Genomic DNA, 72,089 nt, shown 5'->3' with positions numbered 1-72,089 from the left:
CGCAAACTAAATCAACTTCCTTCACAAAACAAGGAAAACCATGTAAAAAGTGAAGAGAATATTTAAATGGAAAAATCTCTTTATTGATTGTGAAGGTTGCCAGAAAAGTAGTAGATGTTGCTATTGGAGGAGACCAAGGGGGCTCAATTCGTATTCCCGCCAGCTGGTGTGGAATTGTGGGATTGAAGCCGACCTATGGCTTGGTGCCATACACCGGTGTGATGCCAGTCGAAAAAACTCTAGATCACGTTGGGCCCATGACAAGAACTGTGGAGGACTGTGCGTCTCTGCTTGAAGTATAAATATAAGTACACTTAGTTTCATAATAGCATTGAAATATCTCATCAAAAACTTACAATCAATTTCATATCAAATTTTTAAACACACAAGAGGTGCTTATGATTTTAGCCTATGTATACAACTAAGAAGACAGTTTTTTTTAAAATACATGTATGCAAACTTTCGCTAATCATTACGTGTCATTATAATTCAACATGATCGATATTTGCATTTTTCCTTTTTAGATTTGATTATAAATTTCCAATTGTGTTACAGGTGATTACTGGCTACGATGATGGAAATGACCCCCGCCAGTTTCCTGCCCTACCCCACCCACCGTACTCTAAACTGGTAGGTATATTATAACCGAATACTGGTATCTTCTCATAGCTTTCTTTCCTGTTTTGTAAGTACATTAACTGCACTCAACTGCTGGTGTTTGCAAGACAATCTCTCTCTCTCTCTCTCTCTCTCTCTCTCTCTCTCTCTCTCTCTCTCTCTCTCTCTCTCTCGTAATGTAAAATGGTGGTCTGTTGGCAAAAAACTATATTGGAGCTCTACCTTCGCATCGGCTGAGGCTTGAACTTTGTTTGTGCTTACTATATGCAATGTGAATTGTTTCGATCCGCTCAAATTGTCGTTTAATTGTATTTCACCTGCATGCTAGGAGAGTGGGTTCCAGAGGTGATGAGTTCAAGTCCCAGCCGGGGCGGATGTGGAGCTCCAAATTTCCCTGTTCTTTATGTATTTATCTATAAATCAATATCATTCATTAGGGCAGGTATATTTAATCTATGTATCTATCTATCTATCTATCGATCTATTTATCGATCTATCTAGTTCTTTAAACTGACGAATTACTATCACATTGTTCATAACCTTTTGGGGAGTTGATTTTAATCAACTCTCCTATACAGTTACTCAGGCAAACCGAAAGTGAAACGGTGTTTGGACCTATGCACAAATCATCACCGCTGACATGACTTAGTTCTTGAAGATTCTTGATAAATTCGTTGTAATATATGCTGAAGCATTGTTTTTTCAAGGACACTTATTTATAAATACCCTAAAACAAGTCAGATTTTATATAGTACGAACATTTTATTATTTTGTAGTCGTATGTATTCCTACGCCAGAGTTCAATGTACATGTAGTCTCGATCAACCAGACGCTCGGCTGTCTCCGTAAATCTTCGACAGACTCTCTCTTGCTTGTCGGAGATTAACAGAGACAGTCGAGCGTCTGGTTTAACGAGCCAAGAGTTTAATATTGATTGGATCCTTACAATTTCTTTTAGAAATATTTCGATTATTGATACATAGTTTGATGGAATACATTCTATCTTTAAATGTTACACAACATATGATTCATATAGGGTTTTCTCGAAATTCTTGTCGGAAAAATCGAGAATTCATAATTCTCATAAATATGTGCATTATTCAAACAACAATCGATGAAATCAAATCTCGTCAGTACTTCGGTTCTTGATTTTAAAAGGTATGTGCTGTGAAAGAAAAAAAAATGTTCTAATTTTTACCGTGAAATGCAAATACTTAAGAATAATTCCTGACTCAAGGCTGATAAGTTATTGATAAGAGTTATCATGTGACATTCCTTTGACAATGAACTACAAGTGCATTATAGCATTTGTCCTTAAAAGAATGATATTCAAAACAAAACAACTTGATTTATTATTTACGTCAAAGAAAAAAAATGACCATCAATATCGTATAGGTTAACTATGGGATAAAAGGAAAGAAAATTGGTCTCCTTAAAGAAGGATTCAAAGACATGGATGAAGAGGTGGCGAGGGTCGTCAGACAGGCGGCCTTGACCCTGGAGGAGGCGGGGGCGGAGGTGTCTGACGTGTCCCTCCCTATCCACAACGACGGTGAGTTTTTTTATATTATCTGATTGGCTGTATAGTATTCTTTCTTGACTGGTAGGTTAATACATACGCAATCAAGGCAAAACAATGATCGCTTAGAAAATTAAAATAAAGAAATTCAAACATACACTGTTACTCAAATATAGGAAATGAAAGCATACATTGTTATTCAAATATAGCTACAACAATTCTAAATGCAACCAAAGCCAAAAAAGTACATAACCGATTTCATGCAACTGATGAAAAACATTATGTACCGGGATATATTAGTACTGCTTCGATTGAAAAACATTTTATATAATGATAGTACACTTCCATGTCAAGACGACGTTGACATTCATTAACATTAGTTAATGTTAGTAGTTTCAAATTTCCTTGATTTAAAAATACATTGAACAATGGATATAATTAAATAAAAGATCATTAACTCAAATAAGGCTCAGTACAAGAATATATTTCAAATTTTTAATTTACCTAAATGTTGGAGACAATGTCTATTATTTTCAAGCTAGCCGAAATTAATACGATTTTCTGAATGTAATGCAATAGCGTTTTGCAAGAATTCAAGTTTGATATGACAGTGAAGACTTTTACATAACATACTAGATGTCTGTTTATCGTGAACCATAAACAGCCAATGCACACATAAAGTGGCATGGAATCCTCTATGATGGGAATTGATTGCTGTAGGAAATTGAGATTATACAGTTCAGCGGTTCACCTTGAGTAACAATTGAATTATTTATTTCAACACAGGCAAAGCCATATGGTCTCCAATAACCTTCGAAGGAACATATCAAATGATGGTTAAAGGAAATGGTAGGAAAAATTATATTAATCTGTTAAGACTTTAAACGTTCAAAATAATAAGCATTTTTAAATATTATTGTTTTATCTGATTTCAAAACCAACATAATAAAATTATTTTGATGCTGTATCATTATAACCGTTTAGGATGAGTGTATGTTGATTTTAGAGTTGTTGTTGACTTGATCCACAGAATCAAAATCTTGTCAATGCTCAAGAACGAGACATAGATGTAACAATTTAAAACAATTGAATTAGCGACAAATATACTTCAACTTTGAACTGTGAATTTAACTTTTATCCACAAAAATACAAATTATATTACTGTAAAGTAATTAGAATTATTTTATATATATTTTTTTACGTTTTAATCATGATGATTGATTTGTGAAGGTCACGGGTATGGTTGGAAAGGGACGTACGATCTTCAGTTACAGGAGGCTTTAGCAAAAGCCTACAACCTTCGACCGTTTGACTGCCCAATGACGCTTAAAATCGCAATGATATTTTCTGAATACATTCAGAGGAATTACCAAAGCAAATTTTACAGCAAAGCCCAGAATCTAGTCCAACACTTGACAAAGGAGTATAATCGTATTCTAAAGGATTATGACGTCATGGTCATGCCAACATTACCATCCATAGCTTATAAGCTGCCAACCAGTAACAATACCTTACGCGGTAAATGTTATTATATCAAAATCTAAGTTTAGACTTTAAATGTTAAATAAAAATGCTAATTTATTATTAACTGAAAATATCCTATGATGTTCTTTTAAGTTTCGGTGTAATACCGGTAGTTTGAATATACATGTATTTTGTATATTTAAATTTTCATACATTTATCTGTAATAGAGACACTGAAACTTGCGCAAGGCATGGTTAAAAACACGAAGCCTTTCAATCTTACTGGACATCCCGCTCCACAATCAATGCAGGTTTCATCGAGGGTCTGCCTTGTGGGATGATGATAGTGGGCAGAATGTTTGATGACCTCACGGTTCTTCAGGTCGCGCGAGCCTTCGAGAAATTGCGAGACTGCTAATTAACAACCACATCAGTTTTTTGTTAGCCTTACATGTTTTATTTATATTGAACCACCTGTTTTTAACAAAGCAAGATGTTAAAACCTGTGCGTCCATAAACAGGACAGCTGTGATTCTGAACTTATGTATGCCGGTGTGCAACTATCAAATATATATATATATATAGTTGATAATTGTTGTCTATGTTTATGTGTTTAACATTGAATGTCCATGTTATACATGTTAAATGCTTCCTGATCATGTACTTTAATGTTTTAATGCACTATTACCCAATCTAGATTAAGAAAATGATCTAAGAAAATAAAGAAAAAATTGTTCATTGTACTCGACAAAAAAGGACAGAATACGGGAATGACAAATGAGTTTGAGTAATCTAGTATCACTCTTAATTTTTTTTTTTTAAATCAAGAGTCAATTGTTTTGCATTAAGACATTGTTTTGCTTTAATTTTAATTATTTCAGAAGAAACAAATATTGCAATTCAGAGTTAATGTTCGTTGTAACAATGTCTTATCTTAGAAAAGGTCATCCATTGTATTAGATATTGGAGTAGTATTCGAATTGTGTTAATAAATAGACACACATCACAAATTTAATTTAAAATGACCTGGGTAAAGCTTCTTAAATTACAGATTCATAAGAATTATGAGCTCAACAAAAAGAAAGAACTGACTTATTTGACTAAATATACATTGTTTTGGTTAGTATTAAAAAGAATTCTAAGGCCGTTTTAATTCAGTTCATGTCAAATGAAAGATTCATTGAAATGTCGGATTACCATATAACTGCATATTTTGTATACATGTGTATTTCCTACATAGGCTTCAGATTAAAACCACTAAAAAATTGACCTTTTTGTTTAAATTATTAAAAGTGTTTAGATTGTGAAGTCTTACTTGATTAAAAAATATGCTAAATCAGAAGTCGGTAATTATTGAGATCTCGAGATCTCGATTCACCCCTTTTAAAACTCCCCATAACCATATTTAAAACCAGCAATTGATTAAAAATGAGTTTTATACATGTATTGCCTAAAACTGAAAGGTATCTTAGCTATCATAATTAAGCCTACTCCTAACGACTCAAAAAAAAAAATGCTTTGGTTGTGTTTCTCTATAAATATCTCACTAAAAATACTGCCTCCCAATACTTTTATTTCACCATTAGTGAGCATCCTTATTCAATATTCTAACTTGTATTTAATATTTGTCATCTATAAAATAACAATTACTTTTTCTGTCCGTATCCATTCAAAATTACGAGCATTCGTAACTTTGTTCATGGCAACACAACTATTTCAAATCTTTGATATTTTAGTTTTGAAAAAATAGCCCTCCGTATCATTTAAATAAGATGTTTGTAATTGTTTTTCCAAATAAGCGGAAATGAACGAAACAAACGTATGGACGAGGCAGACTAATTGATAAGTCTAATTCACTGTACTTGGAATATCATGAACTTAACGTTAAAAGAGAAGAGATTTTTGCAAGAAAAGTTTACTATTACTACTGATAAGAAACAAATAATGATATCAGAATTCTTTATTTCATATGAAAACAAGTAGTACAATGTCCCAAAAAGAAGTGCATATCTTTTTCTCGGCCAATCGGATATGAGTACGGGTCATTGTTTCCCTGTTCCTGTTTAATTGTATTTCAACTGATCGATTTATTAGATTGTCTATACATACAAATTTATACAACTGAGATGGTGCTGTCATTGCAATCATCCGTTGCTGGTAGGTTTGTTTTTGTAAAAGCAGTTGACAAACAATGCATCTATATATTTGTTTTTGTTCATTACCTAAGTGTACGTTAACATTATGTGGTGTCTTTCTGACAGGGGCAATTTATGATGACTTATGTAAAACAATATACTTTGCTAGAACTAGTGATGTTGAATTACTTAATACAAATGGATATTAATCAGTGTAAAAACATTCAACAGTTTTTAGTTATGGTAGCTTGGTATGTTGCTGTTCTTTATCAGTCATTTTTTAAACAAGTATTTAATCTCTGAAAATTATCTAATTTGTGAAAAAAGCAAAATAATTTTAGATAAACCTTTATTTTCAGATAAATGTTTATTATGCTTTTTTGATAATGAATGATCAATACGATCTTCAAGATGTTGCACGGTGCGATTTGTGTGAAACTCCGACTCCTTGTTCATACTGTAGATTTTGTGAAAAAAATCTATGTAATAACTGTCAGAAAAAGCATGTATTAGATGATTCAAAAAAGCATAAAGTCGTGCCGTTTGAAAGAAGGAAATCTCTTACGTACTGTAAAAGACACTCCTCAAATCTAAATGATCATTACTGTGAACCTTGCCATAATCCCATTTGTGAACTGTGTGTTTCCTCCAAGGAACATGAAGGTCATAATGTTGTTGACATATTGGTAAAATTTAAAAACCAAGAAGTAGCCATTTATGATGATATTCAAGAATTACATAGATTAGACAAGGAATATAAACGGAGTACTTTTATAATTTCACATCTAAAAGATAAGTTAAATAAAAACTCAGAAGAAATGATTAAAAGTCTCCGAGAGCATGGGGAAGACTGGCACAGAGAAATAAACACCATTGTTAATAATTTGCAAGTCGAACTAGAGTTTAAGGTCTCCAGTCAACAGTCTTTTCTCGATGATAAAGAAGATGCAGTAAAGAGCACAAGAACTCAAATAAAACAGAGAGTAGTTGTTCTGAAAAAAATATTGGATACAAAAGACGACAAAAGTGTACTTGCGTATGAATCAGCAGATTATGAATTCAAAAAATGTCCTCCTGAAGTGAAAGTTCCCTTTCCAAGGTTTTGCAAGCAACAGATTGGCGGAGAACAGCTAAATAAACATTTTGGATACTTAAAGGAGATAAATGCCACAATGAAAGAAAAGGAAAGAAACACAACGGAAGATGTGAATCACTATGATAATCCTGAATATCAATTTCTTATTGATGATCCGCAGATAAAAACAAGCATAGACATCAATACTCAATTTAAAGATCTTTGTAGTATTTCTTGTTTGAGTGACGAAAATGTGTGGGTGAGTGAATGTAATGAGAGCACGATAAAACTTGTCAATTTTCAGGGAGAATTAGTCAAATCAATTCCCACTAAGACAAGAAACATGCCATGGGACATAGCGGTAACGAAGAGTGGTGATCTAGTTTATACAGATTACGCTGATCACACTGTGAATATTGTGAAAGGTAAAAACATAGAGGTACAAGAATTAATCCGACTGCAGCAATGGAAACCTGTAAGTGTCTGTTTTTCATCTTCCGGCGACCTTTTGTTAATTATGGACAGTGATGATAATAAGCAAACAAAAGTATTGCGTTACTCAGATTATAAAGAAAACCAGAGTATTCAATTCAATGAAAAAGGTCAGCCTCTCTATTCATCCGATGGTAATATTAAATACATCGCTGAGAACAGAAATCAAGATATATGTGTATCAGATTGTGCAGCTCATTCAGTTGTGGTTGTCAATAAATTTGGATCTTTGCAATTTATATATCCTCAGGATGGCTATTCTACAAAAGAGCAAAAGTTTTACCCATATGGTATCACTACAGACAGCCAGGGTCGGATCCTGACAGCAGACTTTGACAACGACCGTATCCACATCCTGGATCAGGACGGACAGTTCCTCCGCTACATTGACAACTGTGATATTAAAAACCCGTGGGGTTTATGTCTAGACACAAAAGGCAATCTTATTGTAACCGAGAACAAATCAAGTAAAATAAAGAAAATCAGTTACTGTGAAGCAAAATAAATTAAACGTTCAGTTCAGATTTATATGTTGTTGAAACTGTCGGTATAATATCGCTGTTCAATTTTAAATATACAATGCATAGAAGTTTCTTTATAGCATTTTGTGGATTTTATTTCGCAGAAAGCAGGAACTGACCAATTTAAAATCACCCCCTTCCAAAAGTGATACTATTTAATGTTGTTATTAACTGTATATTTAATCATTTAAAAACTTAAGATATAGATAGATAGATAGATAGATAGATAGATAGATAGGTTTTCTTATGTTGTAAATAAAGACACGTATATATTGTTCAATTTTTTATTAGTATTAATTTTCAATTGTTATGACATTGATATTTATTTTCTGAATTTTAAATGTTTCCTTATGTACACTGTGTTAATGTTGTACAGGTATATTTCCGTGTGTTTATGAAAAATAGGAAGAACATGCTTGAAAAGGAAATTTTAAAATTTGATAAGTAAAATTTCATAGATGTTTGTATTCATAGTGATATAAACTGTTTGTAAATATTGTAATTAATACAAAGTGTAGACCTTGAAAGTATTTTTTTTCTAATTCTATACCATTAGACCTTGTCGTCACTCGTCTTTAGTTTGTGTAAGTCGTGTGGTTGTACATAGGCACGACGTGACATTCCTTTTTAGGGAAGTCCCGAATTTGTTGTACAAGTGATATTTTTTTTAAATTCATGATAGCCACAATAAATTGGAAACAAAACATATATGTAATGTATTCAATAAGGAGTTGTCTCTTTCAAAGTATGTTATTTAGTGGGCGTTAAAACATGATGCGATACAAACATATGAGAATGATATCACAAATGTATTAATTTTACTTTTTTAGACAAAATTGAAAAAAATAATTACAATGTTATATAAATGGAATTGAACATTTTTGTTTAATGTACCTCAAAACTAAAAAGGTAATTTTATATGGAAAAATTGCATATATCATTTAATATTTATTACTTTGATAATATAATGGCGTTTCTGATTGGTTGAAAACTGTTTTTGATAGTTTTGTTAATAAAACTTTTGCCGGATTTACTTTTCACAACTGTGTTGATTTAACACTATTTTTAGAACGGGTAAATATCCAAAATAAACAATGTCCAAAAAATGAAAAAGCTCTGCCTGTTTGATTTTCAGCAAACAAAATACAAATACAAAATTAAAGATAAAACTTTATAAGTTTAGCCTTCAAAAGTAAATAATAATTCACTAAATGGAAAATCAATCGTCTTTTCATGATTCCTTCTGCTTGAGATCAATGATCACATTTACAGTGAGGCTGGTTCAATTCCAGGAATAATTATAACGAACATATAGTCTTATACACTTTCACTGTAACACTGCTGTTCACATTTTGTAACGATTAATTTTAACGTAACACACGTACGTGATCGGTCATCAGAATAAGTATCATAAAGCAAAGCTAGGAGTAGTGCATCAACTCCATTGGCCTAATCGAAGTGGCTGATGAATCATTTAATCTAGTTACCATAACATTTACAAAATGTGCACATACATACTGTTATCTGTCTATATATCAACTAACTTCGTCCACAATCGCGTCTTGGGAATCTCAATGTTCAATTAAAAATCAGATAAAGATAAACGGCTTCAAAGAACGTTATCTTTTGGATTAATTTTCTTTAAGTGTTAATATTAATTAAAAAGCAATCTTGCAATAGACATTCTAATATGTTTGCTTATCTAAACCCTGATATAATATTTTCAGCAGTATGTATTTTAGAGCATTTTGTAGATTAATGAATTCCTGAAAGTTTTTTTTATATCAAACTTTGAGTTAATGACAAAATAAGTAAAACCTTCATATTGTATGTAATGATAATGCAAACAGTAGTAATGGAGATATTTTCATTAAAAGTTTTTTTAAAAGATATAATATTTAAGAATCCAAATACGCATTGTTGACATTTGTACCATGTGATTTCACTCTTCATGGAGAAAAAATGTTTAACCAGTCGATATATCAAATTTAATACTAAAAAATATAACCGAAATTAAAATTGTGCTATAATTCAGAAATCTTTGAGAGGTTTATTTATCAATATGAGTTTATGAGGTGTCCATTTGATTTACCATATACGGTATATCTACCGTTAAAAATTGCATATTTCCTCATAAGGACTCGATGACTGTAACCATTTAAGGGTAAATTGATCTCCTCGAAACGAAAAGCTCTGTACATGAATACATATCTATTTATATATAAACAAGTTTTAATTTTAAAGATAAAATGAATATTGTTTTTCTATATTCAAATATTTACATCAATTAAACATCAGTTAAAGTAAGAATTATATCAGGTCGTGATCAGGTTTGAAGTCGCAAGGAGAGTCAGTCATGTTTCTCGAGAAATACTGAAGGAAGATTGGATATATTTATACGCAACAAATTTGGTGATTGGATCTTCTGTGTTATGCGTAAATATTACTCAAATCAATCAATGCAATTTGATAGGGGAGAGAAAGTGAACTTAATTATAAACATTTAACATTAAATGGTGCATTAATTTTTTAACTGCATATTACATACACAGCTTAGAATATACTTGGATATTTAGAGTTTAAATCCATGAAAACTTGCAATCTTTAAAAGGTAGCATAAGCGATATTAAATGTCACAATCGAGACGCTTGTCGGTACATTTTAACAGTGTACAATTCATAGAGTGTTTTGTGTGGATTTGTCATGTTCATTGGTTCAATAAAATAATATACAAGGAAGAATATACCCTCGAACCTCCAAAATACCATTTCAAGGAGGCAAGGTTTGTAAATTGTTTTTAGTGTTCAGAAACATAGTATTAAAAGTTCCATGTTTTATGTTTATCAACTCTTTTATCTTACGTATTGTAAACAACACGTGGTGACTCTCTCATGATAAGCGTGGCATAAACTTAAAGGACAAAACCTAATTATGAAACCGAATTTTGATATCATTTGTAAATTGCCATATCAGAACTGTCTTGCATTGTACTTTAAAATGCATGACTGCTCGATTTTATAACGTTAATTAATTGTATTACTTTAAGTATTGTATCGTTTGACCATTTCTATGCCACTATTTAATACAAACTATGAACAATATAAAATATAGCATATTTATTTAAAAAATTCATAGGTGCTTGAGGACAGGACCGACCCCTCCCCCTCTCCATCCCCAGGTATATACCCCCCCCCCCTCACTTCACTTTTTTCCTTTTAAATATCCTTTTATGGCATATATATAATCTTATGCTTACATCTTTGCACAAAATTACTTAAAACAAATATTATGAAAAAAAACTCAGCTCCTTAATATATCATACAACAAGGCTGCTAACTTCGTCTGCCAGCCGAGAGGTACTGCCGATGAATATTTGTTAAAAGGTTCTATCAAACCATATCTACCGGTAAAAACGGTGACCAATATAGTACGTAGACAGTCAATATTTGACTTATATGGACATATAGGCTCAAAACAGGTGTATGTTTTTCCAATTATATAATAAAACTATTAAGATATAACAGAAACTTAAAATTTACGGAAGATTTAATGGACTCTTATTATCTCTTAACAGCTTCCAAGACTTCAAAAATACATTTGAAATTGCAGGAATTACATGATGTTCTGTATAAGAAGTTACAAGAAATCATATTGACGCAAGCGTCAAAAGGGCCGCAAAAATATAATTGTTGTATGAATCATCATTGGTTGTTTACATAAAAAAACACACCACAAAGAAACTAACGAGTTGGTAATACTAGTTTTAATTATAGATTTTGATTTTAATTACTATATTTTCAGCAACTCGTTTTGAATTTTAACATTTTACTATTATTATGAAGAATAGAGTTCGATAATTTTTTCCTAAATGAAATTATAAATCTAATTTACACTACTGTTTATGAAGATAATCATTGTTATTTCAAAAATTAAAAATAAATCAGGTTAGCCCAAATTTTGTCCATACAAATTTTCATTTTTCTTTTCATATTTTTGCGCAAGAAATGCTTTGGATGTCATTTCATGATAATTTTCTACCACAAAGCACATGGCAATACGATAAATTCACACACAGTCATTTCATTTGACGAAGCACAGAGAAATTCAAATACATCATTTATATAAAAGTTCATGTCATTCAGGTCTTTAGTATGTCCCGTATACAGATCCCGATACAATGAAAAACTCCGAAATTTTCCGAATATATTATAGTCTCGATAAAAATGCGTCTAACACGACAGTCTTTAACACGACCAACATTTCATTTACGAGCAGAAAAAAAATATGTAATATTTTTAAAAGGCATGAAACATATTTCTACATGCAAATTTACTTTAAATTGATAAAAATGAGCATACTATTAATAAATTTAAAAAAAAAAAAACTATCCCGCAGAAACGCAGTTACAATATTTAAATGTGTATCAAATAACGGACCACCTCCTGGCGGCCCGTAAAAATGGAAATAACTCAGTGAGGAAAATCTTTTATTCCTGGTTATTCAAATTTTAGTAAGAAAACTTCATATACATAATTAAAGGCTGCTTCGTCATGATATATGTCATGCTGTGTTTTATATAGAGAATATGTATATTGTGAAAAAAAAACCGTCAACCATCTCAAAGATCGAGAAAACGAAATAGAAATTCAAAGCAGATCAACACGGAACTCCAAAAAGATAGAGGTAGGATCAGGTGCCATGAAGGAGTGAGCATCCTCTGCCGACCAGTTACATCAGGGAAAAAATCGGTAAAGTCAGTACACAGTTAGGTGATTAATTAAGGTCTAACAATAAGTACGGAAAACGTAAGGCAGCATGCGACCCAGTAAAGGATTGTGTTTGTTGACAAGGTCGTTGTATCGACCATAGAGCTTACTAAAAGATGACTTCAAGCGAGACTGTTGATAGTCCTGTTTTATTAACTTGTTTGTCTTTAGCTTGCTTCATCTAAGAAACTGTTCATACGAAGAGCATGCACTTGCGTATCGAATCAACTGAAAGACAAAAACACCATATGCAGGTGACGAAGGTATATTGCTACATGTCACAGCTTGACATGTCATAATAGAGGTAAATGTCAAAATCGGAAAAAATGTCATAATAGGGAGAAACGAAACGTTGATAATTTGGTTTGTTTGTGATGGTTAAAATACAACCTTGAGCCATCATGGACCTCTATTACAATGTGTAAATTTATTTTTGCTTAACGAGTTAAAATGGTGTATATATTCTTGAGACTTTCCGAGAGAATATAACCATTTCAACGAGTTAAATAAAGCAAATATAAAATCACACAATTATAGATTCTATATTTATCTCATACAATTTAATTAATATTATGAAGCTTTTGAGACATCCCCTTAAAAGTCCGATATTTTTCAAAGATTTAAAACTGATAATTTAACCTTGTGTTATGCGGTTGCTGTGACCTTGTGCGATACAATTTAGAACGTCATTTCGGAGATAATTCTAACTGTTTTAATGTAAAATTTAACTGCAATGAATCTTGAAATAAGTTCTTAGCTCTACATATTTTTTCTTAGAGCTTAATCACCTGATGAAATAAAAATACTGATTAGAAGACTTGAATAATAATGTTTGTCGACAAATTGTGAATGCAGATTGGTTTGAATTGACTCGAACAAGGAACAATTGTTGATGCTTTATAAAATAATTACTAGTCTTAGACTATTGATTGGAAATTAAAACTATTAAATAGGGATGCTTACTGGTGGTGGAATAAAAATCGAAACAAACATCATTTTGGTAGGTTCTTGTATTTAAACACAACATAAGCGTTCTGTTTTCATCGCGTCGTCAGAATTAACTCCTTGATAGCTATTTATAACGTGATTTGCAGCTTTATCAAGTACAAAGTGGCGTCGGAAGCAAATTGATACCGAGCGGGGGGGGGGGGGGGGCTAAATTTATCGAAAATCTTGACAAACCAAAAAGGTCTTTGTATAATTTTGCAATAAAAAAGGGGAAGGGGCTAAGCCCCAACACTCCCGGTTCCAACGCCATACGCCTGTGCTATATATTTATTTGGTTATGTCCTTCATATTTGAAATTTAAATCTTTGAAAAAATCTATTTTTTATCAATTTTTGTTAGGAGATAAAGGTATGTTGAAAGTACTAGCAGATCTTCGAAAATAAGTCACTGATGCGTTGAAGCGAGGGGCTGTTTGGACAAGAAGTATTTGACGAAGCATCATCCATTTGATGAAGCAAAGTTTTATCACATGGGTAGTATACACCACATGAGATAAACAATCCTCTGCGCTTGCGTGATTATGAATCGGGAAGGAAAACTTTTCCGTCTTGTGTTTAGTCAGAAAATAACTCAGTTTCGCCTTTTTCGATTTCAAGATTGTGATTTTTCATCAGTTCATATTTTTACTGTGATATTAATTATGGAAATATATATGATTCAATTTTTAATAGATATGCAATCTTTCACTATGCGGTAACAAAATATATTACATGTACGTATTGATATATAATTAAAAGTTTGTATAAATGCATTGTAGTTTCTTTTTGACACTTAAAAAATGAATTTGTTAATACTGTGAAGTAAGTTTGCAAATAATTTATCTACTATATTTACTGAACTTTAAATGTTGTTGTCTTTTCGACTTTCGGGTGCGTTAAAATTATCTGCATACATTTGTTTATGAACATATAACTTTTTCTTTGGCATGGCTTCGGCAAAGCCAAACTTACTTCCCTTTTAAAGTTTGAAAGAGAACGCTTCCAATGAGCGCACATGTCGCTAAACACAGAGAATCTGACTTTCTAAACGGATTGTTCTTCTGAATTTTTGCAAGTTTTATACATTCAACAGATCTTTTTTTTCAAATTGCCTAAAGTCGCCAAAAGCAATAATTTAACAATTGACATACTTCTACTATTTTAACAAAGACCCGTCAATGCTTTTTGTAAGTTACGGTATGACGAGAGGGAAACAAATGCCATAAATAAAAAAACAAAAGTTACAAACACGAAAAACTGTTTATTTATGATAACATAGCGAAATAGCAAACAAAACAAATCTGTTTAAAACATGACTTTACAGCATATATAACATAACTTTACTCAGAAAAACAAAAATTGGCAAAGTTCAGGATCACTCATTTACGAAGACACATAAAACATCCTCTAGGTTACATATGTAAATAGTTTGCTTATTAAAAAGGCAATATAACAGGAGATAAAAAAGAGTCTTAATGTGCATTTAGTTCCTAGTTAATAAAACAAAAAAAATTGTGTGTTATTGGATAGTGACTCCACTGAAATTCAAAGTTCAAGTAATTTCCGAGAGGGGAAAGTAAAACACGAAGGCTGATGTGGTAGATAAAACATTGTAAACACACCGTCTACCAAGTGCATGGAATAATCAACCCCAAAACGAGTCGAAAACTGTAAATTCCTAATTAAACGCGAGGAAATAATATCCGCGTAAAATCGCAAAAAGCCCGTCTCGCGAATTTTAAAATCTCGCTTTTTAATTTTCAGACATATGTAAACTACATGAAACTATGATAAAATTTCGGCATTCGCGATTTTATGTTCTTGCGATTTGATGGAAAACCGTTGACTCGCGGAATTAAGTACCCGAGTAAAATAAGGAATCTACGGTAGTAAGCGGCTTACAGTGGTTGGATACGTTTCTTCCTTGACGTAAAGACTTAAACATCAGACAATGGAAACATATAAAATTGTATGAAATTCAGTTATACATTAAACCTCCTTTATGCAATTTTTATATATAAATCCCTAAATTATAATTATATTTTCCATTTGTTGATTATGCATTAATAAAAAACGCAAAACATTTAGCGCGAAATTTGAAGAGAAAATAAATATCAATGTGAGTCATGCTCGGGGAAACCTACTAATTCACCAAATTAGGTGTGAAATGAGCTGAAAAGGTAAACAGCTGCCTAATTTCTATGATGGGGTGAAATGTTTAAATACACAAAATATCTATAAGACCCCCCAGAAAGACCTGAAAAATACATTACTCACTAGATTTTTCATAAAAGATTTTTTGAATTAATATCATTAATTACTGTGGTTTCATCAATTTCGTTGAATACCAATTTTCGTGGATTTCGTTGTTTAGTTGATCCATGAAAATAAATGTCCATTGAAGTGCAATTTTTATTACCATTTTGTATTGATAGGGTCATTGGCCACGAATTAACGTATCCTTGAAACTTTGATTTTCACTTTACCCACGAAAATTGATGCCCTTGAATATTAATGAAACCACAGTACTTGCATTACATCGATGCGTTTTATATAGATCATTTGCTGCGTTAGGACACACACGTCATGAACTCAAGAAAAACAGTATATGTTACCTAGATACATCAAATATAGTGTGGGATATTGTGTTTATTTAGCTATTGAAAAATTAAAAGAAATTCGCCCGGTTGAAGTATTGTTTTGGTAATTAAAACAGTATCGATTACCGATATTAATTTAGCTTTGGACAGCCTTAACATAGCTGAGTATCTTTCTCAAAATTAAAGAGGTTAAAGAGGAAATTGAAAATTTTGAATCAATACTCGTATGTATGAAGCAATATATCTTTAAAAAAATAAAATGAAATAAAATAAATTATACATCACATAAAACGAGGCATGTATGCAAACAAATTTTACGTGAAAACCTTTGAGAAAATAAATCGTTGTACCATGGACATGAACATGCATTAACAAGTTATGAATTATACATCAAACATATATATCGCTATCAGTTTTCCTTGCACGATATCATATTAAGCTGATCAAATGTGTTTCAATCATTAAAATTTATTAACATACACACAGTTGCTTGGACAAAATATGAAACGTTTTCAGTCACATTTTGTTTTCTATAGGAAATCATTAAGTATAGTGAAAAATAATTACAATTGCGTGATATCACAATCATTTCGTTGTCAGATGCATTTGCGTTGTTAGATGCATGTTAGATTTGAATGATGCATTATATGTATAAATAAGTTTCCAATGACTCCTCAACTATTTTTCACATCAATCATTCGGTATCTTTTGGTTTAAGTTTGAATATGATATAACTTAAATTTTACCAAAAACAACTAGTGAAACACTTATTGGAATAAAATAATTACGATCTACAAAAACATCCACCAGAATCACCTGTTCACTGAAGTTGTACAAGAGTCAGTAGAAACTCATGATATGGTTATCCGTAAACTTCGACTTCGCACAAAGAAAAATAACCCGTGGTCGTTTTTGTTATAATCACCTTGTTTCCCCAAAGTTCCGATGGACACATAAAGAGTATGACATCATTCACGAAGGAAGGGCCAGGGTATTCCCCTCCACAAGTGTAGTTGACATGCCTACCCATTACAGCTACACGAATTGCATCTAATTGAAAAGCTGAAAAAATATTGAAATTATTTTTACGTATGACTAAAATCTACATGTTGTTTAAATAGGCACTGTTATTAATTAAATTAAAAAATGTCAAGTTGGATAAAGGTAAGCATTTTTAAATAATATTCAACTCTAGACAACAAATTTGGCAAAGAATGCTAGGTTTGGTATTATTCATTTATTGGCAAGGATATGAATTTTTTTTTTACAGCACATTGACTAAAATTTTTTTGCAGAACCAATTTTTATCTCAGATCGTGGGTATGTAATATATGTCTTCTGTTTTTTAGCCAACAGTTTAAACATGTCATGCAACAGGGAAATAATTATTGTTGCTCTCAAACTTATATACATTTTCAATCGATATCTATAAAAGATGTTTCATTACGATGATGTAAATGAATTCTTTGCAGAAAAATTTTGAAAATGATAACCTGAACAGAAGAATTGTATCAAAGAATGTTCTTCTCTGAATCATTCTGTTGAATAATTGTTTGATAGGGAATAAATATACACGTGTACTTGTGTTAAATTTCTTGTCTTGCAATTATTTGTCGTGTCTAATTTTAACAAAAATTATTTCTTTAAGTAAAAATAGCAACTGATATATTTGTTTTACCATTGAAGAATTTAATAAAGATAACTGATGGCATAGATAAATTGATCTATCTTTAGAGAAACAAGTTCGGATGAAGATTTTGTCTAACTTTTCTTAAAACCCCATACCGAATAGCACGATACTACTATTTGAAACATCTTACAGTTACTAAAATAACATTTCTACCATGACCGTCAGTCCTGCCATAGACAACAATCTTCTGTATATAGAATGTGTCTTCCAAATCAATCATGAGCCAGGGCTGTACAGAATATTTCGCACCAGCTAGCAGCATGCTGTTAGGACATATCTTTATCCCGTCAATAGCGTGTGATGCTTTGTGATTCTCATTGTATTCGGAGCTCAGTACTGCTGTTTTGTTATATGCCACTGGAATATCAAATGAAATTGTATTTAGGGTAAGAATAAATGATAAAATCGCGGTGTATATTTTAAGTGACATCATAGCCAATCAGTATTAATGCAATCTTTCACTTGGTCGCATGCGTCAGACTGACGTTTTTAATACTAATTGTTAGACCATAATTAATCACCTAATTGTCAACGGACTTTTCGTTTTTTTCCCGATTACTACAAAGAGCACAAGATGGGTGTGACCAGTCAGCAGAGGATGCTTACTCCTCCTAGGCACCTGATCCTACCTCAATCTATTTTGAGGTCATTGTTGCTCTGCTTTAAATTTGTATTTCGTTTTGTGGATTTTTTTAGATGGTTCACGGTTTGTTTGTTATTGTCATTTTTTCATTATTAATATCGCCAAATACAAATGAATATGAAGTAAAAATGAAACACGATATATAGAATGGTTTATAAAATATATAAATCGTTAGAAAGATGAAGATATTTTAAATCTTTAGATGGCTCTAGTAATCAAATAAACATGAACCTGGTTTTTGATGGTCACAGATTTAGCAAAATCGATGTTTAATGTTTTGGGTTTATTTTTCAGATAAAATGTTTTTCGTGTAGTTTAAATATTTAATGTAAAATGTGCTTTTTATGCTACTTTGTCAATTACATCAATGACAATGACACAGAACTGATATAATGCATACATATATGATACTAAAGGTTTTCTACTGCATTCAAGCCTAGATATATTTTAAATCACAAAAACTAAACAGATGAAAATAGTTTGATCATGTGTGTTGTAACACTTACAGTTTGTTTCTAGTGCAACATCCTAAAAACAGAAAAGCAAAGCAATAAATTGATTCATTTATGATATTACATGTTTAAAGCGTCATACAATTTTTGATTCTTTGACTTCTTTGACATTTTTTTGTATGATAACTAAATTCAAATAACTATATTCCTATATTAAATTTTTAATTAATCAATTTGGTTGTTTTAGAATACATTGATATTACTGAGTATATCATAATTGTTACCTTTTCTATGTATTTACAACCAGGAGAATCTCCTAGTTTATATCCTTTAATTTTCTTCCATTGACAACAAGTCTGACATACGAATAAATTTTCGTTCGCTTTACAAAGGAAAAACCCGATGCACTGTTTGCTTTGTGAACAGTGATGCAGACATTTATGAAAAGTTATTCCATAGGTATTATCCTGTATAACCAACAAAGGTTTATAATCAGTGGTTCCAATAGTGTTCTTAAACACAAGTTTAAAATTGGTGGAAACGCATTGCTGAGAACGACAATATATTATCATCAGTAACAGAAAAGTGAGAAAAACTACGAGCTCCATTTTCAAAATTTACCAGGCAAATGATCAGAAGATAGGACTGACTAGAATTACTTTACTTTAACCCGTTATGCAAATGATTTTTAAAAATCGATTACATCTTTTTGCTTGCATGAGTGGTCACTTGATGTAGTAGAAGTACTGGAGAAAACCTGTTTAACAGGTATGATTTATTTTAAATTAACTTGCTTAGTGGTTTGAAGAGTAAGGTTAGATGTATTCTGAGCGACAAGCTGTGTGGACGTGTCTGCACTCTTGCTGAGATATCTTGGGCGTTTCCCATGCTGAGTGGTCTTGGGAACGGCATCCCTGTGTGGGATTTTTTGTGTGAGAGATACAATCCAGTGACCACCGAGTGGCACGCAGTGGACCATGTAATATTCGTATTAAGACTTACGGTGGAACACGTAATATCCGTGCAAAGACTTATACTTTCCCAGTCGTACGGAACTAACCGTATGAGAGAGGTCTTGTCGAATGCCAGTCCATCTGCAAGGAACTTATGTCAACAATCTCCTTTTTTAAAATTGTATATTTGTAAATAAATTGTTTTTGTTTTGTTAATATTGTCTTCTTTGACTTACAAGGACCATCATCTAACCAGATTGGTGAAATATTTTAAGAACCCTACACAATTTGAGTGCAATTGTGACAAAAAGTGAATATTTTCAGCCGACATCATCCTTAAATAACTGACACATGATATCTAAAACCTGTTCTTTTACCTGTTCCCGCCAACATACTGCACTATATATGTTAAATGTTAAATACCTGGACACTTTCCACTTCGTTGTCCAGATAGACACATCTTTTATGTCAAATAATTATGTTTTTAAATATTGAATACGACAATTGTAATGAATCATTCCAGGTTACATAAATGAAGTGAACCCTTGAAGTCTGAATTTTATTCTACCAGCAACGGCTACATAAAGCTCAAGGAAAATCTATTTTATTCTTTTAAATGTTAGATAAGGAAGATAAGATGAAATTTCCAAATTTTGCTAGTTTTGCAGTAAAATGTTTACGTCAGTGACATCCGAAAAAAATAACTTCAACGTCAGGCAACATTGTCAATTCACCCAGAGGTCGATTATTATCGGCCGTTGTAAATCATAGAGTTATTTGTAACAAAATCTCAAACGCAAGTGTTGGTTTTGATGTCTTTTGAACTTAAGACAACCAGTTTTTTGAAAATATTTGTCCTGATAGTTATGCATTTTAAAATAATGATATCATTCTTTTTTGCTTTGTTTGAAATAAAATGTTTTCAATAAGCTTAAAAAAGATCAATTTATACCTTTTTTGAGACTTATTGCACCTATGAATTTTTAACAATTTTTAACAATTAAAATCAATACATGTGACACCAACATATGTAATTTCTATAACGATTAACAAATTAATCGATCTAAACGGTATATGGTCAACCGATTTACAATTTGGAAACCGAATATAATCAGTGAAAAAAAACTCACAATCCTTTAAGAAAACCAATTTAAAAATTAAATAATTAACTGAAATCTGCATATTTATTTCGATATAATATATATATATATATATATATATATATATATATATATATATATATATATATATATATATATATATATATATATATATATATATATATATATATATATACCCACTCGTTCTTTCCTTTGCTAGCAAAAGTAAATCCAATGATAAATTGTAGTATTCTACATGAGAGTATCTTAATGTCAACAATCAATCAATCTGCGATAGGTCTGCTATTAAAACACTTATCAATTACAACAGAACATCAGTTATTTTAAAGAAATTTAACATACTAAAGTAGCTATTCTGTAAATCCAAGAGTTGAACTTCTGATATCCAAAATGATTTTTTTTTTTAATTTTTTTCATAACTCGTTTTTGAGTGTCGTCTGCCTCCTTCTTTACTTAGCCGGAAAATCTCGATCAGACGGAAGCTTGAATTGGAAACACTAGCGTAAGTTCTCATCAAAATTTAAATCAACAAAGTTGGCACTTGTTTCTACAATTTCTTTTATCTTATTTATATTAGATAAAATTGAGATTGGACGCCTCTATTTTTTTATGAATTTTTTATTGATGAATCCCCCGGGGTCTGATTCTTTTTAATTGCAAGAGTTTTGCATTATATTTTCATGAAAACTTGGTTGTAGTTTTTATGAATTGGTTAATGTTAAGTTTCAGCTATTTTGACAGATGGCTTTTGTGTATTTTTCAATTTTTCTCCTTCCTTCTTTTTTTCTAAAACAATTGTTATCATGTTATGCATTAAACATGTCATGTTATTTTATCGCTACACGGGCTCTATGAGACAACTCTCAGCGATCGATTGAGTAAAAATTCTTCTGGTACATGTAGATATGACGTTTCACTAAGCAGCATGATGTCATATTTTACTCCAGAAATGTCATTTTAACTTTTATTCTGGTTTAAATTTTGAAAACTCCAGACTTAAAATGTCCCTAGAAATCCCTAACTGATTATATCTTCGATCTCTCTGCATTACGTATATTTATCATTGATGACGTCAAAAGCATGACAAATCGTCGGAATTGAGTGTAAACAAAGTCACAATAAGACTTATTTAACGCAGATACCCAAGATTTAGATGACTGTCGGTTCGGATATAACTATTAAAAAAAAGGCATGGATATTTTTTTATCAGCTTGTGTTATAAGGTAAGAATAAACATTTGTATGGCTTGACTGGTCTTTACTCTGTCAATGTGTACAAAAGGGGTAAGTTGTAAAACTACCTCGAATATTATGAAAGATTAATTTGGCAAATGTCAAAAGCATATAATCTTAGATACCTAAAAATAATTCTAGATTCCTAATATGTTTCGTTTTTAAAAATGAAAAAATATGTAGTTTAAAAAAAAAAAAGAGAAGTTGATGGGTTTCCGATAAATACAGACAATATTCATTTTATGCGATAAAAAGTAGGATTCTAGGAGTAATACTGATAAATACCGAAAGCCGATCAAATTATTGTATCAAACATGCAAATGCATTTTAGGGTAGTGTTTCAAATTTTGATTTTTGTTAACGTAAAAAAGTGATACATTTTAACTGTCACGTGAAACCATGGTAAGACACACTGGATGAAATATCTGGTTTCAGCGCTGCGGAAACCCTTTGGAAACTCTGCGGAAACTTAAGGTTACTTTAAGTTTCCGACAGGTTTCAGCACGGAAACTTCAAGTTTCATTAAGTTTCCGCAGTGCTGAAACTTAGGCTGTCCATGAATCCAAATGGTTTCCGCAACGGAAACTTACTGAAACTTGAAGTTTCTGCATAGTTTCAATCTCATTATACGTTTGGGATACATATTGTTTACAAATGGTTTCCGCGACGGAAACTTACTGAAACTTCAAGTTTCTGCATAGTTTCAACCTCCATATACAATTGGGAAACATATTGTTTACAAAGGGTTTCCGCAACTGAAACTTACTGAAACTTTTTATATTTTTGCTTTCACAAAAGCTGAGCAAGGTTTCTACTTTATGTAAAAACAAAACAATTTCAAACAGTTCCAAATTTATTTTGTTCAAAAATCTGAAATTGTTTCCAATAATAAATAAAGTACAGCCAAGATACAATAATGGAGAAACATCCATATTAGGGACTTTTATTTAAAAAATGATAAAATTGCACAAGAAAAAAAACTCCCATAGAAATCTTTACATTTGTATTTTTTTTCATCTCGATTAAATGCTTATCAAATCTCCCTTTAAAAATGCAACAAAGATCTTACTTTTTTAAAAATATGAATGCAATTTACAAAATAACTGCACGTACATTAATAAACAAAGAAAACTTCACTGTTACATGAACATGATACACTTGTCTCAATTTGTTTTGAACTACAATGAATATGTACACCATCAAATATTTTTGAAAAGTCTTAAGTATCCATCTTTAAAAAAAAAAATACACTACAAGATAGTAGTTGACTATAGAGGTATGACCCAGATTTGATTTGAATATGTCAATAAATTCCAAAATGAGGTCAAAGTGACCCACTTACAAGTTGGGATAAACCTTTCTTTGTTAGTAATATAATCTAATGTTTTACAATAGAACAGGATTTGATATCATTTTTTTGATAATCCATTAAGTCCAAAGCGAACTTTTCATTTCCACCCCATGATGTACCAACTGATCAGATTTTAATATCATAAGCCTGTCAGAATTTAATAGATGACCCAGAGGGAGATATGAAAAGCTTTTTGACCAATAAAAAGCTAACAATGGAGCAGTCTGTCAAATCATGTGCAAAAATATGATGTACACATTTAATTAATTTTGCTGATTGTAACACACTTCATTCCTGATGAATATTCTTCTTTACACACGGTTTACCTTCGTACATTTCACTACTTTACGTACATTAATATTTTTAAATCCATGCAAGACATGAAGTAAAATATACATTGTTTATATATGACAAGTATTACTACATGTACCGGTACATGTACTTGCTTTTTGTAGCATGAGTGTATAAAATACAAAGTATCACACAGATCATTCACCTTACAATTCTCATCAATACCAGCATTTTACTTATGATATAAAAGCTAATTCCAATTATATATTACTTACAAAACACAGATTAAAATTAAACCCACATGGAAACAACTTTCCATCCAAGTAATTTTGTTATATAAAAATTGTAATACATGGGGTATATGTTGTCTTTATATATTTTCATATACGACATAATTGAATATTGTTTGGTGTATTTTATCATTTCTATGACCCATGCATTCATCTCCTAATGCAGTGTTTTTACATTTAAGATTGGTTTCTTAATTTTTCATATATTGCTGCAAATAAAAACTAAGTTAACAATAAATGTTTAAACAAAGAAAATGGAAAAAAAAGTAGTTAACACTTATCAACTTGGAGGTGTGAGGATATATGTTACATGGAGTCTAATATTTTATGCAATATTTGCAAATATAACAAATTATTTAAGAAAATGAAAGTTAATATCTGCGAGGTCTAATCAATCATTTAATAAGTCAAAACCATGTGATTTTCTAAGATTCTAGCTTACAGACAGACACTGTAATATACTGGTATTTGGTCATATAAAAAAAGTACTTTTATAGTTTATAGGTTTTTTGAAATGAGAATACTTTACAGTTAAAAAGTCTTGTTCTGCAGAGGTTAAGTCGGGTCGTAGAGATGTGTCCATTCGAATCAATAAGGAGTGTCCTTGGCAGTTGTTGATGTAACCCGAGTCGTAGTTTATGGAAATAGGCCTTTTTGGGGGACTTTCGAGCATTGTCCAGACCGGTGAAGCACTCATATGATCACATCATGGCTACAGCAGACTTAGTAGCTCTGGACAGTGGTAGCATTAAAATTCTTCTTCTTGCGATGAACGTGTTCCTTTCACTGGGCTGTACTTTATGTCTGCTCTATTTATCTTCAACATGAATAATAAAGTTTCATTTAGATTTTTTTAAACAATAAACATAAGTCATTCAGCCTAACATGTAATAAAAGCATTCTGAATAAAATTCTGAATACAGAAGCTACTATGCAGTTGCCAGTTGCTGTTTAAACTATGTTATAGAGGGTGAAGCCCTCTCACGGGCCTGAAGGGCCCGTGAGAGCGAAGCTCTCCCTATAGACAACATGTGTATATATGTCTAAAAATAGAAATTACACTCTATACCGATGAAGTTGAAAAACTTTTCCAAGATGGAGGAAAAAAGAATAACTTCACGCGCAATGACATCACCAGCATCCATGTTGAATTTGAATCTCGTACTAACTTCACGTTTGGTGATAATTTAACAACTTTGTTTGATGAGTGATAAATACATTCGAACTTACGTAGAGTGTTCTTGAAAAAATTAATTAAGAAAACAAATTTTCCTTTCATACAACTTTCAACAGTTGCATTAAATCCGATCAAATGAATTTCATGGCATCTGATTGGACAAAAAAACCTGTTTCAACACAATCGCAACTTCTCGGGCCTTTTCGGCATGCTCGTGTTTTTCCGAGCTTGCCGGAAAGGCCCGAGAAGTTGCGATTGGTTTCAACAGTGAATCGGTTTTATTTCATTGTTATTAAAATAACATCATGTATTTTAATTGAATTTGGCCCCCCCCCCCCCCCCCCAATCAACCTCCTTTTCAAGAACTTAGACCTGGATTTCCCAAAAATTACTACAGTAAATTATAAACATCCAACACATGTATAACATGTATAGCTGGTCAAAACATTCATCCAAATCACCGAACAGAGGATGCAACTAATCACCGGAAATATTGTCTTTGTATGCTGTCAATGCTGCAAAAGAAAAACGTGAAAGATTTCATTTTCCGGATTTAATTAATAAATTTTTTTCGTTACATTTAGAGTTTGTAAATTGTATAATGTCCGAAAGATTCATTGTTCGTCTTGTTTACCAACCAAGCATTCATATTGTAGTATAAATAAACAAGACGGAAACGTCTTTCAACATCAACCCAGGTTCATTCTTTTCAGTTTGCCTCTGAATTACAAAATAACAAAGATAACGACGATTTACAAATTTATTAAGCAAAATCAAATATTGAACATAAATAACATTGTTTGATTCCGGTTATAACCTAAGAAGGAGAAATGACAATTTACCTTAATGTATGCCGAAAAAGGGGAGAGGGGGAGAACTTGGTCCGTAGACCAACAAGAGAGTCTCTCGACAGCCCTCTGACGGCTGTATTTATATACTTACAGACAATAGAATTTAAATAACAATAGACAGGGCATCAATAGTCTTAAACAAAATATAAACGGAGTATAAATTTCCGGAATCAAATATATACAAATACATATAGATATACCACAATATATTAGGGACGTTTATATAATTATATATGTGTATACCCCGGATAATCTTGATTATCATGCATATAAAGTTGGTTAATGGTTAACTTGGTCAAAACGTATATTTAAAAGAGATACGGTAATTAAAAAATTAAAACGCCGAACCAAGTTTGAAAAAATGACGCCATCTTGATTTGATGGCGCGAGATCTCGTTTACAAATGAGAGATAAATTAGAGCCTTGAAAATGTTATTGGGAGTATCTATATTGTGAATTAAGTTACCTTGACATGAGTTCTTCGTTCCTGCATTATCTCCTTGTTGTAGAGGCTATTAATGCTTCTCAATTCTCCAGTTTACAACAGCACCTTCTTGTCCATTTTAACCTTCGCTCGGAATCATAAAGTGCGCCAATAATGGGTAAGGACTAATCGCCGGAATGGCGACGGAATAGACGTAGTGACATGTATAAAAAGGTCGATAACTTGTGTTGTGTATAAGCTATCGTCATTCAGTTTTCAGTTTTTCCATCTATGGATATAGGGCTATTGAAATATGTAAAAAAATAGGAGCCGGAATGAGGTAGTCGTCTTAATAAAACAGTTAATATCTCAAAAAGTTTTTAACATTTTTTCATTCGGACACGATTTTTTTTAATTATTACGACCATATCTTTTAAACATGTAAAAATTGAATCCATATGTTTTGATTTGATATATAAAACCTTTGCCGGAATGAAATTTTTTCGTTGAAAAAGAATGCCGTTATCGTGCAGTCATTCCAACATAATCACCTGTATTGTTAATACCCTCGAATATTTTTTTATTCGGTAAAGATTTTTTTCATCCTGAGATATATATACCTTTCAGAAAATATTTAGTTTTGTATGATAAAGTAATATTAAATGCTCAAAACCTTTGCCGGAATGAAAATTTTACACACAAAATTTACAAATCTTAATCGATTCACTCAAGTATCGCTCAGGTAAAGAAGCCATAATACAAAGGTGTGAACAACGCCTGTAATTTTAAAAACACAACGGGACTTTATTAAAACAACACCGTGCCAATAAAACAACACATATTTCTCAAATTTATTCACGACAATGGTCGTTACAAAGCCAATCTGTACAATCATTATTTACATCAGCACATTTTGAATGTTTCCAAACGTTACAAAGTTTTTTCCCTAATTTAAAATCACAACCTACCATTTCATCCACCCAATCTGGAAACCCACAAGAACAACAGCACTGAATTGTTAAAATCTTATGTTTTAAATCTGAAGTGTCAGAGATTTGTGATGAATTCTGTGGACATTTTGTAAATTTACCATTTTCTAAACATTCAACAAGATGATTTCTCATATATTCTGCTTTGAAAGAGGTTTTAATTTGGAATGAATGAGCGGGATCGAAACAAAATTCTACAAGATTAGCAATTGCAAAAAGTCCACAATCATAACTATTTTCCTGTTGTTGGACATCTAAAATCTTAATAGGTATTGAAGTGTTATAACGCCCATAAATAAGAGAAAGTTGAATTTCAAGAGATGGAGTGTTTAATACTGTTTGGTTCTTGCTCTTGCTAAGACTATCTAAAATACAAATTTCGTTCCTGTTATTTTGAAAAGATGTTACCCAATGACTTCTACCCGTATGATGTATCTGAACTGAAGGTGGTTGAGTATGTTCAAATTTTTTATCGCATTTCCATGATTTAGTTTGTACGTCAACTATGGTGCAAGATTTGTTAACTGTAACCCATGTATATGTTCAAACTGCTTTTTTATTATATCTAATGAATAATTCACAATATCGGAACAATCAGAACCCGCTAAATCTTGGAAAAGTGCATCTTGGGATAGTTTAAAATGAATAATGTTTATTTTTTACCGAAAAGATTACTTTTAACATGTATATTTATTTTAAATAAGAACTGTCGGAGTCAGTATTTCCTGGTTAAATACGACAAAGTATTGGCGTGTGTTTGTTACAATTGTATTTGTAACACGTGATTAACCAAAAAAAATATGGCCGACCGTTTGTTTACAAATGTCTAATGAAATTACACAAGTTTTAATGAGACATATGCATGTATGTATCAGATTTTGTCTTTAACTATATTTTATTTATATGTACTGAAGATTTTGCCAAACTAAATATGATAGAGCCATATATAGTTTACTGACAAGTTAGTCTTGACTTGTCCAATTTTCACCGCGATTCTAAGCACGGTCATATTCTTATTCAAAATATAGAGGTGTGAAAATATTATGTTCATCACAGAGCAGGTTCTGCATGAACACACAGAAATCACAAATATAATTAGATGCCGATCAATTAACGGGGTCCGGTTAACAGCGTTCACCCGTACGGTTACACATGTGCACTGATTGGTCATGCGATGAAGAGTACGTTAAGAATACTTATGAAATTAAAATACAAACGCGTTTAACAAGCCGGGAAGTAAGACGTACACGTCGGACTGATATATAAACAAAATATAATTTTAATTATTTGGTATACTTTCTACATCAAATGTATACGAATGTATATTAATCAAATTTTAAAAAAATGGGATTAAAATCCCGTGCACCACATGGCTAGTGCTGATTTTAAACTGATTTTGTAATATAACGTATAACTTCAGTAAAATTATAAATAATGCTTATTATATCTTATAACAGAAACATGTGCATGTTTCATAAACATGTATCAATATCTGTGTTTACAGTACAGAAAGTAAATACAATGTATAGAAATGCACGAATCACATAGGCATCGAACCGGGGGGGGGGGGGGCTTAGTGCAAAGTTAGACTTAACCAATAGGCATATAGCCATAGCCCCCCCCCCCCCCAACTTTTTCTCGCCGGAAATGTAATTGTTCCTAAATTTACCTTGAAAGATTGAGAAGTTGGTGTAATAGGCATACGAGCCCCCCACGATTTGTAAAAATTTACAATGACTTTACCTTAATTTGTTTGCTTAATTAGTTACTGTACCTCAAGGTTCATTCAAATGATAACTAAATGATTTAAGAAGGAGTCTTACAAAATAGGTATATTAATTTATTTTACTAAATAATTATAATTTACTTATCAGTTTTAATTACTAACTCAGGTACACAAAAATTCCCGCCGGGCTCCAGTTATAAACTCACGCTTCGTACTGTGTATATGTTATGTAACAGTCTTTTGTTCACTCCTGACAGAAAAAACCCTGCAATCCACACAGAATATACAGGAAAATCACAGAGGAGGTCACCTGGACAAAGAATGTATACACATGTATACACGTGCCCGAGTACCTAAGATTAATGATTTCATCATATGCATTAAACAAGATCAGACATCAGTTTTTCTTTTCAAATTCAATTAATTACTTAGTAAGGTTCTTAATCGCCTTATTTGCCACATTTGAAGATAGTTACATGTATACATATAGTTTCAGTCACACTGAAACCTTACTATACATTTTAGTATGTACGGATTCATTATCATTAGACTAGAATTAAACTTAAACCTGTTGAAAATAAATGATATCACTATTAAACTCAAATCAATTTTAGTAATAGTTTCAGCAATGCGTAAACCATTTGGAATCTTAACTTAAAGTTTCAGCATACTGAAACCTAGCGGAAATGTTCTGAAACTGATTGATATTTCCATAATAATTTACACAACTTTTCACATGATTCAAATTTAGTTTCCGCATTGCGGAAACCATCAGGAATCTAAACTTAAAGTTTCAGCATACTGAAACCTAGCGGAAATGTTCTGAAACTGATTGATATTTCCATAATAATTTATACAACTATTCACACGATTCAAATTTAGTTTCCGCATTGTGGAAACCATCAGGAATCTTAGACTAAAGTTTCTGCTGACTGAAACCTAACGGATACTTGCTGAATCGAAATAATGGTTTCCGCATTGCGGAAACTATACATGAAACTTCAAATTCAAGTTTCAGCAAGGTTTCCATATAGTTTCAGTTTTGCTGAAACTTGATTTTTCATCCAGTGACAGCTCAAAAGATCAAATCGATTCTAAAGTAGAAAAATAATATCTTGGTGAACACACTCATCGATATTGATATTTAACACTGTGTTAAAAAAAATAAACATTTTTTAAATTGATTATAATATCGACGGTCTTTAAGCGCGGATTTGCTTTAACCAACCCGGAGATTTGTATGTTCAGGTTAATCGAATCCCCCCCCCAAAAAAAAGTTGAACTTCTACATAAATTTCAGAAAACTCGGCACTCAGAATGTTTATTTCTGACTGCATTTTGATTTTTACCCCTTACATCATACCAAAACAAATGATATATTTGTTTTTAATTGTTAGACACCATCGTAAGAAAGTATTTTTTTAATTTCTATCATCGGTATTATGCTAATGAATGACACAACGATGTACAAAAATTATATACCGGCGTTTGGTGGATAAAGTTTTTGAATTCACGTATTGGTTGAAACTAGCAGTTAATTTTTTAATTGTTGCATCATTTTTTTTCATCAAACGATTTGCGTAATTTTATCTCATTAAAATTTTTGAGAATGAAAAAAAGTTGTGCCGAACCATTATTTCTGGGAGACTCTATCAGCCCTCATATAGTATCAAACTTTTTAGAAATAGAAAAATGGGAAGAAAATTTAAATCACCAGATAGTCATTACACTAATTTGTGAAACATAAGTCCTTACAAACAGAGATATATAGCAGGTTCCAGTAAATGTTCTTCCAAACCTCTCTCTTTACTACTTACTAAAATTCCTACAGTAGTGAAGGAGAAACTTCAAGAGTATTGCATAACAATATCCTCCAGAAGAGGTGTGAATCAGATATGGATATCAAAAAACTCTAAAGAATTATTAGAAACATTGAGGTCACAAAATCTTTCCAAAATCAATAGCATCAAAACATACGATTTTTCAAAGCTTTATACAATCATTCCCCATGACAAAAAAATCTAAGCTTTTTAATATCTTCGACAGTTGTTTCTTCATTAAAAACGAAAGTCGTAAAAATGCTTACCTTGTCATTGGAAATCTAAAAAAATATTTTTATTAAAAACCATTCTGATTGCATAGACAAGTACTCTGAAGTTAACATTAAAAAGATGCTTGAGTTTCTGATAGACAATTTGTATGAAGTTTTGGAAATCAAGTCTTCAAACAATCTGTTGGAATTCCCATGGGCACCAATTGTGCCCCATTGTTAGCAGATCTAATTTTGTATTCTTATGAAGCATAATTTATTTAAAAAATTCAAATCTAAGCTTTTTGATATCATCGACAGTTTTTTCTTCATTAAAAATGGAAGTCGTAAAAATGCTTACCTTGTCATTGGAAATCTAAAAACTTATTTTTATGAAAAACCATTCTGATTGCACAGACAAGTACTCTGAAGTTAACATTAAAAAGATGCTTGAGTTTCTGATAGACAATTTGTATGAAGTTTTGGAAATCAAGTCTTCAAACAATCTGTTGGAATTCCCATGGGCACCAATTGTGCCCCATTGTTAGCAGATCTAATTTTGTATTCGTATGAAGCAGAATTTATTTATAAACTTGTACGTGAAAAAGAATAAATCACTCGCTGTGGCCTTCATCTCTTCATTCAGGTATATCGACGACGTATTATCAATTAACATTTGTTATTTCCATACTTACGTCGACTCGATATATCCTAGTGAACTTGAAATAAAAGACGACACAGAGTCTTCGTCATCTGTTTCATATTTAGATATTTCACTGGACATAGACATTGATTGTATCTTAACAACAAAACTTTATAATAAACGCGATGACTTCAATTTTTCTATAGTCAACTTTCCTTACTTATAAAGCAATATACCTTCATCACCTGCTTTAAGTGTTTTTGTCTCTCAGTTGATTCGATACGCAAGGGCATACTCTTCGTATGAACAGCTTCTAAGACGAAGCAAGCTACTGACAAACATGTTAATAAAACAGGACTATCAACAGTCTCGTTTTAAGTCATCTTTTCGTAAGTTCTATGGTCGATACAACGACCTTGTCAGAAAATACTATCTTCCACTGGGTTGCATGCTGACTGACTTTTTCATACTAATTGTTAGGCCATAATTAATCCCCTAATTGTCTACGGACTTGTTCCTGTAGGGATGTGTTCCTGACGAATACTACTGAATAAAGGAGCGGAGTTCATACTGTATGAATGTTTATTAAATAACGCAGTGTCAAGACGCAATATTTTAACAATGTTCAACTTCAACAAACACGCACGTTCTCATCATGATCACCTCGCATTCCTTCAATACGTGAAACTGTAATTAAACAAAGAATATTACTAATACTTTGCATTAATATAAATGTTACTCAATTATATAATAATAATATTTCATGTTAATACACACACACACACACACACACACACACACACACACACACACACACACACACACACACACACACACATCTATCTATCTATCTATCTATCTATCTATCTATCTATCTATCTATCTATCTATCTATAATCAAAATGTATGACGTTGAGATCAGTCACGTGACATGGGCCATGGCGGTTGTATTTAACTTGGCTCTCGTCATTTTGACAATTTTGTGGCTAGAGTGCGACTTTCTCTGTCCGGAATTTCCACCCCCAACAATCAGCAACACTCAGTAAGTGTGATTCTTGAGGTTTTTTTGCGATTTTTCGTAATTTGTAAATATACCTGTAAACCTGTATAGTATACTTCTGTGAATACCTGCTTTAGTACCGTCACGGTGAGTGACCACTCTTCAGTTATCAACGTGACAAGGTACCGTTAGCTTTTGTACGTGTATATAGATACTCTGTAAATAACTGTACATAATGGCCACTGGTATGCTAAAACCAGTCTATTTGAGAAACTCTGATACTGTGGTTTCATTAATTTTCAAGGGCATCAATTTTCGTGGACAAAGTGAAAATCACAGTTTCAAGGATACGTAAATTCGTGGCAAATGACCCTGTCAATACAAAATGTTAATAGAAATTGCACTTCAATGAACATTTAATTTCGTGGATCAACTAAACAACGAAATCCACGAAAATTGGTATTCAACGAATATTGATGAAACCACAGTATTGTTCAAGGTTCAAATCCTGTTACAGACTATGAACTTCTTGAATCCGTCTTGAACTGTACTAGTGAAATCAAGTGTATTCAAAGAGACCGAGGTCTCTGGAGAATTTATGTGAACACTACCCAAAGTAGAGATAAACTACTAACCGAAGGTTTTGACTTTCGAAATACACATATCAATGTCTTTGAAACAAATCCTTTCTCTGCGGGAACAAACTCGCCCTTAGAGGAAGTTCTGCGAATCACAATCAAGGGAGTACCATTGTCCGTAGACGATGGTGAAATTATCAAAATGCTGGATAGCTACAAAGTTAGCCTTACAAGTCCAATTAAATATGAAAATATTAGACATCCCACTACTCATAAAATGACAAGCATCCTAAATGGGAACCGTTTTGTGTATGCCAAACCTCTACAAAATGGCCAATCACTCCCACGATCAGCTTTTTGTGCAGGCATTAAATGTCTCATTTACCATAAAGGCCAGCCATCTAAAAAACGAGTACCAAAATGTACAAACTGTTGGGGAGAACACTGGCGGTCCCAATGCAGCGACAAAAAGCGTTGTCGCATTTGCCTTAAAACAGATCATGAACCAGGATCAGAGAAGTGTGAGGCTTTTGTCGAAAACCAGAAGAACGTCATATCCTTTGCCGGTGCCGATAACCCATTATAGAATTTCTTTCCGTGTACCATACATGTTTTTGGAATCCATCATCGCTCCGCAGAACACGCTTTTCAATATGTTAAAGCCATTCGCTGCGGAGATCTCTCAAAGGCTACAGCTATACAGGCAGCAGAAACGGCTCTAGACGCAAAAATGATTAGTAAAACAATCCAGATTAATGATGAATTCATTGATAAACAGGAAAAACTAATGGAAGAAATTGTGAATGCAAAGTATGACCAGGTTGAAGTTTTCCGGGAAATTCTGGACAAACAAGAACAATCAACACTCTTTGCTGAGAGTGTTTATGACGATTTCTGGGGAACAGGTCTAAACAAAGCCGGAACAGAACATACCGATCACAGAAAATGGCCTGGACAGAATGTGCTGGGGCAGATCTTTCGTAAGATCGTCAGTACGCGAAGGCCGGCGCCACCACGGAGATCTGAGTCTGTTCCTAGGAATCTACAGGCAGCCTCACAGCGTCATATCTCAGATATGTTGAGTTCGATTCGGAAATCCGACAAAAGAGCTGATAAGCAGCCGTCTGCTATGCAAGACCACTCTCGGTCTCCGCGTAAATCTATGCGGACAAACAGGCGCAAAAATGCGGCTACAAAAACACCGATGTCAACTCTCTCGGAGAAAAACCACTGGGTACGGACTATGATAGTGGTTAGTGCGCGCTCTTAAACACTGTAGTCTGATGATCGACCCGGACATGATTTTAAGGACTGCGTATTGTAGACTGCATATTGTAAAACATACTTCAATCTGTACTGTTTTTTCATCTAGAACGATAGCTTATTTCATACATGTAAAATTTTTTAATGGATAAGTTTGAAATTTTAACAGTTAATGCCCGAGGCCTGAACTCGGACGAAAAAAGAACTAAATTATATGCATGGTTACAAGATATTCAAACAGATATAATTTTTGTGCAAGAAACCCACTATATAGAAAAAGATGTATTAAAATATGATGCTAGATGGTTAGGAAAATCGTATCATTGTTTTAGCGATTCAAAATTTAGTAGAGGTGTATCAATTCTTTTAAAAAAAGAATTAGATGTAGAATTAATAGAAAAACATGGGTCTATAGATGGTAGACGACTGTTTTTGAAAGCAAAAATTCACGGCATTGAACTAACTCTTGTAAATGTATATGCACCAAACTCTGCTAAATATAGAAATGATTTTTTTTATTAAGTTAAACAGTTTTTTACATAAAAGATGCGTAGTTGATCTTGATAATATAATAATGTGTGGTGATTTTAACTGTAAAACTAATAATCCATAAGATCAAAGTTCAAATAAGCTAAATAAGATTGTTTCTTCACTAGAAATGTATGATATTTGGCATACAGAATATCCCGATTTGGATGGTTATACTTGGTGTAACGCAGATAATGTTCCTAGTAGCAGAATAGACTATACATTTGTCAGCAGAAATTTTATTAATGATTTTGAAAAAATTACATTACGGAAAATTCCCGGAACAATTAATGGGAAGAGAATGTCTGATCATAGACTTCTGAAAACTTCTTTTAAAACAAATATTAACAAAAGGGGAAACGGCTATTGGAAGCTTAACAATTCATACTTATCTGACGAAAATTTTCAAAAAGGTATTCAAACTTTGATTAACGAAATAAAACATGAAGAAAACACTAATCCAATGGTAAAGTGGGAATCTTTCAAAGCAAGAGCTCGTGAATTTTCTATTAACTTTGCAAAAAACTCAAAAGAAAGTTTTAAACAAAGAATATTATCATTGGAAAAAGAAATAGACGACATTGAAAAATTAGAATTTCAGCATATTGATATGACTAATAAACGCAATCTTGAGGCTGAATTGGATAAAATTTTCGACATCAAATGTAAAGGAGCATTTGTAAGGTCAAGGTCTAAATGGATGTTAGAGAGAGAAAAATCTTCAAACTATTTTTTTAACTTAGAAAAAAGTAGACAAAAACAAAGTATAATTAAAGAACTAAAAACTGACAACTGTACATTTAATAAAACAAATGACATTATGGGCGTTATGTGCGATTTCTATGAAAAATTATACTCCTCGAACAAAGTTTCCGACAATTGCATTGATGAATATTTATCATCTGTAGAAATTGATAATGAACTTAGCGAGTATGATGCTAATTTTTGCGAGCAATTCCCGTCTTGTGAAGAATGCACTGAGGCTGTCATGAATTTAAAACTTAACAAATCACCAGGTTTAGATGGTCTAACTAATGAATTTTATCAATGCTTTTGGAAAGATTTAAAGCAACTATTTCAAGATACACTAAAATGCATTTTTGAAAATGATCAAATGAGTTATTCTCAGAGACTGGCAGTTATTTCCCTTATTTTTAAAAAAGGCGATCAAACCAACATTAAAAATTACAGACCAATTAGTTTGACTAATACAGATTATACAATTATAGCTTTTGTATTTGCAAGAAGACTTCAAAAAGTGATTGATAACTTAATAAACGAAAATCAATCGGCGTACATTAAAGGGAGGTATATTGGAGAAAACGCAAGAATAATTTTAGATTTATTCGATTATTGCGAGGAAACAAATGATGAGGGAATTTTTCTTTTCCTGGATTTTGAAAAGGCTTTTGATTCGATAGAATGGAACTTCTTATTAAAAACACTAGAGAAATACAAATTCAAAAATAATTTTATAAAGTGGATGAAGATTCTGTACAATAGCCCGATGTTTAGAATAAAAAATAATGGATGGATTTCTAAAACATGCTATATGTCCAGAGGAATACGACAAGGATGTCCAATTTCGGCAATATTATACTTATTTGTAGCCGATATTCTAGCTTTAAAAGTGAAAAACAATGATCAAAATCTAGGAATAAAACCAAGTAATTATAGTAAAGAGTTTAAACATATACAACATGCAGATGATCTGACATTGTTTTTAAGAAATAGGGAATCCCTAAAAGAGGCCATAAAGACTATAAAAGAATTTTCTAAATGTATATTTGTACAAATAAAACAAAGAATTACGGTAAAATGACAATGTTCATTTAAGGGGGCCATTTTAGGCTCAAACCATATATAGTCCTTTTCCTTTTGACCCTCTGTGCTTGAAACCTTTATTTGTCTGAAACTCTACGTTTCAGCAAGTGTGCTGAACCAAAGCCTCCCATACCGCAGTCTGAAACCTAGTGGCTAAAATCACCCTCTCGGCTTTGTATTAATTACTAGTACAGTAACGAAGAATATATAAATCTCAAATGGTCCGTCTGCATTAATTTGAGACACCGCAAATGAGACCTATAATTCTTACCCGTAGAGTTCCTTTCGCTTCTGCATCTATCCGCCAACTGAACTCCGTTCAATAGAGCGTCGGCTTTTTATAGCCTCTAAAAAATTGCATTCTGTCACGTGACTCGGGATCATCGTAATATTTTATCTTATAACCAAACACAGAGGAAATTATCTGATTCAATGATGCTTTAGAATATTTACTACACTTGTTATGTTATGCGTACTACATCATGCGCCAAAATACTTGTTTTGTAATGCATACTACGTCACCGGTTTCAGAAATTGGTGATAAGGAATTATAAACCCACAGTGTGGTGATCCGGAAAATAGGATCACATTCAGTAAAATTGACAGTATCAAAACGGGAAAATTAGATTTGTATATAATAATTTTGCTTAATTTTGATCTTAAGAATTTAGAAATTATAATATCGTGATATAATCCTGGATAGGATTTTACATTTCTTGTTAAATACATACTCGTATAGCCCAAACTGAGCGACTTGTAACTTTGATAAAAAAGTACTTTTGAAAAGGCACGAAACGATTCGCACAATAGGATAAACGGAAAACTGTTAAACTAGTACGATAAACTTCATAAGATTAACGCACTATAGGATAGGATTAATGTACGATAAAACAGGATACACGATACGATAGGATAGGCTTGTAAAACAAATTATGTTGTGGGTAATTATTTTTATTTATTTATATTCATTTTATTTATATTTATTTTTTTTTATTTCTATTTTATTTTTTTTAAACTTGCATTCATTAACGTCTTTCCATACCCGAACCTCAAAAATAAAGGGTTTACTCATTTTACACTAGGTAAGTATTTTGAAAAAAAAACATAGCCATGATAAAGATAAAATAAGCTCCATATAAAAGGCCACGTCTGCATATATATATTTGCTGAACATTTTGCATGTTTTTTTGTGTATGATTGTCGTATGTATGTTTGTACAAAGATATAAAAGAGAACATTATGAAGTATCATTCATACTAATTTTAGTCAAATACCTTTGTCAAATATTAAACTGAGGAATTAACCTTAACGTTTTAGTATTGCTAATAAGTTTTGATAGTGTATTTTTAATTTGCACGATTTTATAATACGGAGCATTAGACCAACGTCGCAATCGATATACACATGTAGGAAGCAATCATGCCTGGTCTAATTATATATTCATAAATCAGTGAACATCGTTTTTTTTAGTATTTCTTGATCCCGGTTTGCAAACATTCTTTTTTCATTCGAGATAATTATATATGATAAAAAATAGATTCTGATAGTGAACACAAAACATATGTAATATTTTAATTATGATTGGAAACGAAGATTGGTCGGATGGAGTCATTAAAAAAATCCAGTTCGTTAAATTTCAAAGGCGTACACCTTTAACTTTTCCTCTAATGTTATTTCTTGAACCGTATCCTACGAAGCTTCGTTTTACAGACCCTCAAACGTGCTGCTACACATCTAAAACAAACAGTACTGATACATGCACGAAACGAACCGTACCGTTCACAAAGAGAGCATTACCGTTTACAAGCCAAAACGTACCGTTCGCAAAGCGTGCAATGATAATTTTGCAAGACCTCATCATCTATACTTATAAAATATATTATATAAACATAATATCTCATTTTCTAACGATGAAATGGGTAAGTCTAAAGATGAAGATTTTTTTTTAGCTGTAATACATGTTTCTCTTTTACCCCCTACCTTGTAATTATTAATCACTTCTAACAATATTTAAATCTTATTGGATAAAAAAAGACCAATTAACTAAGCACCTTGTTTCATTTAAAAAATTGATAATTTTTTATCTTTTTTTTTTAAACTTGCATTCATAAACGTCTTTCCATACTTGAAATTGAGAAAATGGGTCAACACATCTTAACTGAGTAAGTATTTAAAGAAAAAACATAGCCATGATAAAAGTGAAATAAGATCCATGTATAAAACTACGACTGCTTAAGTTTATTAGCTGATAATTTTGCTTGATTTGTTTATGATTGTCGAATGTATATATATCTATAAATAGCTAAACCAGAACGTTATGGATGCAGACATTTTTGTCTATCACATTGAGAAGGTACTCAGCACTGTGGGTGTAAAATCAAAATGTAGTTATATCTGTGTAGTAATTATACACTTCAAGCTAGTTAAGTTATGAAAAAAACGATAGAAAAGTGTACATGTAAAATAATAAAACAAGAAGCAATAATATGCGTCCTAGAAAATCTTAGACGGGATTGAATTTAGGTGCATTAGCTGCAGTATAATATTCATTATATGCACGGCTTATGCGTTAAGGATTTCAATGGTGGACGTTATCTTAACAGAACAACTAGGTCATCGTTTTTTAATTGTTTGCATTGTTATTCATATATACTTTAAATCGTGTAGGGGAATAGCCATTTTAAATCTTTAGACCTTAACCATAACGTTTTCAGTATTGTTATTAATTTTTCATCATCTATTTTTAATTTTAACAATAAATTTATGATCCAAGTTCACTGGGATATATCGAGTCGACGTAAGTATGGAAATAACAATTGCTAATTGATAATACGCCGTCAATAAACTAGTACCTGGATGTTGAGGCGAAGGCCACAGCGAGTGATTTATTTTTTTCACGTACAAGTTTTTGCAAAAATTCTGCTTCATAAGAATAGAAAGTAGGTCTGCTCAGAATGGGGCACAATTGGTACCCATGGGAATTCCAACAGATTGTTGGAAGACTTGATTTCCAAAAACTACATAAATTTTGTCTATCAGAAACTCAAACATCTTTTTAATGTCAACTTCAGTCTAGATTTCAATTTGTCATAGGGAATGGTTGTATAAAGCGTTCAAAAATCGTACGTTTTGATGCTATAAGTTTTTTGTGACCTTAAAGTTTCTAATAATTCTTTAGAGTTTTTTAGTATCCACATCTGATTTACACCTCCTTCACTACTGTAAGAATTTTAGTAAGGAGTAAAGAGAAAGGTTTGGTAGAACATTTACTGGAACCTGCAATTTATCTCTGTTTAAAAGGACTTTTGTGAAGATTTGGAATCCAGTACAAACTAGAAAACTGACCAGTCAGGAAGGGCCCCGCGATGACAATTAATATAGAGAAGTGAAAAAAACTTTCAATTCCATCCTCTTTATAATATGTTTTACGGTGCGCCCGTGGGGCGAGCACAGCATGTGATCAAACAATGAATTATAATAAATTAATAAAATAAAATTAACAACGTGAAATTTGAATGCCAAAAAATAACACATACCTATTTTTCAGTAAATTTTCATTATTCATAGTTTATAAGATTTGTTATAATTTATTTATTTATATGTAGAACAATAGTTTAATCTCAGATACAATGTTGTTAAATAATACAGATTTTAATATATAAATATTCATTGCACTGCATCTCCTCTTTTAAAGTGATTGTAATAATGATTGATTGATTGATTTCCCCCCTTTTTTTTTTACAGTAGACATTTTTTCTTAAACTAACATATAAAACTTGACTCATCATAGAGCTCCCCCCATGCTAAATTTTTTTTTCATTTGTGTCAATTTATACATAGAAAATCGACTTACCATGGATTTGCCCCTCCACTTAAAAAAAAAAAATTAATGTTTAATTTTATTTTTAGTTTACGCTTAAAAATATTTGCTTATCATGTTAAAAGAACATGGTGTTGTCCCCCCCCCCACCCCCCCCCCCCCCCGCATGTAATAAATGGAAGTGAAAATAAAGAAACCATTGAACTGCTAAAGAGCTGAAGGATTAGAATTTTCATGATTTATTTTTCTTTTTGCTTGCAAAGATTTTTTGGATGAGGCTGCCATCCACCCACCCACCCCCTTTAAAAAAAGGCGCTGCTACGTATAACGTTACGTTTCAGGAAATTACCGTAATTATAGTGAATAAAATACTTGTGAGCATTCATCCAAATTAGTGCAATTTACAACTGTTTCCTGTATCTGAAGAAATGTCCTTATTCGTCAGCTGTTCTTTATCTTAGCCTTTGCAAGATTTTGAGAGGATTTTGGTCATTTCGGCAGATTTACAATAACTTCAATTAGAGTAATTTCCCCTTATCAGTGCTTATTGTGACGTCAAAGCTGACGTTGGTTAAGTGTCGTTTTACTCTTTAAAACTCCCCTGAGAAATAAAAGTATGCGAAGTATACTGTTTTATTTACTTAAAAAGCATGATGTTCTTAAAATTACACATCTTATAAGCTTTTCAAAGGTTTTACTTTGATTCTCGGGAGAACGTGATGTTGGAACGTGAGGTTGGAAACCATTGGTACTATGAATTGTGGGTCAAAATTTACTGACTCCGAAAAAATATATCGGATCAATGTGTAAACGTTTGTGACGTCACACGATTATTTTTGATTGAAAGTGTACTGAGGTGAACTTTAGAGGTAACATTGACTGTATGTCGCTTACATCGTTATTGTTTTTACTGTCTAAATTTGTCTTGCTGATTCTCGTGAGAGTGTGAAGTGATAAAAATTGCCATGATTACAGGGAACTACTGGGACGATTAAAACGATGCATTACTGGTCCGATTTACTGACGCCAAAAAAATCCGTTGAATGAATGTGCAACTAGTCCGAATTTTCTATTCACACACGCCTTGCCGGTAGAGCTCGCTTCGCGCCGGCGCTGCGCGCCGGCGAGCTGCGCTCGCTATTAACAATGATGAAAATAAATGCACGGCAGAAGATGTAAAGAACTGGAATATATAGGATCTCGTGATTTGTAGTTGGATATGATTTTGCCTTAGTGAGGGGATAAAACACACAAGTTGGATAAAAATCATATTATACTACAAATCATATGAGATTCTATTTATCCCATGTTTTATACACCACAATCAATGTTTACACTGTTTATAAAACTCCACATTATTTTACTTCATTATGCCTACGCAAATCCCATTGTAAAATCACAACTGTGGGATATCATACAAATATCCAATGAGTCATTTCCACGGGATAAAAGGGGTTAACATGGGATGAAATAAAATTTGTTAAAAAAAAACAAAGAATTGATACCAATGCAATGATACCTAGGCTTTGCCTCAACTTCAAACAAACATCACTTGCAGACACATGTGTACGGTAATACATATAACAGATAAAGACAGACCTTAGATTTTCTGAAACAGGCAAAATAATTAATCTAAGGGGATTAATTATCCTGCTCTCATCCATTTCTTGAATTTAATCAGGGTTTACAGAAGGAACATTTTCAGGTATTATTCTTAAGCTTCCTTTAATATAGACATAGCAACCAAAAACAACAACAACACCAGAACATCAATTAAAAAAGAAAAAAAAAGAATAAAAAAACTGATATCTAATAAAAAAAAAATTGAATTTATTGTAATTCAATTATTTTTTTTTTATTTTACAGAATATAAGTATTTGGACTAGAATGAAATATATTCTTTATCAACTACTATCCTTTAAACTGAGGGGTAAAAAAATTAGGGTGCAGCTCATGGAATGAGAGTTTAATTTGCTTCAAAACAAACATCAGTGCAGACAAAGATGTTCATTAATCTCCATATGACAGATAGAGATAAGCCTCTAAATTTTCTGCAGCAGACAAGATAATTAATCCCAGGGAATTAATTGTTCTGCTCTCTCATCCTTTTCTTCTAAATTTACAATAAGATTTTTTTATCAGAAATGACAGAATGGGGTTATTATCTGATTACCTGTTAAAATCAACAGCATTAAGGCAGAAAAAAATTAAATAAATAATTAAAAAATAAAATAGTGAAAAAGGATATCTTAATATATATCTTGATTTTAGAATTCAATAAAATTATCATAAATCATTGTGTACGGTATTCTTACCAAAATAAAATATGAATACTGTGGTTTCATTAATATTCAAGGGCATCAATTTTCGTGGATAAAGTGAAAACCACAGTTTCAAGGATACGTAAGATCGTGGCCAATGACCCTATCGATACAAAATGTTCATAAAAATTGCACTTCAATGAACATTTAATTTCGTGTATCAACTAAACAACGTAATCCACGAAAACTGGTATTCAACGAATATTGATGAAACCACAGTATTATATTTTAAAATCCATATTTCAAAGAATGTACACACTACTGAGTTGGATAAAGCAAATATAAAATCACACAATTATAGATGTTCTATTTATCTCATACAATTTGATTTATAATTTTAAGCTTTCGAGACAGTCCCTAATATCACCAGAATTCATTTTTTCAAAAACTAGAAACGATGATGCAGCGTTGTGTTATGCGGTTATTGTGACCTTGCGCAATACAATTTAGTACGACATTTCTGAGATAAATCTAACTGTTTTAATGTAAAGTTTCACTGAAATAAACTTTGAAATGAATTTTTAGCTCTAAATAATTTTTCTTACAGCTTATTTACTTGATTGAATGAAATACTGATCAGAAGACTTGAATAATCAACATATATATATATATATATATATATATATATATATATATATATATATATATATATATATATATATATATATATATATATATATATATATATGTTATATTCAGTAGTATATTCTCACTATATAACTCTATATAGACAAATAGTCAATAACTGTAATATTAGCTCGTCCGAAAAATATTGACCGGTCAATATTTTTTTGATATTGACCGGCTAGGAATAATATCTAGAGAGCATTCCCTCTATTTCAAATAATCGCCTCTGATTTTTTGATTCGTAAACGATGACGTAAATAACTCTTCGCGACTCCAAAACAAGGTGACGTCATGATAAACAGTCACCCAAGGCAAGTAAACAACGGACGCGCAATGCGACGGTTTGCTATCATAACGGATATAAGGATTTGCGAATTACTGTGAAGTAAAATCAGGTAGAACATCTGTATTTTAATTCTTACGGTCGGCGGAATATCACCAGTGACCGTTTGATACTGAGGATATTTTGGAAATGAACTTTGCACAAAATTGAATTCGTGAAATTTTTGTTGAGCTGTTTTCAATTACTTTATTAAATTTTGGTTTGTTTCTTCATATAACAAAACAAATGTTGAATGTGTTTTTGGGCAACATTGATTATGTGAGCCCCCTTGGAACGAAAATATTGCCCTACGCATCGCGTCGGGCAATATTTCGTCCCTCGGGGGCTAATATAATCAATGTTGCCCTCAACCCCAGTCAATATTTGTATAATATATATAATGTATACATGATATTAAGTGTATGGTTGTTGTAAAGTAACAGGCAATTTAACTACGAACGTTTTGTTGAAACAGTTATCAAAATATATATAATACATTCATCAAAAATATATTTTTTCAGATTAAAACATAATCCTAAGCACTATTAACCTTATACATGTATGTACATATTTAGCAAAGACTTGTTTCTTTTTCAAATTTTCCGTCGTGATTTTTATCATTTAGAAAATTAGTCCCAAGCTATTTGAGACCAAAATAAAGAAAGACAACTCCCAAACGAACAGAAAGTTTCATAACAAGAATTTTGCAATACTTCAGCATTTCTTTAATTTTTTCAATTTCATTCAATTTCTTTCTTCATCTCATTAACCAACGTATATTGTTTATATATTCAGAATTTTGTGGGATTTTGTCCAGCAGTGTGCTTATAAAGATGGGTTTTTTTTAATTTTAGTTTCATATTTATATGGATTCAAATAAAAGGCATACAAACTTCATTCATTTTTCCAATAATTTTTTTAAACAGAAATTTTAAAATTTTACAAACAACGGGTTAACTAGCACCAGATTTATATTTTCAAATATTTCTAGAAAACTGAGTATTGTACTTTGAGGTCTATTATTCTTGAATACTGTGCCTTGTATAAGTAACAAATAAATGCAACAAAATTTTCTACACTTATTTGGTGTAGAAATCCATCTTAAATCAAAATTTAAGAGAGTATTTTTATTCGGAGTTATTCAGCTATCATTTCCCTGAAACCCCATGATTGTTGCTCCTGTACCTACGAGCTATTTCCCTTTTCCAAAAAATCAAGGCAACGATCAAGTGTAGTAGCACGTTTCAGGGTCTGTATCATAACGTCATAAAACACAATGGCAATGCTTATATACCAAACAATGAACACATCTTGTACAAAGATAAAACTGGTTTTTAAAAATTTGTATTGTTGCTAAACTGTGTTTGTTGTGTTCAAGTTAATAATTCGTATTGAAAAAAGTCAAGAAAGGTTAAAATACACTGTGTTTTACAAAAAAAAATGCGCTGAAACATAAGCAATGAAAACTAAGATCGGCCTCCTCAAATGAAATAAAAAGGTCGACGACAGTTTGTGCAAAAATAGACCCTCCTTTGTTCATAGTTTCCATACACCCTCACTAAAACATTGACGAACTTTGTGTGTAGCAATGACATCAATGTCTGCAGATATCGGAAAAGCCATATATGTATATTCGCACGAGTATTGACTCGATTTACCGCATAAGCTGCTCAATTGAGATATAGTTTAAAGTTTAACGTACTTGTAACGATGAAAGTATTTTATAATCATTGGTTTTTTGTCATTTCAGCTCCGACACGATGAAGAACTACAGTTACTTGGACACACCCAGGGATCTTCCCTATAGCTATCAGACTGTTCCCGAGGCGCTTGAATTCCAGGCTGGAAAATATCCAAACCACGAGATCTTAGTGTTTAGGAAAATAGACGGATGGCGAGAGACCTTAACTTACAAGGATCTCTACTCCCAAGCTGTGAAAATGGCAAAAAGCTTGGTAGTAAAGGGCATAAAAAAGGGGGACAAGGTCGCTCTCTTCGGATCGAATACACTACAATGGGTAGTTGGGGAGGTAGCTGTAATAATGGCGGGCGGGGTCTCTGTTCACGTGACCAGTAGTGTCAAGGACGCCAGCGACCTACAACAGATTTTGGAAGTGGCAGAGTGCCAGGGTATCCTAATTGATCCGGGGACAAATAGGAGGCAGCGAGAGTTCATCACCCGTCTTCTCAAATATCCAAATCCTCTCATTGTTGTGTTTCTTAGACGAACAGCCGAGTTTGCTGATTATGATAATCTGCCATCAATCGTTGAGAAAGAGAAAACGGATACCGAGCTACCCAAACTGTCCCCGGAAGATGATATTCTAGTGTTTACGACATCTGGAAGCACCGGGAAACCCAAGATGGTTTGTCATTCTCAGTTTGGCGTCCTTAATAATGCTTATTTTCAAGGACCTGATCGGCCACCGACGCTGTACAACGACCGACCGTTTGGATGGATCAGCGGGTCCCCCTCGTCAACATCGGTTACGGGACCACACGGGTGTTCGCCGACTCCTCGGTCGGGGTCAAGGAAGGCGACCCGATGAATATTTGGAATTTGATTAGAGAGGAAAAGTGTTCCCATGCACTGTTGATGCCCTACTACCTCGCTAATCTAATCAACCATAAGAAAGATTTTAATGACGTGTATTACGCGCCATCTTACTCAGTTGGCATATCATTAACCAGTCTTATAGCAAGGTCATCGGGGTGTATTCAGAAAACCCTCTATATTGGTTACGGCCTGACGGAAAATGGCGGGGTAACAGCGATTTTTTCAGATATTCGCAGAGGGGACACGATAGTCACGGGTGACGTTGGTGTTCCTTATGAGGGGGTGGAGATAAAAATCATTGACGACACCGGAAGTACTCTGCCACGTGATCAACCTGGAGAGCTCTGTATCAGGAGTCGAGTAGCTTTCCACGAGTACTACAAAAACCCAGAGGCGACTCGGACGACCTTCATTGCAGGTGGATGGTTTCGGTCGGGAGACATCGCCGTCATTACACAAAATGACAGGATCGTTATCAAAGGTCGAATAAAGAACGTTTTAGCTCGGGGCGGGAGAACGATTTTCCCGGAAGCGATAGAGGAAGTGGTCAATGAGATGGACGAAATATCATATATCGTCGTTGTCGCTGTACCGGACAAACGCCTGTATGAAGAAATATGTGTCTGTTTCGTAGCGAAAGCTCCATCTGATGTCACAGAAGATGACGTCAAGGACTTTTGTGCTCAACACTTTGAGGTGATGAATGCTGCAGATGGGTTTGGATACATGCCGACTTACTTTCTTAAATTCAAGGAATTTCCAATGCTTGATTCTGGAAAACCCAACAGAAAGGCAATCCAGACTGAGGCAGTCCGTCGTCTTGGGATCCAGAAAGAAAATTAGGCAGCTATCAAAAATTTCAATTTCAATTGTGATTTGAAGAGCTAAAACTTTTTTTTATTAGGGAGAAGCCGGAACCGTATTTGGAATTTGTTTGTAACAAGATCCTGTTGAATTTTTCACATACCATAGGTCAATAGATAAATAGTGCCTGTTTGGGAGGGTAACAGTTGAAATTGACACCCCGAGAAAACCATTGTCAACCGACGCGAAGCCGAGGTTTACATGTACAATGGTTTTCGAGGAGTGTCAATGTCAACTGTTATATATCCTCCCAAACAGGCATTATTTAATTTGTTATACTGAATGTCTTAATTTTTAAGAAAATTTTACTGCTTTTATATAGGAATAACGTGAATTCTACAGCGAATCGTACGCGCATAATTGTCGCGCATGTAACAATATCTAATGTTACCCGTTGCTAAGTGCGTTGTTAACGCTGAGGGTAATACAACAGATTATGAACTGCGTCTTATCCAATCAGATTTCAGTATTTAACATAAAAGTCAATATCGGGTGGTGTAATATATACCATGGTTCACATTGGGTGATGTATCGTATATCATAGGTCAATATCGGGTGATGTAACACATATGATAGGTCAATATCGGGTTGTGTAACATAGGTCAATATCCGGTTGTGTAACATATGCAATTGGTCAATATTGGGGGGTGTAACAAATACATTTTGTTAATCAAGGGTGGTGTAACATATACCACCGGTCAATAATGGATGGTGTAAAGTATACCACTGCATAACAATATTGGGCGGTTTGACATACTTCATAGGTCAATGCCGGGTGGTGTAACATTCATCATAGGTCAATATTAGGTGGTTTGACATATTTGATAGTTCAATGTCGGGTAATGTAACATATATTTTTGACATGGTCCCAGAAAAGTGTGTGTGGGGGTAACTTCATGTTAATTCAATTTTTTTTATGTGCATTTAAGAAAAATCTTTGCTGCGCAAAATGTGGGGCCCCCTGCCCCCCCCCACCCCCCCCCCCCCACGACCCGATGCTACGTGCCTTTGATATGCTTTAAAAATATTTCTTCACCTGTGACTAAAATCTACTTATTGGTTAAATAAGCATTGTAATTAACAAAGGTGCAAATGAAAATTAAGCTTTTGTGTAATTTATTTTATTATGAAACAAATCATAAAATAGCAGCAATTAAAAATCTTGGGAATTTACTGACAACACTTAGAATGTCAATGACATCTGAAAGAATATTTTTAACTGCAGGCATCACTGTCAATTAAACCACATGTCTATAATTATAATTGTTGTCATCGATCAAATAGTATTTTTAACAAGAAATCAAACATAACGAAAGTACTTGCTTTGATGTTGAAGTAGTATCAATCGGGGACAATTAAATCAATACATTAAATCTAATGTAATAATTTTATCTTGTATTTTTTAAATTAAATGTTCTCATTAAACTTAAAAAACCGATATAAAAACAATATATAACGTCTTTTGAGTCTTATTGCGCCTATAAAAAAGCTTATCTAGAAATAAAATCCACAGATATGTTACTAAAATATGCAATTTCTAATGCAATTAACCAGTTAAATCATCGAAACAGTGCGCGGTTAAACGATTGACATTTCTGAAGTTTTTGTCATCCTTAATTAAATCTTTATCTCCTAAAGAAATCAAAATCAAAATTTTGATTTAATTTATCAAAGATCAAATACAATATGGTTAACGTAACTGTATTTTCACTTTGTATAAAAATCCGAGACTAAAGAAATATTTCTTACAAAACATTTGTCGATATTCCTCTTTTGAATTATAATGTAATATCAATATGATATAGTCAGAGAAACAGCTGTTTTATATTTTAATCTATCTATTAATAAAACAAGTACATTTGGAGTTTAAATAAAAACACTGAATATCTAAACATTTCTGAGATTCATCACATACATTATTGTTTGGCTTTGATTAGGTGTTTCCAAACATATGCTTTCTATGAATTGATTTTCAAGGAATAACAAATCATTCTCTGAGTAATATGAGTTGATAATTTTGGTTGGGGCGTGATCAAATTCAATAAATCCCAAAGGGGTTTATGATAGCTTTAATTACGTCCCAACTAAAATAATCACCCCATAACATTAGAAAATGATTCCTTGTCATTTATATTTATATAAATGTCAGTAACTGCACAATCAAATTATAGAATGTTAATTATGCAAACTCCGCTTGCGCTTTTCCAATAGGTCATTTAATTTGATTGCACTGTACATTACAAAATAGATTCGTAGTGCATCACATATAAAGTCCCAAAAAATGTTTATATTTAAAAAACAAAATAGAAACTCCTCTACATTATACGGTTAAGATTTGTCAAAAAAGGTATATTATGAAGTATTATTTGTAATTTATGAAATATTTCAAAAGAATAGACGAGACGGGTGATGATTATTTAAAGTAAGTACCACAGTTTAATTTTCGTTATACACTAATTAAACCAAGATAACGCGTTTTCACCTCTCCAATAATGTCCACTGTTTCACAGACTATCTAACAAATAGTTTATTTTAATGATGAGAGCAAAGTAATAGTAGTCAGATGAATCGATCATCAATTCAAATGAATTATTGCTATAATCATGACTTTGAAAAAATATCAATTGAAAGGTGTCATATTCTGGACAACTGTAAATGTTACGTTAACATGTCATGTGGTATATAGCGACTAAAACCTCTGGAATGCAGTAGCACTTTATTTATTATACTAATGCTCAAAATTTGTTCTCAAAATTTTATATTTTAAAACTGGATGAATAAGAGTTTTTAAATTCTTTAAAATTTTCTTTAAAATTTTAAAAACCTTTCATTGTTTTCTTACTGTACTCTCTCTTTTTCTTTCTCTCTATCTCTTTATCTTACCATTTAATGTCATCATTTACTGGGTTTTTTTCCTTTACAGAAAATGAGACACCAAAATAATATATAAGGATTGCACGAATAATTAAGTCATGTCGTTAAAGCCGTGCTGATAAACAAATATTTGTATACTTGATCATCGTATGCATCTCTTAGTTCAACAACGTGTATAAACCCATAAAAATGTAGAACAATCATAGATATATGAAATGCCGCAAAAATGATAAAGATAACTGTTACAACTAGAGTCATGTTTGAACTTGCCTGCTGATGTGTATTTGAAGCAAATGCACGTTTCATTACTTTGATCTTCTTCAAATGCAACGTGACCATAATTGAAGATACAATTGTCAACACAATAACACTACATAAACCACGGATGATCGAAGCATGTACACAAGCGAAACCATTTGACACATACAGAACAACAGCAATCAAACAGCACATGAACCACAGAGACAGTGAGCATAATAACATAGATGTAACTGTAAGATATCGCCTGCTTTGTAAGGGATATACTGTTGATAAATACCTGACAGAACAAAGTAGTGCACACGTGGCAGGTTGAACTAAAATAAAACGTGTGAGGGAATATATTGAAGAATCTGCCGTTTATCAGTCTTTGAACACTTGTGAAGTACACTAAGCCGAAAAATATAACTGAAAAGAAGTCCGCTAATGCAAGGCATCCGATCACAGCAAATGTTGGCGTATGCAATGCAGGACTGTACACAATTTTAGCTACGGTGAGCATATTTCCTACGATTCCCAATCAAGTTATCATCAAACAAACGCACAGCACAACATTTCCCCCTGTCATATCACCAAAGGAAATTCGGAAGAATGTTTCGTTGTTATACAGCAATACTGTCGATAAGGTGTTGTTTCCTATAAGTAAATCACACTCTTTGATATCATCAAAATATGAAGTGCTATTTTCTGTTGTACTTAAATTCATATCGGTTAAGTTCTGCAGCCACACATAAATACAATCCAGTTGTGTAACGGTTCGAGTTCTTTACGTATCAACAGATCTATAAAAGCAACATTAGGATATATAGAATCAATTTAGATTTAAAATATACTTAATAAGAAACCTTTAGTTATAAAAATGATAATTGGTTATTTGTTACAATTTTTTACTTGAATTTTCTGGCCTTTTTTGCAATAAAAAACAAACCCGGGGGTTTGATTCTTTTTAATTCCGAGAGTTTTGCATTATATTTTCATGAAAACTTGGTTGTAGTTTTTATGAATTGGTTAATGTTAAGCTTCAGCTATTTTGACAGATGGCTTTTATGTATTTTTCAATTTTTCTCTTTCCTTTTTTTTCTAAAACAAATGTTATCATATGCATAAAACATGTCATGTTATTTTATCGCTACACGGGCTCTATGAGACAACTCTCAGCGATCGATTGAGTAAAAATTCTTCTGGTAGATATGACATTCCACTAAGCAGCATGATGTCATATTTTACTCCAGAAAATGTAATTTTAACTTTATTTCTGGTTTAAAATTTGAAAACTCCAGGGTTAAAATGTCCCTATAGATCCCTAACTGAATATATCTTCGATCTCTCTGCATTACGTATATTTATCATTGATGACGTCAAAAACAATGCCAAATCGTCGGAACTGAGTGTAAACAATGTCACAATAAGACTTATTTAATACAGATACCCAAGATTTAGATGACTGTCAGTAAGGATATAACTAGTAAAAAAAAAGGCATGTATTTTTTTTTTATCAGCGAGTGTTATAGGGTAAGAATAAACATTTGTATGGCTTGTCAGTGTGTACAAAAAGGCTAAGGTGTAAAACTACCTCGAATATTATGAAAGATTAATTTGGCAAATGTCAAAAGCATATGACCTTAAATGCTTGAAAGTACTGCTAGATTCCTAATATGTTTCGTTTTTAAAAATGAAAAATAAGTAGTTTTTAAAAAAAAGAAGTTGATGGGTTTCCGATAAATACTGACAATATTCATTTTATGCGATTAAAAGTAGGATTTTAGGAGTTTAACTGATAAACACCGAAAGCCGATCAAATTATTGTATCAAACATGCAAATGAATTTTGGAGTAGTGTTTCACATTTTGATTTTTGTTAAGGTAAAAAAGTGATACATTTTACCTGTCACGTGAAACCATGACAAGACAGCTTAAAAGATCAAATCGATTCTAAAGTAGAAAAATAATATCTTGGTGAACACGCTCATCGATATTGATATTTAGCACTGTGTTCAGAAAAATAAACATTTTTTAAAGTAGTCCGAGTATCGCACTACGTCATAATACGGATTTTACAATATTGGTTCGCTTTTTACAAAGCATTTGTGATACCCGGTATTGATTTTGCTCTACATCGCTGTTGTAAACAATGGCAATAATAAGCATTTAGAACGGTAATATATGTATTCTATGAGAGATAGAAATGATTAATGTTGAGAAACTCGATTCTGTTAAAGTATAATGAAAAACGAAGTTTCTGATTAACCAGGATCTCAGGTATGCTTATATCTTCTTTGTTTTGACCCCCCCCCCCGAATTTTTCTTTTTCTTTTACTAAAACCGGTTAAAATAAAGAGACGGAAGCTATTTCGAATTTAATCAATCGTCAATTAATTAATGTTGAAATGATATCTAACATTGTTGACAGATTTAGGCAGAAAACTGTAGCAAAATGTGACTTTTACGGATTTTTTCGTCAGGGTCTACTTTGTTTAGAGCTAATAGCGTGAAAAGTAATCCGTCAACATATAATTTATTTTACCGAATCTTTTTTCTAAGATGCCAATCTTTAGAATAAACACCATGAATTTAAGTATGAGTCCATAAAATAGTAAAAAACTTACCAAACGCGTACTAGCATTGCATTTTTGTATTCTATTTTGATACATCAGGTCCATAAAGCGTACTTACTTACAAAAATTTGCGCAAAATTATTGATGAGATATGGCTTAAATAAATATTTATAGTCTATTTTGTATGTTCAGTTCTAATTTTCCCAAAATTGGTAATTATTTTTAGGAAAAACGGACGTCTGGCAAAATTCATTATTGTCAATAATTTTCGCAAAGGGGTACACCCGTCTGAGAGGTGATAACAAACAAACCAGCATGTAAACATATGTATCTTCTTTTGTATATGTATTGCTAGAATGTATATTTATCATTTAAAGCAAAGCTTTTAATGATTGAGCCCATTTAGTGCCGAGGATAGGACTACCTTAAACTGATCATAATATCGACGGTCTTTAAGCGCGGAGTTGCTTTAACCAACCCGCAGATTTATATGTTCAGGTTAACGGATGAACTTCTACATAAATTTCAGAAAACTCGGCACTAAGAATGTTTATTTCTGATTGCATTTTGATTTTACCCCTAACATCATACCAAAACAAATGATATTTTTTTTTATAATTGTTAGACACCAACGAAAGAGAGTATTTTTTTTAAGTTCTAGCATCGGTATTATGCTAATGAATGACTAAACGATGTACAAAAATTATATACCGGCGTTTGGTGGATAAAGTTTTTCAATTCACGTATTGGTTGAAACTAGCAGTTGGTTTTTTAATTGTTGCATCATTTTTTTTTCATCAAACGAATAACGTAAGTTTATCTCATAAAATGGTTTGACAATAAAAGCAATTGGTTGTGCCGAACCATTAGTTTTGGGAGACTCTATCAGCCTTCAAGTAGTATTAAACATTTTAGAAACAGAAAAATGGGAGGAAAAATTAAATCACAAGATAGTCATTACACTAATTTGTGACGTAGTTTGTGATATGTTTTGACAACCGCCGTATGTCAGCTATTGCTAAGGTAAGTATCAAGTATTAATGTTGACTTTTAAATGTGAAGTGAGCAATCCCATATTATTCTTGAGTTATTTGATTAATATTGTATATAAACGACGGTGTGTTTCTTTTGCTATTATGAAAATATGAAACCAGCTACTTTGAATGTATGGCTAACATTTTTTATCGATTTTTTACATAAAACAAAACAATACTCAAGTTGAGGTTTTTATTCATTTTTTCTTGATATTCATAATTCAAACGAAAACCAACTTACCAAAACTTTGTCTAAAAACAGTTTTGTCACATGAGAAATAATTAGTGTAAAAAGCTTTAAATACACGAGGAACAAATCGGTACTTTATAACAGCTTACAGGAGACAAATATTCTGATGAAACAAATTATGGGTACAAAAACATCTTTAAAGGCTTGGATCTATATTAGATTAATTTATAGAGTGGTTTTTTTTTCATTTTAAAGTGCGCATTTTTTTTCTTTTTCTGGAATTTGTATGAATTCAGTTGACAAAGACTTACAACAAATTTTGATTCTCAACCGTAAAACAACTGATTTACGTTTAGATAATATATTCCCATATTTAGAAATAAAAAACACAATAGTTAGGAAAAATTGCATCATACACCGTAATTACATAATTTTTGTAATGACAAAAATCATAATTATACACTGTAGAGCATATTGATTAAAGAAAATACATGCTTTAACATTTATTTATAATTGGTTTTGGGTTCAGTTAGCAATAATTCTCAATGACATCTTTATAAGCGAATAATATAGGTGAGAATGCTATTTTAACGACTTCGACTTGACAAAAATGGAAGCATGATTATGATCCCCTGTGATTTTTTATTGCAATATTCAAGTACTGATTCTTCTTCCGTAAATATATATAAAAAAAAAAATAAAGTACTTAAATATATAAATTTTGTTTTGGTTTAATGAATAATAAATCATTCACTAAATATAATGAGATTATCAAAAAGGGGATGATCAAATTCCAAAAAAGCCCGAGGGTCGTTATGATAAATAAAACATCATAAAACAACATATAGTATTTAACGACTAAAGACTCTGGAATGCAGTAGTTCTTTATGTTTTATACAAACGTACTCAAAACTTTTTCCCATCAACTTTTATACTTTTAATCTGAATGAAAAAGAAATTTTAAAATCTGTAAAATTTAATCTCTCATTTTTTCTTACTATGCTGTCTCTCTTTATTTCTCTCTATCTCTTTCTCCCACCGTTTAATGTCATCATTTACTGGTTTATCTCCTTTTACAGAAAACAAGAGACCAAAATAATATATAAGGATTGCACGAATAATTAAGGCATGTCGTTAAAGCCGTGGTGATAAACAGATATTTGTATACCTGATCATTATATGCATCTCGTAGTTGAACAACAAGTATAAACTCATAAAAATGTAGAACAATCATAGATGTATGAAATGCCGCAAAAATGATAAAGATAATTGTTACAACTAGATTCATGTTTGAACGTGCCTGCTGATGTGTATTTGAAGCAAACAAACGTTTCATTACTTTGATCTTTTTCAAATGCAACATGACCATAATTGAAGATACAATTGTCAACAAAATAACACTACATAAACCACGGATGATCGAAGCATGTACACAAGCGAAACCATTTGATACATACAGAACAACAGCAACCAAAGAGCACATAAACCACAGAGACAGTGAGCATAATAACATAGATGTAACTGACAGATATCGCCTGCTTTGTAAGGGATATACTGTTCATAAATACCTGACAGAACAAAGAAGCAACACGTGGCTGGTTGAACTAAAATAAAACGGGTGAGTGAATATATTGAAGACTCGGCCGTTTACCATTTTTAGAACATTTGTGAAGTACACTAAGCCGAAAAATATAACTGAAAAGAAATCCGCTAATGCAAGGCATCCGATCACAGCAAATGTTGGCGTATGCAATGCCGGACTGTACACAATTTTAGCTACGGTGAGCATATTTCCTACGATTCCCAAACAAGTTATCATCAAACAAACGCACAGCACAACATTTCCCCCTGTCATGTCACTAAAGTATATTCTGAAAAATGTTTCGTTGTTATACAGCAGTACTGTCAATAAGGTGTTGTTTCCTATAAGTAAATTGCACTCATTGGCATCATCAAAATATGAAGTGCTATTTTCTGTTGTACTTAAATTCATATCGGTTAATTTCTGCAGCCATACATAAATACAATCCAGTTGTTTAACGGTTCGAGTTCTTTATATATCAACAGATCTATAAAAGCAACATAAAAAAAACGTATGAAATAATTTTTTATCCAAATTATACTATATAAAATATCTTTGGTTATTAAAATGAGAAAACTTAATAACTGTTACAATTTTTTAGCTGAATTTTCTGGCATTTTTTGCAAACAAAATATATACTTACTTATCCGGTGTTTTTTTTTTTGCTACGTTAGCAAAAGTAAATCCAATGATCAGTGTAGTATTCTACATGAAAGTACATCTTAATGGCACCAATCAATCAATCTGCAATAGGTCTGCAAATAAAACACTTATCAGTTACTACAGTACAGCAGTAATTTAAAGAAATAAAAGACACTAAGGCAACTATTCTGTAAATCCAAGAGTTGAACCTCTGATAACAAGTAAATTTGGAGTTTAAATAAAAACACTGAATATCAAAACATGTCTGACATTCATTACATACATTATTGTTTGCTTGGATTAGGTGTTCCCAAACATATGCTTTCTATGAATTGATTTTCAAGGAATAACAAATCATTCTCTGAGTAATATGAGTTGATAATTTTGGTTGGGGCGTGATCAAATTCAATAAATCCCAAAGGGGTTTATGATAGCTTTAATTACGCCCCGACTACAACAAGCACCCTATAATATTAGAAAAATGATTCCTTGTCATTTATATTTATATCAATTTCAGTAAATGCACGATCAAATTATAGAATGTTAATTATGCAAACTCCGCTTGCGCCTTTCCAATATGTCATTTAAATTGATTGCACTGTACATTACAAAATAGATTTGTAGTGCATCACATATAAAGTCCCTAAAATGTTTATATTTAAAAAAAAAAATAGAAATTCCTCTACATTATACGGTTTTTAAAGATTTGTCAAAAAAGTTATATTATGAAGTATGCTGATTATTTGTAATTTATAAAATATTTTTAAAAACGAAACGAGACGATTAATGATTAATTAAAGTAATTATCCAAGTTTAATTTTCGTTATAAACCAATTAAACCAAGATATCGCGCTTTCACCTCTCCAAAAATGTCCAATGTTTCACAGAATATCCAACAAATAGTTTTTTTTAATGATGGGAGCAAAGTAATAGTAGTCAGATGAATCGATCATAATTCAAATGAATGATTGCTTTAACCATGGCTCTGAAAAAAAAAATCAATTTAAAGGTGTCATATTCTGGACAACAGTTAAGTAAATTACACTCATTGGCATCATCAAAATAAGAAGTGCTATTTTCTGTTGTTCTCAAATTCATATCGGTCAATTTCTGCAGTCACACATCTAAACAATCCAGCTGTGTCACGGTTCGAGTTCTTTATGTATCAACAGATCTATAAAAGCAACATTAGAATATATGGAATCATTTCAGATTTAAAATATACTTAAAAAAAACCTTTAATTATAAAAATAATCATTAATTGTTGCAATTTTTACTTGAATTTTCTGGCATTTTTTGCAATATATATATATATATATATATATATATATATATATATATATATATATATATATATATATATATATTTCTATACCCACTTGTGCTTTCCTTTGCTACGTTAGCAGTGTTTCACATTTTGATTTTTGTTAAGGTAAAAAAGTGATACCTTTAAACTGTCTAGCGAAACCATTGTACGACAGCTTAAAAGATCAAATCGATTCTTAAGTAGAAAAATAATATCTTGGTGAACACACTCATCGATATTGATATTTAGCACTGTGTTCAGAAAAATAAACATTTTTTAAACTGATTATAATATCGACTGTCTTTAAGCGCGGAGTTGCTTTAACCAACCCGCAGATTTACATGTTCAGGTTTATCGAATCCCCCCCCCCCTCCAAAAAAAAAAAAAGATGAACTTCTACATTTCAGAAAACTCGACACTCAGAATGTTTATTTCTGACTGCATTTTGATTTTACCCCTAACATCATACCAAAACAACTGATATTTTTGTTTATAATTGTTAGACACCATCGTAAGAGAATATCTTTTAAGTCCTAGCATCGGTATTATGCTAATGAATGACTAAACGATGTACAAAAATAATATACCAGCGTTTCTTGGATAAAGTTTTTGAAATCACGTATAGGTTAAAACTAGCAGTTTAGTTTTTTAATTTGTGCATTATATTTTTTTCATCAAACGAATAACGTAATTTTATCTCGTTAAATGTTCTGACAATAAAAAAAAATAAGTTGTGCCTAACCATTATATTGGGTGACACTATCGGCCCTCAAGTAGTATTAAACATTTTAGAAATAGAAAAATGTGAAAAACATTTAAATCACAAGACAGTCATTACACTAATTTGTGACGTAGTTTGTGATAGGTTTTGACAACAACCGCATGTCAGCTATTGCAAGGGGAAGTATCAAGTATTAATGTGTTTTAAATGTGAAGAGAACAATCCCACATTTTTCTTCAGTTATTTGATTTATATTGTATATAAACGACGGTGTGTTTCTTTTGTTATTATACAACTACTTTGACTGTATGGCTGAAATTTTCTATCGATTTTTTACATAAACAAAACAATATTCGAGGTGAGGTTTTTATTCATTTGTTCTGGATATTCATAATTCAAACGAAAACCAACTTACCAAAACTTTGTCTAAAAACAGTTTGGTCACATGAAAAATAATTGATGTTAAAAGCTTTAACTTCACGAAGAACAAATCGGTACTTTATAACAGCTTACAGGAGACAAATATTCTGAAGGAACAAATTATGGGTACAAATATATCTTTAAAGGCTTGGATCTATATTAGATTAATTTATAGAGTTGGTTTTTTTTTCATTTTTAAGTGCGCATTTTTTTTTCTTTTTCTGGAATTTGTATGAATTCAGTTGACAAAGACTTACAACAAATTTTGATTCTCAACCGTAAAACAACTGATTTACGTAGATAGATAATATATTCCCATATTTAAAAATAAAAAATACAATAATTAAGGAAAAAATTGCATCATACACCGTTATTAGATAATTTCTTTAATAACAAAAATCATAATTATATACTGTAGAGCATATTGATTAAAGAAAATACATGCTTAAACATTTATTTATAATTGGTTTTGGGTTCAGTTAGCAACAATTCTCAATGACATCTTTATAAGCGAATAATATAGGTGAGAATGCTATTTTAAGGACTTGAACTTGACAAAAATGGAAGCATGATTATGACCCCCTGTGATTATTTTATTGCAATATTCAAGTATTGATTCTTCTTCCGTAAATATATGTAAAAAAATAAATAATTAAAAGTACTTAAATATATATATATATTTTTTTTGGTTTAAGGAATAATAAATCATTCATTAAATATAATGACATTATCAAAAAGGGGATGATCAAATCCCAAAAATCCCGAGGGACGTTATGATAAATAAAACATCATCACACAACATATAGTATTTAACGACTAAAGACTCTGGAATGCAGTAGCTCTTAATTTTTATTACAAATGTACTCAAAAAATTTTCTCGACAACTTTTATACTTTTAAGCTGGATAAAAATTTTTTTTTAGAATCTTTAAAATATAATCTCTCATTTTTTCTAACTATGCTGTCTCTTGTTCTTTCTCTCTATCTCTTTCCCCCACCGTTTAATGTCATCATTTACTGGTTTATCTCCTTTTACAGAAAATGAGAGACCAAAATAATATATAAGGATTGCACGAATAAGTAGGGATGTCGTTAAAGCTGTGGTGATAAACAAATATTTGAATACCTGGTCATTATATGCATCTCTTAGTTGAACATCAAGTTTAAACTCATAAAAATATACAACAATCATAGATATATGAAAAGCCGCAAAAATGATAAAGACAACTGTTACAACTAGATTCATGTTTGAACGTGCCTGATTATGTGTATTTGAAGCAAACGAACGTTTCATTTCTTTGATCTTTTTTCAAATGCAACGTAATCATAATTGAAGATACAATTGCCAACACAATAACATTGCATATACCACGGATGATTGAAGCATGTACACAAACGAAACTATTTGACACATATAGAACAACAGCAATCAAAGAGCACATAAACCACAGAGACAGTGAGCATAATAACATAGATGTAACTGTAAGATATTGCCTGCTTTGTAAGGGATATACTGTTCATAAATACCTGACAGAACAAAGTAGCAACACGTGGCTGGTTGAACTAAAATAAAACGTGTGCGGGAATATTTTGAAGACTCGGTCGTTTACCAGTTTTAAAACATTTGTGAAGTACACTAAGCCGAAAAATATAACTGAAAAGAAATCCGCTAATGCAAGGCATCCGATCACAGCAAATGTTGGCTAATGCAATGCAGAGCTGTACGCTATTTTAGTTATGGTGAGTATGTTTCCTACGATTCCCAAACACGTTATGAACAAACAAACGCATAGCACAAGATTTTCCCCTGTTCTATTTGCTGTTGTACTTAAATTCATATCTGTCAATTTCTGCTGTCACACATAAATACAATCCAGTTCTATAACGGTTCGAGTTCTTTACGTATCAACAGATTTATAAAAGCAACATTAGAATATATGGAGTCATTTTAGATTTAAAATATACCAAATAAAAAAAATTTGGTTATAAAAATGATAATTGATTAATTGTTACAATTTTTACTTGAACTTTCTGGCATTTTTTTGCAATAAAAAAAAACCGGGGGTTTGATTCTTTTTAATTGCGAGAGTTATGCATTATATTTTCATGAAAACTTGGTTGTAGTTTTTATGAATTGGTTAATGTTAAGTTTCTGCTATTTTGACAGATAGCTTTTGTGTATTTATCAATTTTTTTCTTTCCTTTTTTTTCTAAAACAAATGTTATCATATGCATAAAACATGTCATGTTATTTAATTGCTACGAGGGTTCAATGAGGCAACTCTCAGCAACCGATTGAGTAAAAATTTCTCTGATCGATATAACGTTCACACTAAGCAGCATGATGTCATATTTTACTCCAGAAAATGTCAATTTTAACTTTATCTCTGGTTTAAGTTATGAAAATTTTAGGCTTAAAATGTCCATAGAAATCCATAACTGAATATATCTTCAGTCTCTTTGCATTACGTATATTTATCATTGATGACGCCAAAAGCATGACAAATCGTCGGTATTAGGTGTAAACAATGTCAAAATAAGACATTTAATACAGATACCCAAGATTTAGATGATTGTCAGTAAGGATATAAACAGTAAAAAACAGGCATGTGTATTTTGTTTATCAGCGAGTGTTATAAGGTAAGAATAAACATTTGTACAGTTTGACCGGTCTTTCCTCTGTCAGTGTGTACAAAAAAGGCAAACACACTACCTCGAATATTAAGAAAAATTATTTTGGCAAATGTCAAAAGCATATGACCTTAAATACCTATAAGTACATCTAGATTCCTAATATGTTTCGTTTTTATAATAGAAAAATTCAAAAACATAAAAAAGTTGATGGGTATCCGATAAATAATGACAATATTCATTTTATGCGATTAAAAATAGGATTCTAGCAGTAATACAGATAAACACAGAAAGCCGATCGAATTATTGTATCAAACATGCAAATGCACTTTGGGGTAATGTTTCATGTTTTGATTTTTATTAAGGTAAAAAAGTGATATATATTTTAACTGTCACGCAAAACCATGGCAAGACAGCTTAAAAGATCAAATCGATTCTAAAGTAGAAAAATAATATTTTGGTGAACACAACCATCGATATTGATATTTAGCACTGTGTTCAGAAAAATAAACATTTTTTTAAACTGATTATAATATCGACGGTCTTTAAGCGCGGAGTTGCTTTAACCTACCTGCAGATTTATATGTTCAGGTTAATCGACCCCCCCCCCTCTAAAAAAAAAGAAAAAGATGAACTTCTACATAAATTTCGGAAAACCCGGCACTCAGAATGTTTATTTCTGACTGCATTTTGATTTTACCCCTAACATCATACCAAAACAAACGATATTTTTGTTTATAATTGTTAGACACAATCGTAAGAGAGTAATTTCTTTAGCTTCTAGCATCAGTATTATGCTTATTAATGCTTAAACGATGTACAAAAATTATATTCCGGCGTGTGGTGGATAAAGTTTTTGAATTCACGTATTGGTTGAAACTAGCAGTTAGTTTTTTAATTGTTGCATCATTTTTTTTTCATCAAACGAATAACACAATTGTATCTCATTAAGTGTTTTGACAATAAAAAAAATAAGTTGTGCCGAACCATTTTTTTTGGGAGATTTTATCAGCCCTCAACATTTCAGAAATAGAAAAATGGGAAGATCATTTAAATCACAAGATAGTCATTACACTAATTTGTGACGTAGTTTGTGATATGTTTTGACAACAGCCAAATGTCAGCTATTGCTAAGGGAAGTATCAAGTATTATTGTTGACTTTTAAATGTGAAGTGAGCAATCCCACATTATTCTTCAGTTATTTGATTAATATTGTATATAAACGACGGTGTGGTTTTTTTGTTATTATGAAAATATGAAACCAGCTACTTTGAATTTATGGCTGAAATTTTCTATCGATTTTTTACATAAAACAAAACAATATTCGAGTTGAGGTTTTTATTCATTTCTTTTTGATATTCATAATTCAAACGAAAACCAACTTACCAAAACTTTGTCTAAAAACAGTTTTGTCACATGAAAAATAATTAGTGTAAAAAGCTTTAAATACACGAAGAACAAATCGGTACTTTATAACAGCTTACAGGAGACAAATATTCTGAAGGAACAAATTATGGGTACAAAAATATCTTTAAAGGTTTGGATCTATATTAGATTAATTTATAGAGTGTGTTTTTTATGTTTAAGTGTGCATTTTTTTTTTCTTTTTCTGGAATTTGAATGAACTCAGCTGACATAGACTTGCAAAAAATTTTGATTCTCAACCGTAAAACAGCTGATTTTACGTACAGATAATGTAATCCCATATTTAGAAATAAAAAACACAATATTTAGGATAAAATTGTATCATACACCATTATTAGAAATAAAATCCACAGATATGTCTCAAAAATATGCAATTTCTAGTGCAATTTACTAGTTAAATAATCGAAACAGGTAGTATTGACATTTTTGTCATCCTTAATTAAAACTTTATCTATTAAAGAAATCAAAATGAAAATCTTGATCTAATTTATCAAAGATCAAATACAAAATGGTTAACGTAACTGTATTTTTCACTTTGAATAAAAATCCGAGACTAAAGAAATATTTCTTTCAAAACATTTGTCGATATTCCTCTTTTGAATTATAATGTAATGTCAATATGATATAGTCAGAGAAACAGCTGTTTTATGTTTAAATCTATCTATTAAAAAAAAGTACATCTGGAGTTTAAATAAAAACACTGAATATCTAAACATGTCTGAGATTCATTACATACATTATTGGTTGGCTTGGTTTAGGTGTTCCCAAACATATGCTTTCTATGAATTGCTTTTCAAGGAATAGAAAATCATTCTCTGAGTAATATGAGTTGATAATTTTGGTTGTGGCGTGATCAAATTCAATAAATCCCAAAGGGGTTTATGATAGCTTTAATTACGTCCCAACTAAAATAATCACCCCATATTATTAGAAAAATGATTCCTGGTCATTTATATTTATATAAATGTCAGTAACTGCACAATCAAATTATAGAATGTTAATTATGCAAACTCCGCTTGCGCCTTTCCAAAAGGTCATTTAAATTGATTGCACTGTACATTACACACGTCGTGCATCACATATAAAGTCCCTAAAAATGTTAATATTTAAAAAAAAAATAGAAAATCCTCTACATTATACGGTTAAGATTTGTCAAAACAGTTATATTATGACGTATGCTGATTATTTGTAATTTATGAAATATTTTAAAAGAATAGACGAGACGGGTGATGATTATTTAAAGTAAGTACCCCAGTTTAATTTTCGTTATAAACCAATTAAACCAAGTTATCGCGCTTTCACCTCTCCAATGATGTCCAATGTTTCACAGAATATCTAACAAATAGCTTTTTTTAATGATTGGAGCAAAGTAATAGTAGTCAGATGAATCGATCATCAATTCAAATGAATTATTGCTATAATCATGACTTTGAAAAAATATCAATTGAAAGGTGTCATATTCTGGACAACTCTAAATGTTACGTTAACATGTCATGTGGTATATAGCGACTAAAGACTCTGGAATGCAGTAGCACTTTATTTATTATACTACTGCTCAAAATTTGTTCTCAAAATTTTATATCTTCAAGCTGGATGAATAAGAGTTTTCAAATTCTTTAAAATTTAACCTTTCATTGTTTTCTTACTGTACTCTCTCTTTTTCTTTCTCTCTATCTCTTTATCTTACCATTTAATGTCATCAATTACTGGGTTTTTTCCCTTTACAGAAAACGAGAGACCAAAATAATAAATAAGGATTGCACGAATAATTAAGGCATGCAGTTAAAGCCGTGGTGATAAACAAATATTTGTATACCTGATCATCGTATGCATCTCTTAGTTGAACAACAAGTATAAACTCATAAAAATGTAGAACAATCATAGATGTATGAAATGCCGCAAAAATGATAAAGATAACTGTTACAACTAGATTCATGTTTGAACTTGCCTGCTGATGTGTATTTGAAGTAAACGAACGATTTATGACTTTGATCTTTTTCAAATGCAACGTAACCATAATTGAAGATACAATTGCCAACACAATAACATTGCATGTACCACGGATGATCGAAGCATGTACACAAGCGAAGCCATTTGACACATACAGAATAACAGCAACCAAAGAGCACATAAACCACAGAGACAGTGAGCATAATAATATAGATGTAACTGTAAGATATTGCCTGCTTTGTAAGGGATATACTGTTAATAAATATCTGACAGAACAAAGAAGCAACACGTGGCTGGTTGAACTAAAATAAAACGTGTGAGTGAATATATTGAAGACTCGGTCGTTTACCATTTTTAGAACATTTGTGAAATAAACTAAACCAAAAAATATAACTGAAAAGAAATCCGCTAATGCAAGGCATCCGATCACAGCAAATGTTGGCGTATGCAATGTCGGACTGTACACAATTTTAGCTACGGTAACCATATTTCCTACGATTCCCAAACACGTTATCATCCAACAAATGCACAGCACAACATTTCCCCCTGTCATGTCACTAAAGGATATTCTGAAAAATGTTTCGTTGTTTTGCAGCAATACTGTCAAAAAGGTAGTGTTTCCTATAAGTAAATCACACTCTTTGATATCATCAAAATATGGAGTGCTATTATCTGTTGTACTTAAATTCATATCGGTTTATTTCTGCAGTCACACATCAATACAATCCAGTTGTGTAACGGTTCGAGTTCTTTATATTTCAACAGATCTATAAAAGCAACAAAAAAAAACCGTATGAAATCATTTAATCCGAAATATACTATTTAAAATATCTTTGGCTATTAAAATGAAAATTTATTAATTGTTACAAATTTTTACTTGAATTTTCTGGCATTTTTTTGCAAACAAAATACATACTCACTTATGCGGGGTTTTTTGCTACGTTAGCAAAAGTAAATCCAATGATAAGTGTAGTATTCTACATGAAAGTTCATCTTAATGGCACCAATCATTCAATCTGCAATGGGTCTGCAATTAAAACACTTATCAGTTACTACAGTACAGCAGTTATTTAAAGAAATAAAACATACTAAAGTAGCTATTCTGTAAATCCAAGAGTTCAACCTCTGATAACCAAAATGATTTGATTTTTTTTTTTGTAAATTGAGATTGGACGCCTCTATTTTTTATGAATTTTTCATTGATGATTCTCCAGGGGTTTGATTCGTTTTAATTACAAGAGTTTTGTATTATATTGTCATGAAAACTTGGTTGTAGTTTTTATGATTGGTTAATGTTTAGTTTCAGCTATTTTGACAGATGGCTTTTGTGTATTAATGAATTTTTTTCCGTCTTTTTTTTTTCTAAATCAAATGTTATCATATGAATAAAACATGTCATGTTATTTTATCGCTACACGGGCTCTATGAGGCAACTTTCAGCGATCGATTGAGTAAGAATTCTTCTGGTAGATATAACGTTCCACTTAGCAGCATGATGTCATATTTTACTCCATAAAATGTCATTATAACTTTATTTCTGGTTTAAATTTTGAAAAATCCAGGCTTAAAATGTCCCTAGAAATCCCTAACTGAATATATCTTCTATATCTCTGCATTACATATATTTATCATTGATGACGTCAAAAGCATGACAAATCGTCGGAATTGAGTGTAAACAATGTCACAATAAGACTTATTTAATACAGATACCCAATATTTAGTTGACTGTCAGTTAGGATATAAACATTTAAAAAAAAAAGGCATGGATATTTTTTATCAGCGAGTGTTATAAGGTAAGAATAAACATTTGTATGGCTTGTCTGGTCTTTACTCTGTCAGTGTGTACAAAAAAGGCAAAGGTGTAACACTACCTCGAATATAATGAAAGATTAATTTGGCAAATGTCAAAAGCATATGACCTTAAATACTTGAATGTACTGCTAGATTCCTAATATGTTTCGTTTTTATGAATGAAAAACACGTAGTTTAAAAAGAAAGTTGATGGGTATCCGATAAAATAATGACAATATTCATTTTATGCGATTAAAAGTAGGATTCTAGGAGTAATACTGATAAACACCGAAAGCCGATCAAATTATTGTATCAAACATGCAAATGCATTTTGGGGTAGTGTTTCACATTTTGATTTTTGTTAAGGTAAAAAAGTGATGTAAATTTTAACTGTCACGTGAAACAATGGCAAGACAGCTTAAAAGATCAAATCGATTCTAAAGTAGAAAATAATAATATCTTGGTGAACATACTCATCGATATTGATATTTAACACTGTGTTCAGAAAAATAAAACATATTTTAAACTGATTATAATATCTAGTCTTTAAGCGCGGGGTTGCTTTAACCAACCCGCAGATTTATATGTTCAGGTTAATCGAACCCCCCCCCCCCCCCTCTCCAAAAAAAAAAAAGATAACTTCTACATAAATTTCAGAAACCTTGGCACTCAGAATGTTTATTTCTGACTGCATTTTGATTTTACCCCTAACATCATACCAAAACAAATTAAATTTTTGTTTATAATTGTTAGACACCATCGTAAGAGATTATTTTTTAAAGTTCAAGCATCGGTATTATGCTAATGAATGACTAAACGATGTACAAAAATTATATACCGGCGTTTGGTTGATAAAGTTTTTGAATCCACGTATTGGTTGAAACTAGCAGTTAGTTTTTTAATTGTTGCATCATTTTTTTTCCCATCAAACGAATAACATAATTTTATTTCATTTAATGTTTAGACAATAAAAAAAAGTTGTGCCGAACCATTATTTTTGGGAGACCTTATCAGCCCTCAAGTAGTATTGAACATTTTAGAAATAGAAAAATGGGAAGAACATTTAAATCACAAGATAGTCATTACACTAATTTGTTACGTAGTTTGTGATATGTTTTGACAACAGCCTAATGTCAGCTATTGCTGAGGAAAGTATCAAGTATAAATGTCGACTTTTAAATGTTACGTGAACAATCCCACATTATTCTTCATTTATTTGATTAATATTTTATATAAACGACGGTGTGTTTCTTTTGTTATTATATAAATATGAAACGAACTACTTTGAATGTATAGCTGAAAATTTTTATCGATTTTTTACATAAAACAAAATAAAATTCAAGCTGAGGTTTCTATTCCTTTTTTCTTGATATTCATAATTCAAACGAGAATCAACTTACCAAAACTTTATCTAAAAAACATTGTTGTCACATGAAATAAAAAATTATTGTAAAAAGCTTTAAATACACGAAGAACAAATCAGTACTTTATAACGGCTTACAGGAGACAAATATTCTGAAGGAACAAATTATGGGTACAAAAATATCTTATAATATCTATATAGATTTATTTATAGAGTAGTTTTTCATTTCTATGTGTGCATTTTCTCTTTTTCTGGAATTTGTTTGAATTCAGCTGACATAGAATTAAAACAAATTCTCAATCGTAAAACAACTGATTTTACGTACAGATAAACAGATAATGTAATTCCATATCTAGAAATAAAAAAACACAACATTTAGGAAAAAATTGCATCATACAGCAATATATATTATATATATTGATTAAAGAAAATACCCGCTTAAACATTTATTTATAATTGGGTTTCGGTTCAATGAGCAACAATTATGATATCTTTATAATCGAATAATATAGGTGAGAGTGCTATTTGAAAAAAAAATGGAAGAATGATTATGATCCTCCTGTTATTATTTCATTGCAATGTTTAAGTATAGTTTCTTCTTCCGTAAATATGAAAAAAGAATAATTTTAATTTATAATGTTTTTGATTAAGGAATAATAATTTATTCATTCATTGGGATGGCCAAATCCAAAAAAAGCCCAAGGGATGTTATGATTGATTCAATAACATCATAACACAACCGGACCACTTTGAAACGTATGGTTTTGCTCAAAACTGTCCGCCATTTACTTGACAAGAGATCATAAAAAACCACGTCTTGGAGTTACATTTAAAGAGGGAAAAATTCACCCCAAGATGTAAACAGATATAAGGCAAAATATGACACTTCTAATTAAATAAAAGTAATACCAATACAAGGAAGTTGATTAAATTAGGATAGCAAATATCTGGCCTATTACTAGCGCTATTTGCTCTTAAATAGCGTACTTTTCGTAATTCAATAAAACTACTGATTGAAACTGTTAAACGTCAAGACCTTTTTCTACGAAAGCCGAGAAGGATCATTCGAGATTCGAGATTCAAAATACGAGATTCGAAATACGAGATTCGAGGTTCGAAATTCGAGATTCAATATCTAAATTAACCAATCAAATCATGGATCTGAGACCTGTATCCTAGCAACATCAAACTGTTCTAAATAAAGATCATTCGTACATGCTCTTTCCTACAAATAAATGTCTTAATAGCTCTTAATAAATATTATGTTCACTTCTCCCTACCTAACTAAATAATTATGTGTATTTACTTTTACACAGAATATCTAAGTAGACTAGTAATAATGCAATGTGCTTCGCGGATCTAAGTGATTTCGTTTGCCCTGGTGCATTTCCACCTGATGCGTTTGAACCCTGGGGTATTTCACCACCAGTAATAGTTTAAAACCCGGGTTTATTCATCCCTTTTGTGTAAAAATGCGGTTATGGTAGAGAACTTCATAAGCGTAGCTTTTCTGTAGAGGGTCCTAGGCCAATTTTAAATAATTTTACTATGTAAATTTAATAAGCTCCAATTTTCCCGAGGAGGGGGTCCAGATCCCTTGACCCCCTCCTTTCTAGATCCCCGCATGAAGATTAGTACCTAAATGTATCTAAATAATCTAAATATAAATAATCTGTCCTGTTTCACTAATAAATATAAGCATTACTTATCGTTTTTATGAATGCATACAATGATACACTAGTACTATGATTATAAACAAATCATTGAGATATTATCACATCATACGGAATTATTAATAAATACATTTCTTCCCCTTTTCCTCAGTAAACAACTTATTATGAGTCTTACTTTTGGAATTGTTTTCAATATAGAAGGATACCTACTCTCTACAATTAAAGGTAATGATGATAGGGTGCCAATTTGTTCACATTGCCGATTTCTAGTGCAGAGAACAGTAAAACTTTTTAAAAATTTGATTGTGCATGAATATTTCAAAATTAATTGTTGTACATGTATTTTGTTATAATTCATTCATTGATATATCAACAAGAAAGAATAAAAGCATATGTTTCACAGCCAAGTTAAGTTTCTCTGTAGTTTCCTACCCCCCCCCCCCCCGCACCAAAATTGACAATAATTACATATAAGTCATACAAATGTTTACTTTTTTTGTAAGTAAATCTCTAAAGATGTAAATAAGCACTGCAAACAAAGATATGTGTATTTAATATACTACTACATTACACTTAGCCAGATAAAATGTAATCAGGATGAAGCTACAAGGGGTGAGTGGTGCAAATTTACCAATTTGTCGCCATACACACAGAACACCAAATAAAGAAACTGTGAGTGGTGTGTGGAATGCATAAAAGATGGCGGCAAATTATCTCAAATAATCAGTGCAAAAAGCAACAAATAGACTGTTATTTGTTACATATCCTGCAAATACATTGATAAAAAATGTTTTCGTCACATAACATAGCCGATTAAGTTAATGTGTACATATGGTCAACGTACATGTAATTCTAATATACAAGAAGGCTGACGTATCAGGCGGGGATCCAGAAAATTAAATTTCAAAAATGATCGGTTGAATAACATTAAATGCTTTGAAAATTGTTTTAAACTATCGCACGGGTCAAAATGCATGATAGAAGCTATGTACAGCACAAGCGCAGCTCTTATCTATATATAATCAGGCCATAAATTCAAAATATTTTCAAAAATTAATAGCTTTAAATCCAGTGGATGAAAAAAAGGAAAGCAAGTCGAACTCGATGAGTGCTAATACCTGTGTTGAATGAATGGTACAGTAGGATATGCGCAAAAAATTCCCGTCTACTCTTTCATACCCTATATTTATTGGAATATTAAATCCGATTATAAGAGTCAAATTAAAAATCAAGTACGGATATGTACCTGTTATTGAGCTACACAGAAAGTTTTATGTTAATTTGCCGAGCCAAATAAAAAAAAACCCTGGAAAACGAAGAGAAAACAAAGCGGGGGCAGAATAACTGGCAAACTAATTAGGACTATATAGCCCCCCCCCCCTCTTGAAATGTATATACTGAAAACAGATTATTGGAGTACAACATCCGCACACAATTTAAAGAAAAATTCATGTTTTTTTTATTATTTTCGCTAGCTAATGTAAGACATCACAAATACCCCAAACCCCCTCACGAAAAAGGAAATGCTAAGTGATGAGAGAGAGAGAGAGAGAGAGAGAGAGAGAGAGAGAGAGAGAGAGAGAGAGAGAGAGAGAGAGAGAGAGAGTCGATGTAAATCACAGGTGCGCTAACACTGTTAAAATTAAAGCTTGCTAGTTGGTCTGCCCTACCCTAGCTACCTCTTCTCTTTTCTCCTTTTAGAGGCTAGAGGCTTAATTATTGTCTATATATGCTTGTAACAAATCAAATCAATTTCAAATTCTAAATCAAAACTGAATTTGACACTACAAAACTCTCTCTGTGTCTGTCTGTCTGTCTGTCTGTCTGTCTGTCTGTCTGTCTGTCTCTCTCTCTCTCTCTCTCTCTCTCTCTCTCTCTCTCTCTCTCTCTCTCTCTCTCTCTCTCTCTCTTTCTCTCTCTCTCATATCGACAA

The 72,089-nt window shown here is 31.8% G+C and overlaps 5 protein-coding genes and 3 pseudogenes across 6 annotated transcripts in view; 3 read left to right on the top strand and 5 right to left on the bottom strand.

Moving 5' to 3' along the window:
• The window catches only part of LOC128159797 (amidase-like), a 7,397-nt gene extending 3,098 nt beyond the window's left edge, over positions 1–4,299 (top strand). Inside the window, 7 exon segments of the mRNA XM_052822999.1 lie at positions 96–296; positions 556–630; positions 2,014–2,170; positions 2,924–2,986; positions 3,368–3,655; positions 3,830–3,895; positions 3,898–4,299. Of these exon segments, the coding sequence (XP_052678959.1) occupies positions 96–296; positions 556–630; positions 2,014–2,170; positions 2,924–2,986; positions 3,368–3,655; positions 3,830–3,895; positions 3,898–4,019 (972 nt within the window). The 3' untranslated portion in view covers positions 4,020–4,299.
• Positions 4,300–5,010: 711 nt separating this feature from the next.
• Positions 5,011–8,029, top strand: LOC128159786 (uncharacterized). Of its 2 annotated transcripts, none has more exons than XM_052822984.1 (2): positions 5,011–5,758; positions 6,096–8,029. In XM_052822984.1, exon 2 carries the CDS (start codon positions 6,123–6,125, stop codon positions 7,806–7,808), a length of 1,686 nt encoding a protein of 561 aa, XP_052678944.1. In that variant the 5' UTR covers positions 5,011–5,758; positions 6,096–6,122; the 3' UTR covers positions 7,809–8,029. The 2 variants fall into 2 exon arrangements, with proteins under 2 accessions (XP_052678944.1, XP_052678945.1); XM_052822985.1 differs by having other exon boundaries at positions 5,011–7,286; positions 7,554–8,029.
• Positions 8,030–17,038: 9,009 nt separating this feature from the next.
• Positions 17,039–19,569, bottom strand: LOC128161144 (uncharacterized). The gene is made up of 4 exons (XM_052824377.1): positions 19,246–19,569; positions 19,016–19,037; positions 18,020–18,223; positions 17,039–17,238 (listed from the first exon to the last, which is right to left on the bottom strand). Exons 1-4 carry the CDS (start codon positions 19,567–19,569, stop codon positions 17,039–17,041), a joined length of 750 nt encoding a protein of 249 aa, XP_052680337.1.
• Positions 19,570–46,078: 26,509 nt separating this feature from the next.
• LOC128159790 (medium-chain acyl-CoA ligase ACSF2, mitochondrial-like) lies at positions 46,079–47,721 on the top strand (annotated as a pseudogene).
• A 2,916-nt stretch (positions 47,722–50,637) lies between these two features.
• Positions 50,638–52,775, bottom strand: LOC128161143 (melanocyte-stimulating hormone receptor-like; annotated as a pseudogene).
• A 2,914-nt stretch (positions 52,776–55,689) lies between these two features.
• On the bottom strand, positions 55,690–56,851 carry LOC128161142 (olfactory receptor 8D1-like). The gene is given in 2 exon segments (XM_052824375.1): positions 55,690–56,703; positions 56,826–56,851. Coding segments are annotated over 2 exon segments (1,014 nt in total). The 3' UTR covers positions 55,690–55,715.
• Positions 56,852–60,344: 3,493 nt separating this feature from the next.
• Positions 60,345–61,160, bottom strand: LOC128161141 (uncharacterized; annotated as a pseudogene).
• Positions 61,161–65,078: 3,918 nt separating this feature from the next.
• Positions 65,079–66,038, bottom strand: LOC128161140 (G-protein coupled receptor 12-like; the record flags this gene model as incomplete). The annotated part of the gene is given in 1 exon segment (XM_052824374.1): positions 65,079–66,038. A coding segment is annotated over 1 exon segment (960 nt), but the record flags the coding sequence as incomplete, so codon positions are not given.
• Between the last annotated feature and the right edge of the window lie 6,051 nt (positions 66,039–72,089).

The sequence above is a fragment of the Crassostrea angulata genome, chromosome 8 (assembly GCF_025612915.1).
Source record: "Crassostrea angulata isolate pt1a10 chromosome 8, ASM2561291v2, whole genome shotgun sequence".
In the NCBI taxonomy this organism is placed as follows: Eukaryota; Metazoa; Mollusca; class Bivalvia; order Ostreida; family Ostreidae; genus Magallana; species Magallana angulata.
Note: the sequence above shows the minus strand (reverse complement) of the source record. Positions and strands in the feature narration are given on the sequence as shown.

Coding starts and splice junctions, on each gene's coding strand:
- LOC128159786 (XM_052822984.1), top strand. CDS start 6,123: ATGAATGATCAATACGATCTTCAAGATGTTGCACGGTGCGATTTGTGT.
- LOC128161144 (XM_052824377.1), bottom strand. CDS start 19,569: ATGGAGCTCGTAGTTTTTCTCACTTTTCTGTTACTGATGATAATATAT. Junction 19,038..19,245: donor GTTGTAAATACATAGAAAAG/GTAACAATTATG, acceptor TTCTGTTTTTAG/GATGTTGCACTAGAAACAAA. Junction 18,224..19,015: donor TGTTGCACTAGAAACAAACT/GTAAGTGTTACA, acceptor TTGATATTCCAG/TGGCATATAACAAAACAGCA.